This window comes from Danio rerio, chromosome 15 (genome assembly GCF_052040795.2).
Source record: "Danio rerio strain M-AB ecotype USA chromosome 15, GRCz13ab, whole genome shotgun sequence".
NCBI lineage: Eukaryota > Metazoa > Chordata > Actinopteri > Cypriniformes > Danionidae > Danio > Danio rerio.
In genome coordinates this window covers 7,396,307-7,468,395 of record NC_141035.1, presented here as the reverse complement: position 1 = coordinate 7,468,395, position 72,089 = coordinate 7,396,307, and the positions used below count along the sequence as shown (strand labels likewise).

Below are 72,089 nucleotides of genomic sequence, written 5' to 3'. Positions count from 1 at the left end.
GAGGGTCCTCGGGGGTTGTGTTCTCCCTGCCTAGGGCTCAAAGGCCGCCTCGCTGACAGAGCACACGAGCTTTATAGGAATGCATATGCAAATTTTTACAAGGCACGTCACTGTTGTCTCGCTGTCATGGTGAGCGCTGAGGAGGGCTCACCTGATTGGACCACAGAGACCAGGGAATCTGCGTCAGGGCGAGTAGCCGTCTGCTGTGGACAAAAATATATTTAATATATATTTTTACATTTTTTGGTGCTGTGTAATATTCTGAGATACTTTATACGGTTCCTTTTACAGCATCCATGGTGTAAATTAAGCGTTTCCGGCGAATTGAATGCCAATGCAAAATCCGGTGCGTTTAAGGTCTGTTTTCTTTCAAAATCAGCGATCTCCACAAGCTGAGTGATATCCGATTTAAAGTGGGTCTCAGATTGTACAAGAAGCACTGCATTAAATTACATTTCCCCCGCCATATCCTCATAATATGAGCAATATATTTTACCCCAGTATATTCAATGGAGCTTCTGCGTTAGCCTGCCGATTCTGACGAGCGCGTGCGAGTAAACAGCTTTTTGTCTCGTTTTACGCTTGAGCAACTAAATAAATGCAAAAGTTTATTTAACTGAATGTATGTTAATGACATTACAACATCGATGCTGTATAAGGAACCGTATAAAATGGAAAAAAAAGTTCACAATAACAGGTCACCGGAAGTGTATCAGCATGGAAACAGCACTAGCTCGGCATATACCCTATTTAAATAGGAACTTATATACATCTAATATATCTAGAAAACTACAGGAGTATTACATACTAAGCAACAGAATCCTGTGGTGCCACAGAAATGTTTAAGTGATACCACACACTACCACAAGAATACCGCAGGAGTATTACATACTGTACAACACAGAATCCTGTGGTAAAACATCCCAAAAAAACAACAAAGTACTACACAATCATCACATGGTTTTTGTTTTGTACATTTGATGGTTTACCACATGAAATACCACATGCTACCACAAAAAATATTACAGGAATATAACAGTAATACCACACGCTCTACCACAAGAATATCCCAGGAATATTACATATTGTATAACAGAATACTGTGGTAAATACTACCACAATATGAAAGTGATACACTACCACAAGAATACTACAGGAGTATCACATACTGTACAGCACAGAATCATGTGGTAAAACGTCCCAAAAAACAACAAAGTACTACACAGTTTCCACATAACATTTGATGGTTTACCACATAGAATACCGCAGGTAATGTTTGTAATGGAGGGTGTCGGTCATCTTGTTGTTTCAATTGCAAATTTATTCCAGTACACAAACATTTGCACACTGAAAAGTTTTTACAATAAATATGAATACATGTGATGTTACTTTGTAAGAATAGGTATTTCTTAATTAAACGACTTAAATGCAGAACATACTGATTTTACCTTGCACTGAGAAAAAAAAAAATGTTTTAGAAAAAAACAGAACAAAAAAGCTAATTCTTGTGATATTGTACTGCAGAAATTGCTGTAGCAATCCTGTGATATTTAGCTGTGTTGGTATTACCACACAAAAACAACAGAGAAACCACATACTTCATCCAATGGTAAATTCCTGTGAAATTTCACTGCAGAAAGTGCTGTAGTAATCCTGTCATATTTAGCTTTGCTCATTTTTTTTGTGTGGTAAATTTATGTTGTACTGCTGAAATACCACAGGATTACCACAGGACATTTTTGTAAATCCGGTCGCACACCAGAAGCGAACTTAAGTCCAACTTTTATGCTACAGAAAAGCCCAACAGTTTGTAACGACATAAGGGCATGTGCTAGCTAGACAATATTTTAAATGTCATCCTCTAGTATTAATTATCATAAAAATTCACATTTTCAAAAGAACTCCTCGTATTATAGTAAAACAGATAGTGAAGGGTTAACTAGTGAGTCTTTTCGTCATTTTATTTGATTTCTTTTTTATTACTACAGGTTTGGAACAACATGAGGATCAGATTATTTATTATTATTATTAATTTATTTTTTTGCTTTGGATGAAGTTTTTATATTTTTATTGTTTTTATTCAATGATATGTGCATGATTGTGATAAATGTAGGCAGTTCCTTTGAAAATATGCTATGTACCAGGGATGTCAAACTCCTGGAGGGCCGCAGCCCAGCAGAATTTAGTTCCAGCCCTGCTTCAACACACTACCTTTAGATTTAGTTTGATCAGGTGTGTTTAATTAGTATAACTGCAGTGTTACCCTGTAGATTGTGCAGTAAATAACTGTAAAATAGCCAGTGTTTTGCTGTAATAAAAGGAAACAGTATTTTACTGTAAAAGGAGTAGACTTTGTATGAAATTGTGTAGTGCAAAGAATAAATTACAGTAATTTATTTTATGTACTCATTACAGCTTTGACAATAAATAGCAAATTACTGTTCAACCATTACTGTCCCATCCACTCTGATGCTTTATGTTGCTATATAGAGATGTGCATTTTGAAGGCTGAAAACAATGATTTGGGCATCACCACACACTCCCACAGGCTGTCTGTCTTAAAAAGTTTTCAGAAAATGCTGGCCCTTTAAGGGAGTCAGGTGTTTGATTTGTTTACTGCTGAGTGTGCTTCATTCTCTGTCCATCAATTCAGATGTAGAGTCTGATATGTTTTAGGCTTTAAATAAGAATCTACAATGAGTAAGTAAAATGTGTTCAAATGTTTTTGAGGGTTTCTAAAATAAGGCTGTGTTTTAAGTTATATTGTTGTTATCTTGAACTGTGTACTTGAAAGCTACATTGTTAGCTAGTTAGCCCCTCCTCATATAACTTCTTACATTTATTGTATATTGCATACTGCCATAATGTACAGATGTTAACAGTTTTATGTATCTTTCTGGCAACTAAGCCAAAATTAAATTCCATCGCCTCAGTAAGGTAACATGTGCACAGAAATCATCACAGGGAATCACAAAAACATATGATACACTTAACCATCCACACACAAAAGCTCCACTGTCAGCTCCCAGGTTGTGAGTTTGTTGCTAAGTATTTTTCAGAGCTGTGTTTCCACCTATGAATTTATATTAGAAACAATAGAAAAGTTTGTTGTCATGAGATTTTTTAAGTATAAAATATTGGATTTTTTGGTTTTTCGGTGTTGCCGACTTTATTTTTGTTTATATAATTATTTGTAACTTTTTATTGAGAATTGAGTTTGTAATTATTTTAAACTTTAACATTTAAAATATATATATATATTTTTTTTTGCATGGTCAGCATTGAGGAGAGAGTAACACATTTCACCGCAGCACTTTGTGTGTGTGTGTGTGTGTGTGTGTGTGTGTATGTGTGTATAATACCTATACCTGCTGCAGTCAACCTAAAACCTACAGTAGGTTGACATAAAACGAAAACAACACCCATTCTTGTCTTAGGACATTTTATTTGGCAAATTTTAAAATAACAGTAAGTATATGTGACATGTTAAATATATAGTATAATTTGCTGGTTTTAAACATACAGAATAATAATAAATATAGTTATGAAACAACCATAACACCAAATGTTGACTAATGAAAGTACATTTATAACAACTATTTATTTGTTAGACTTCTGTATTGTCAAACCATGTTGCATACAAATGCATTCAACAGACCTATATGACAGTGCATTGCTGTAGAGGACAAATAAAACACGAGACAGGTGTTTAGAAAGAGTATAGTTTATTTAGTTTGACATGCAAACTTATCTAAACAAGACACACTTTCAGAAAACAGCCCGGAAACATTATAATGCGCGCGCTCGTGAATATAACCCGCGGTTGTCTTCAACTGTTGTCTTCAATAGTCCTTCTTTGCTCAACAACTGAGCTGAAAAACAAAGCAAAACATTACAACAGTCAGACATGGAGCAAAGAGCATAGAATGACCAAGAGGCGACACTCTACAATTTGGGAAACAATAACGCGCTTTTTGAATAAAATAAATAAATAAAAAGCAGCTGCTTTCCATCGCGACAGCAATGACGAGCGATCGCTATCACTTGAAACTGGCGGAATCCGGGTCTGTTGCTCTTGGTCATTCTAAGCTCTTTGCTAAAGGTTTAATCATAACAGTTACCATGGTTTCTATTTCAAACTATAGTAAACTAAAGTTTGAAACTATAGTTTAAAATAGAAGATGAGTGGGCCTCGCTACTCCCACCCACCATAACCCTCGCAGCGAGGCCCCACTACCGGCCGCCCGTGTTTCCCCGAGGGTCCTCGGGGGTTGTGTTCTCCCTGCCTAGGGCTCAAAGGCCGCCTCGCTGACAGAGCACACGAGCTTTATAGGAATGCATATGCAAATTTTTACAAGGCACGTCACTGTTGTCTCGCTGTCATGGCGAGCGCTGAGGAGGGCTCACCTGATTGGACCACAGAGACCAGGGAATCTGCGTCAGGGCGAGTTGCCGTCTGCTGTGGACAAAAATATAATTAATATATATTTTTACATTTTTTGGTGCTGTGTAATATTCTGAGATACTTTATACGGTTCCTTTTACAGCATCCATGGTGTAAATTAAGCGTTTCCGGCGAATTGAATGCCAATGCAAAATCCGGTGCGTTTAAGGTCTGTTTTCTTTCAAAATCAGCGATCTCCACAAGCTGAGTGATATCCGATTTAAAGTGGGTCTCAGATTGTACAAGAAGCACTGCATTAAATTACATTTCCCCCGCCATATCCTCATAATATGAGCAATATATTTTACCCCAGTATATTCAATGGAGCTTCTGCGTTAGCCTGCCGATTCTGACGAGCGCGTGCGAGTAAACAGCTTTTTGTCTCGTTTTACGCTTGAGCAACTAAATAAATGCAAAAGTTTATTTAACTGAATGTATGTTAATGACATTACAACATCGATGCTGTATAAGGAACTGTATAAAATGGAAAAAAAAGTTCACAATAACAGGTCACCGGAAGTGTATCAGCATGGAAACAGCACTAGCTCGGCATATACCCTATTTAAATAGGAACTTATATACATCTAATATATCTAGAAAACTACAGGAGTATTACATACTAAGCAACAGAATCCTGTGGTGCCACAGAAATGTTTAAGTGATACCACACACTACCACAAGAATACCGCAGGAGTATTACATACTGTACAACACAGAATCCTGTGGTAAAACATCCCAAAAAAACAACAAAGTACTACACAGTTTCCACATAACATTTGATGGTTTACCACATAGAATACCGCAGGTAATGTTTGTAATGGAGGGTGTCGGTCATCTTGTTGTTTCAATTGCAAATTTATTCCAGTACACAAACATTTGCACACTGAAAAGTTTTTACAATAAATATGAATACATGTGATGTTACTTTGTAAGAATAGGTATTTCTTAATTAAACGACTTAAATGCAGAACATACTGATTTTACCTTGCACTGAGAAAAAAAAAAATGTTTTAGAAAAAAACAGAACAAAAAAGCTAATTCTTGTGATATTGTACTGCAGAAATTGCTGTAGCAATCCTGTGATATTTAGCTGTGTTGGTATTACCACACAAAAACAACAGAGAAACCACATACTTCATCCAATGGTAAATTCCTGTGAAATTTCACTGCAGAAAGTGCTGTAGTAATCCTGTCATATTTAGCTTTGCTCATTTTTTTGTGTGGTAAATTTATGTTGTACTGCTGAAATACCACAGGATTACCACAGGACATTTTTGTAAATCCGGTCGCACACCAGAAGCGAACTTAAGTCCAACTTTTATGCTACAGAAAAGCCCAACAGTTTGTAACGACATAAGGGCATGTGCTAGCTAGACAATATTTTAAATGTCATCCTCTAGTATTAATTATCATAAAAATTCACATTTTCAAAAGAACTCCTCGTATTATAGTAAAACAGATAGTGAAGGGTTAACTAGTGAGTCTTTTCGTCATTTTATTTGATTTCTTTTTTATTACTACAGGTTTGGAACAACATGAGGATCAGATTATTTATTATTATTATTAATTTATTTTTTTGCTTTGGATGAAGTTTTTATATTTTTATTGTTTTTATTCAATGATATGTGCATGATTGTGATAAATGTAGGCAGTTCCTTTGAAAATATGCTATGTACCAGGGATGTCAAACTCCTGGAGGGCCGCAGTCCAGCAGAATTTAGTTCCAGCCCTGCTTCAACACACTACCTTTAGATTTAGTTTGATCAGGTGTGTTTATTTAGTATAACTGCAGTGTTACCCTGTAGATTGTGCAGTAAATAACTGTAAAATAGCCAGTGGTTTGCTGTAATAAAAGGAAACAGTATTTTACTGTAAAAGGAGTAGACTTTGTATGAAATTGTGTAGTGCAAAGAATAAATTACAGTAATTTATTTTATGTACTCTTTACAGCTTTGACAATAAATAGCAAATTACTGTTCAACCATTACTGTCCCATCCACTCTGATGCTTTATGTTGCTAATTATAGAGACGTGCATTTTGAAGGCTGAAAACAATGATTTGGGCATCACCACACACTCCCACAGGCTGTCTGTCTTAAAAAGTTTTCAGAAAATGCTGGCCCTTTAAGGGAGTCAGGTGTTTGATTTGTTTACTGCTGAGTGTGCTTCATTCTCTGTCCATCAATTCAGATGTAGAGTCTGATATGTTTTAGGCTTTAAATAAGAATCTACAATGAGTAAGTAAAATGTGTTCAAATGTTTTTGAGGGTTTCTAAAATAAGGCTGTGTTTTAAGTTATATTGTTGTTATCTTGAACTGTGTACTTGAAAGCTACATTGTTAGCTAGTTAGCCCCTCCTCATATAACTTCTTACATTTATTGTATATTGCATACTGCCATAATGTACAGATGTTAACAGTTTTATGTATCTTTCTGGCAACTAAGCCAAAATTAAATTCCATCGCCTCAGTAAGGTAACATGTGCACAGAAATCATCACAGGGAATCACAAAAACATATGATACACTTAACCATCCACACACAAAAGCTCCACTGTCAGCTCCCAGGTTGTGAGTTTGTTGCTAAGTATTTTTCAGAGCTGTGTTTCCACCTATGAATTTATATTAGAAACAATAGAAAAGTTTGTTGTCATGAGATTTTTTAAGTATAAAATATTGGATTTTTTGGTTTTTCGGTGTTGCCGACTTTATTTTTGTTTATATAATTATTTGTAACTTTTTATTGAGAATTGAGTTTGTAATTATTTTAAACTTTAACATTTAAAATATATATATATTTTTTTTTTGCATGGTCAGCATTGAGGAGAGAGTAACACATTTCACCGCAGCACTTTGTGTGTGTGTGTGTGTGTGTGTGTGTGTGTGTGTGTGTGTGTGTGTGTGTATGTGTGTATAATACCTATACCTGCTGCAGTCAACCTAAAACCTACAGTAGGTTGACATAAAACGAAAATAACACCCATTCTTGTCTTAGGACATTTTATTTGGCAAATTTTAAAATAACAGTAAGTATATGTGACATGTTAAATATATAGTATAATTTGCTGGTTTTAAACATACAGAATAATAATAAATATAGTTATGAAACAACCATAACACCAAATGTTGACTAATGAAAGTACATTTATAACAACTATTTATTTGTTAGACTTCTGTATTGTCAAACCATGTTGCATACAAATGCATTCAACAGACCTATATGACAGTGCATTGCTGTAGAGGACAAATAAAACACGAGACAGGTGTTTAGAAAGAGTATAGTTTATTTAGTTTGACATGCAAACTTATCTAAACAAGACACACTTTCAGAAAACAGCCCGGAAACATTATAATGCGCGCGCTCGTGAATATAACCCGCGGTTGTCTTCAACTGTTGTCTTCAATAGTCCTTCTTTGCTCAACAACTGAGCTGAAAAACAAAGCAAAACATTACAACAGTCAGACATGGAGCAAAGGGCATAGAATTACCAAGAGGCGACACTCTACAATTTGGGAAACAATAACGCGCTTTTTGAATAAAATAAATAAATAAAAAGCAGCTGCTTTCCATCGCGACAGCAATGACGAGCGATCGCTAACACTTGAAACTGGCGGAATCCGGGTCTGTTGCTCTTGGTCATTCTAAGCTCTTTGCTAAAGGTTTAATCATAACAGTTACCATGGTTTCTATTTCAAACTATAGTAAACTAAAGTTTGAAACTATAGTTTAAAATAGAAGATGAGTGGGCCTCGCTACTCCCACCCACCATAACCCTCGCAGCGAGGCCCCACTACCGGCCGCCCGTGTTTCCCCGAGGGTCCTCGGGGGTTGTGTTCTCCCTGCCTAGGGCTCAAAGGCCGCCTCGCTGACAGAGCACACGAGCTTTATAGGAATGCATATGCAAATTTTTACAAGGCACGTCACTGTTGTCTCGCTGTCATGGCGAGCGCTGAGGAGGGCTCACCTGATTGGACCACAGAGACCAGGGAATCTGCGTCAGGGCGAGTTGCCGTCTGCTGTGGACAAAAATATATTTAATATATATTTTTACATTTTTGGTGCTGTGTAATATTCTGAGATACTTTATACGGTTCCTTTTACAGCATCCATGGTGTAAATTAAGCGTTTCCGGCGAATTGAATGCCAATGCAAAATCCGGTGCGTTTAAGGTCTGTTTTCTTTCAAAATCAGCGATCTCCACAAGCTGAGTGATATCCGATTTAAAGTGGGTCTCAGATTGTACAAGAAGCACTGCATTAAATTACATTTCCCCCGCCATATCCTTATAATATGAGCAATATATTTTACCCCAGTATATTCAATGGAGCTTCTGCGTTAGCCTGCCGATTCTGACGGGCGCGTGCGAGTAAACAGCTTTTTGTCTCGTTTTACGCTTGAGCAACTAAATAAATGCAAAAGTTTATTTAACTGAATGTATGTTAATGACATTACAACATCGATGCTGTATAAGGAACTGTATAAAATGGAAAAAAAAGTTCACAATAACAGGTCACCGGAAGTGTATCAGCATGGAAACAGCACTAGCTCGGCATATACCCTATTTAAATAGGAACTTATATACATCTAATATATCTAGAAAACTACAGGAGTATTACATACTAAGCAACAGAATCCTGTGGTGCCACAGAAATGTTTAAGTGATACCACACACTACCACAAGAATACCGCAGGAGTATTACATACTGTACAGCACAGAATCATGTGGTAAAACATCCCAAAAAAACAACAAAGTACTACACAATCATCACATGGTTTTTGTTTTGTACATTTGATGGTTTACCACATGAAATACCACATGCTACCACAAAAATATTACAGGAATATAACAGTAATACCACACGCTCTACCACAAGAATATCCCAGGAATATTACATATTGTATAACAGAATCCTGTGGTAAATACTACCACAATATGAAAGTGATACACTACCACAAGAATACTACAGGAGTATCACATACTGTACAGCACAGAATCATGTGGTAAAACGTCCCAAAAAACAACAAAGTACTACACAGTTACCACATAACATTTGATGGTTTACCACATAGAATACCGCAGGTAATGTTTGTAATGGAGGGTGTCGGTCATCTTGTTGTTTCAATTGCAAATTTATTCCAGTACACAAACATTTGCACACTGAAAAGTTTTTACAATAAATATGAATACATGTGATGTTACTTTGTAAGAATAGGTATTTCTTAATTAAACGACTTAAATGCAGAACATACTGATTTTACCTTGCACTGAGAAAAAAAAAAATGTTTTAGAAAAAAACAGAACAAAAAAGCTAATTCTTGTGATATTGTACTGCAGAAATTGCTGTAGCAATCCTGTGATATTTAGCTGTGTTGGTATTACCACACAAAAACAACAGAGAAACCACATACTTCATCCAATGGTAAATTCCTGTGAAATTTCACTGCAGAAAGTGCTGTAGTAATCCTGTCATATTTAGCTTTGCTCATTTTTTTGTGTGGTAAATTTATGTTGTACTGCTGAAATACCACAGGATTACCACAGGACATTTTTGTAAATCCGGTCGCACACCAGAAGCGAACTTAAGTCCAACTTTTATGCTACAGAAAAGCCCAACAGTTTGTAACGACATAAGGGCATGTGCTAGCTAGACAATATTTTAAATGTCATCCTCTAGTATTAATTATCATAAAAATTCACATTTTCAAAAGAACTCCTCGTATTATAGTAAAACAGATAGTGAAGGGTTAACTAGTGAGTCTTTTCGTCATTTTATTTGATTTCTTTTTTATTACTACAGGTTTGGAACAACATGAGGATCAGATTATTTATTATTATTATTAATTTATTTTTTTGCTTTGGATGAAGTTTTTATATTTTTATTGTTTTTATTCAATGATATGTGCATGATTGTGATAAATGTAGGCAGTTCCTTTGAAAATATGCTATGTACCAGGGATGTCAAACTCCTGGAGGGCCGCAGTCCAGCAGAATTTAGTTCCAGCCCTGCTTCAACACACTACCTTTAGATTTAGTTTGATCAGGTGTGTTTAATTAGTATAACTGCAGTGTTACCCTGTAGATTGTGCAGTAAATAACTGTAAAATAGCCAGTGTTTTGCTGTAATAAAAGGAAACAGTATTTTACTGTAAAAGGAGTAGACTTTGTATGAAATTGTGTAGTGCAAAGAATAAATTACAGTAATTTATTTTATGTACTCATTACAGCTTTGACAATAAATAGCAAATTACTGTTCAACCATTACTGTCCCATCCACTCTGATGCTTTATGTTGCTAATTATAGAGACGTGCATTTTGAAGGCTGAAAACAATGATTTGGGCATCACCACACACTCCCACAGGCTGTCTGTCTTAAAAAGTTTTCAGAAAATGCTGGCCCTTTAAGGGAGTCAGGTGTTTGATTTGTTTACTGCTGAGTGTGCTTCATTCTCTGTCCATCAATTCAGATGTAGAGTCTGATATGTTTTAGGCTTTAAATAAGAATCTACAATGAGTAAGTAAAATGTGTTCAAATGTTTTTGAGGGTTTCTAAAATAAGGCTGTGTTTTAAGTTATATTGTTGTTATCTTGAACTGTGTACTTGAAAGCTACATTGTTAGCTAGTTAGCCCCTCCTCATATAACTTCTTACATTTATTGTATATTGCATACTGCCATAATGTACAGATGTTAACAGTTTTATGTATCTTTCTGGCAACTAAGCCAAAATTAAATTCCATCGCCTCAGTAAGGTAACATGTGCACAGAAATCATCACAGGGAATCACAAAAACATATGATACACTTAACCATCCACACACAAAAGCTCCACTGTCAGCTCCCAGGTTGTGAGTTTGTTGCTAAGTATTTTTCAGAGCTGTGTTTCCACCTATGAATTTATATTAGAAACAATAGAAAAGTTTGTTGTCATGAGATTTTTTAAGTATAAAATATTGGATTCTTTGGTTTTTCGGTGTTGCCGACTTTATTTTTGTTTATATAATTATTTGTAACTTTTTATTGAGAATTGAGATTTAATTATTTTAAACTTTAACATTTAAAATATATATATATATTTTTTTTTTTGCATGGTCAGCATTGAGGAGAGAGTAACACATTTCACCGCAGCACTTTGTGTGTGTGTGTGTGTGTGTGTGTGTGTATGTGTGTATAATACCTATACCTGCTGCAGTCAACCTAAAACCTACAGTAGGTTGACATAAAACGAAAATAACACCCATTCTTGTCTTAGGACATTTTATTTGGCAAATTTTAAAATAACAGTAAGTATATGTGACATGTTAAATATATAGTATAATTTGCTGGTTTTAAACATACAGAATAATAATAAATATAGTTATGAAACAACCATAACACCAAATGTTGACTAATGAAAGTACATTTATAACAACTATTTATTTGTTAGACTTCTGTATTGTCAAACCATGTTGCATACAAATGCATTCAACAGACCTATATGACAGTGCATTGCTGTAGAGGACAAATAAAACACGAGACAGGTGTTTAGAAAGAGTATAGTTTATTTAGTTTGACATGCAAACTTATCTAAACAAGACACACTTTCAGAAAACAGCCCGGAAACATTATAATGCGCGCGCTCGTGAATATAACCCGCGGTTGTCTTCAACTGTTGTCTTCAATAGTCCTTCTTTGCTCAACAACTGAGCTGAAAAACAAAGCAAAATATTACAACAGTCAGACATGGAGCAAAGAGCATAGAATGACCAAGAGGCGACACTCTACAATTTGGGAAACAATAACGCGCTTTTTGAATAAAATAAATAAATAAAAAGCAGCTGCTTTCCATCGCGACAGCAATGACGAGCGATCGCTATCACTTGAAACTGGCGGAATCCGGGTCTGTTGCTCTTGGTCATTCTAAGCTCTTTGCTAAAGGTTTAATCATAACAGTTACCATGGTTTTTATTTCAAACTATAGTAAACTAAAGTTTGAAACTATAGTTTAAAATAGAAGATGAGTGGGCCTCGCTACTCCCACCCACCATAACCCTCGCAGCGAGGCCCCACTACCGGCCGCCCGTGTTTCCCCGAGGGTCCTCGGGGGTTGTGTTCTCCCTGCCTAGGGCTCAAAGGCCGCCTCGCTGACAGAGCACACGAGCTTTATAGGAATGCATATGCAAATTTTTACAAGGCACGTCACTGTTGTCTCGCTGTCATGGCGAGCGCTGAGGAGGGCTCACCTGATTGGACCACAGAGACCAGGGAATCTGCGTCAGGGCGAGTAGCCGTCTGCTGTGGACAAAAATATATTTAATATATATTTTTACATTTTTTGGTGCTGTGTAATATTCTGAGATACTTTATACGGTTCCTTTTACAGCATCCATGGTGTAAATTAAGCGTTTCCGGCGAATTGAATGCCAATGCAAAATCCGGTGCGTTTAAGGTCTGTTTTCTTTCAAAATCAGCGATCTCCACAAGCTGAGTGATATCCGATTTAAAGTGGGTCTCAGATTGTACAAGAAGCACTGCATTAAATTACATTTCCCCCGCCATATCCTTATAATATGAGCAATATATTTTACCCCAGTATATTCAATGGAGCTTCTGCGTTAGCCTGCCGATTCTGACGGGCGCGTGCGAGTAAACAGCTTTTTGTCTCGTTTTACGCTTGAGCAACTAAATAAATGCAAAAGTTTATTTAACTGAATGTATGTTAATGACATTACAACATCGATGCTGTATAAGGAACCGTATAAAATGGAAAAAAAAGTTCACAATAACAGGTCACCGGAAGTGTATCAGCATGGAAACAGCACTAGCTCGGCATATACCCTATTTAAATAGGAACTTATATACATCTAATATATCTAGAAAACTACAGGAGTATTACATACTAAGCAACAGAATCCTGTGGTGCCACAGAAATGTTTAAGTGATACCACACACTACCACAAGAATACCGCAGGAGTATTACATACTGTACAACACAGAATCCTGTGGTAAAACATCCCAAAAAAACAACAAAGTACTACACAATCATCACATGGTTTTTGTTTTGTACATTTGATGGTTTACCACATGAAATACCACATGCTACCACAAAAAATATTACAGGAATATAACAGTAATACCACACGCTCTACCACAAGAATATCCCAGGAATATTACATATTGTATAACAGAATACTGTGGTAAATACTACCACAATATGAAAGTGATACACTACCACAAGAATACTACAGGAGTATCACATACTGTACAGCACAGAATCATGTGGTAAAACGTCCCAAAAAACAACAAAGTACTACACAGTTTCCACATAACATTTGATGGTTTACCACATAGAATACCGCAGGTAATGTTTGTAATGGAGGGTGTCGGTCATCTTGTTGTTTCAATTGCAAATTTATTCCAGTACACAAACATTTGCACACTGAAAAGTTTTTACAATAAATATGAATACATGTGATGTTACTTTGTAAGAATAGGTATTTCTTAATTAAACGACTTAAATGCAGAACATACTGATTTTACCTTGCACTGAGAAAAAAAAAATGTTTTAGAAAAAAACAGAACAAAAAAGCTAATTCTTGTGATATTGTACTGCAGAAATTGCTGTAGCAATCCTGTGATATTTAGCTGTGTTGGTATTACCACACAAAAACAACAGAGAAACCACATACTTCATCCAATGGTAAATTCCTGTGAAATTTCACTGCAGAAAGTGCTGTAGTAATCCTGTCATATTTAGCTTTGCTCATTTTTTTGTGTGGTAAATTTATGTTGTACTGCTGAAATACCACAGGATTACCACAGGACATTTTTGTAAATCCGGTCGCACACCAGAAGCGAACTTAAGTCCAACTTTTATGCTACAGAAAAGCCCAACAGTTTGTAACGACATAAGGGCATGTGCTAGCTAGACAATATTTTAAATGTCATCCTCTAGTATTAATTATCATAAAAATTCACATTTTCAAAAGAACTCCTCGTATTATAGTAAAACAGATAGTGAAGGGTTAACTAGTGAGTCTTTTCGTCATTTTATTTGATTTCTTTTTTATTACTACAGGTTTGGAACAACATGAGGATCAGATTATTTATTATTATTATTAATTTATTTTTTTGCTTTGGATGAAGTTTTTATATTTTTATTGTTTTTATTCAATGATATGTGCATGATTGTGATAAATGTAGGCAGTTCCTTTGAAAATATGCTATGTACCAGGGATGTCAAACTCCTGGAGGGCCGCAGTCCAGCAGAATTTAGTTCCAGCCCTGCTTCAACACACTACCTTTAGATTTAGTTTGATCAGGTGTGTTTAATTAGTATAACTGCAGTGTTACCCTGTAGATTGTGCAGTAAATAACTGTAAAATAGCCAGTGTTTTGCTGTAATAAAAGGAAACAGTATTTTACTGTAAAAGGAGTAGACTTTGTATGAAATTGTGTAGTGCAAAGAATAAATTACAGTAATTTATTTTATGTACTCATTACAGCTTTGACAATAAATAGCAAATTACTGTTCAACCATTACTGTCCCATCCACTCTGATGCTTTATGTTGCTAATTATAGAGACGTGCATTTTGAAGGCTGAAAACAATGATTTGGGCATCACCACACACTCCCACAGGCTGTCTGTCTTAAAAAGTTTTCAGAAAATGCTGGCCCTTTAAGGGAGTCAGGTGTTTGATTTGTTTACTGCTGAGTGTGCTTCATTCTCTGTCCATCAATTCAGATGTAGAGTCTGATATGTTTTAGGCTTTAAATAAGAATCTACAATGAGTAAGTAAAATGTGTTCAAATGTTTTTGAGGGTTTCTAAAATAAGGCTGTGTTTTAAGTTATATTGTTGTTATCTTGAACTGTGTACTTGAAAGCTACATTGTTAGCTAGTTAGCCCCTCCTCATATAACTTCTTACATTTATTGTATATTGCATACTGCCATAATGTACAGATGTTAACAGTTTTATGTATCTTTCTGGCAACTAAGCCAAAATTAAATTCCATCGCCTCAGTAAGGTAACATGTGCACAGAAATCATCACAGGGAATCACAAAAACATATGATACACTTAACCATCCACACACAAAAGCTCCACTGTCAGCTCCCAGGTTGTGAGTTTGTTGCTAAGTATTTTTCAGAGCTGTGTTTCCACCTATGAATTTATATTAGAAACAATAGAAAAGTTTGTTGTCATGAGATTTTTTAAGTATAAAATATTGGATTCTTTGGTTTTTCGGTGTTGCCGACTTTATTTTTGTTTATATAATTATTTGTAACTTTTTATTGAGAATTGAGATTTAATTATTTTAAACTTTAACATTTAAAATATATATATATTTTTTTTTGCATGGTCAGCATTGAGGAGAGAGTAACACATTTCACCGCAGCACTTTGTGTGTGTGTGTGTGTGTGTGTGTGTATGTGTGTATAATACCTATACCTGCTGCAGTCAACCTAAAACCTACAGTAGGTTGACATAAAACGAAAATAACACCCATTCTTGTCTTAGGACATTTTATTTGGCAAATTTTAAAATAACAGTAAGTATATGTGACATGTTAAATATATAGTATAATTTGCTGGTTTTAAACATACAGAATAATAATAAATATAGTTATGAAACAACCATAACACCAAATGTTGACTAATGAAAGTACATTTATAACAACTATTTATTTGTTAGACTTCTGTATTGTCAAACCATGTTGCATACAAATGCATTCAACAGACCTATATGACAGTGCATTGCTGTAGAGGACAAATAAAACACGAGACAGGTGTTTAGAAAGAGTATAGTTTATTTAGTTTGACATGCAAACTTATCTAAACAAGACACACTTTCAGAAAACAGCCCGGAAACATTATAATGCGCGCGCTCGTGAATATAACCCGCGGTTGTCTTCAACTGTTGTCTTCAATAGTCCTTCTTTGCTCAACAACTGAGCTGAAAAACAAAGCAAAACATTACAACAGTCAGACATGGAGCAAAGGGCATAGAATTACCAAGAGGCGACACTCTACAATTTGGGAAACAATAACGCGCTTTTTGAATAAAATAAATAAATAAAAAGCAGCTGCTTTCCATCGCGACAGCAATGACGAGCGATCGCTAACACTTGAAACTGGCGGAATCCGGGTCTGTTGCTCTTGGTCATTCTAAGCTCTTTGCTAAAGGTTTAATCATAACAGTTACCATGGTTTCTATTTCAAACTATAGTAAACTAAAGTTTGAAACTATAGTTTAAAATAGAAGATGAGTGGGCCTCGCTACTCCCACCCACCATAACCCTCGCAGCGAGGCCCCACTACCGGCCGCCCGTGTTTCCCCGAGGGTCCTCGGGGGTTGTGTTCTCCCTGCCTAGGGCTCAAAGGCCACCTCGTTGACAGAGCACACGAGCTTTATAGGAATGCATATGCAAATTTTTACAAGGCACGTCACTGTTGTCTCGCTGTCATGGCGAGCGCTGAGGAGGGCTCACCTGATTGGACCACAGAGACCAGGGAATCTGCGTCAGGGCGAGTAGCCGTCTGCTGTGGACAAAAATATATTTAATATATATTTTTACATTTTTGGTGCTGTGTAATATTCTGAGATACTTTATACGGTTCCTTTTACAGCATCCATGGTGTAAATTAAGCGTTTCCGGCGAATTGAATGCCAATGCAAAATCCGGTGCGTTTATAAGGTCTGTTTTCTTTCAAAATCAGCGATCTCCACAAGCTGAGTGATATGCGATTTAAAGTGGGTCTCAGATTGTACAAGAAGCACTGCATTAAATTGCATTTCCCCCGCCATATCCTTATAATATGAGCAATATATTTTACCCCAGTATATTCAATGGAGCTTCTGCGTTAGCCTGCCGATTCTGACGGGCGCGTGCGAGTAAACAGCTTTTTGTCTCGTTTTACGCTTGAGCAACTAAATAAATGCAAAAGTTTATTTAACTGAATGTATGTTAATGACATTACAACATCGATGCTGTATAAGGAACCGTATAAAATGGAAAAAAAAAGTTCACAATAACAGGTCACCGGAAGTGTATCAGCATGGAAACAGCACTAGCTCGGCATATACCCTATTTAAATAGGAACTTATATACATCTAATATATCTAGAAAACTACAGGAGTATTACATACTAAGCAACAGAATCCTGTGGTGCCACAGAAATGTTTAAGTGATACCACACACTACCACAAGAATACCGCAGGAGTATTACATACTGTACAACACAGAATCCTGTGGTAAAACATCCCAAAAAAACAACAAAGTACTACACAATCATCACATGGTTTTTGTTTTGTACATTTGATGGTTTACTACATGAAATACCACATGCTACCACAAAAATATTACAGGAATATAACAGTAATACCACACGCTCTACCACAAGAATATCCCAGGAATATTACATATTGTATAACAGAATCCTGTGGTAAATACTACCACAATATGAAAGTGATACACTACCACAAGAATACTACAGGAGTATTACATACTGTACAGCACAGAATCATGTGGTAAAACGTCCCAAAAAACAACAAAGTACTACACAGTTACCACATAACATTTGATGGTTTACCACATAGAATACCGCAGGTAATGTTTGTAATGGAGGGTGTCGGTCATCTTGTTGTTTCAATTGCAAATTTATTCTAGTACACAAACATTTGCACACTGAAAAGTTTTTACAATAAATATGAATACATGTGATGTTACTTTGTAAGAATAGGTTCTTAATTACACGACTTAAATGCAGAACATACTGATTTTACCTTGCACTGAGAAAAAAAAATGTTTTAGAAAAAAACAGAACAAAAAAGCTAATTCTTGTGATATTGTACTGCAGAAATTGCTGTAGCAATCCTGTGATATTTAGCTGTGTTGGTATTACCACACAAAAACAACAGAGAAACCACATACTTCATCCAATGGTAAATTCCTGTGAAATTTCACTGCAGAAAGTGCTGTAGTAATCCTGTCATATTTAGCTTTGCTCATTTTTTTGTGTGGTAAATTTATGTTGTACTGCTGAAATACCACAGGATTACCACAGGACATTTTTGTAAATCCGGTCGCACACCAGAAGCGAACTTAAGTCCAACTTTTATGCTACAGAAAAGCCCAACAGTTTGTAACGACATAAGGGCATGTGCTAGCTAGACAATATTTTAAATGTCATCCTCTAGTATTAATTATCATAAAAATTCACATTTTCAAAAGAACTCCTCGTATTATAGTAAAACAGATAGTGAAGGGTTAACTAGTGAGTCTTTTCGTCATTTTATTTGATTTCTTTTTTATTACTACAGGTTTGGAACAACATGAGGATCGGATTATTTATTATTATTATTAATTTATTTTTTTGCTTTGGATGAAGTTTTTATATTTTTATTGTTTTTATTCAATGATATGTGCATGATTGTGATAAATGTAGGCAGTTCCTTTGAAAATATGCTATGTACCAGGGATGTCAAACTCCTGGAGGGCCGCAGCCCAGCAGAATTTAGTTCCAGCCCTGCTTCAACACACTACCTTTAGATTTAGTTTGATCAGGTGTGTTTAATTAGTATAACTGCAGTGTTACCCTGTAGATTGTGCAGTAAATAACTGAAAAATAGCCAGTGTTTTGCTGTAATAAAAGGAAACAGTATTTTACTGTAAAAGGAGTAGACTTTGTATGAAATTGTGTAGTGCAAAGAATAAATTACAGTAATTTATTTTATGTACTCATTACAGCTTTGACAATAAATAGCAAATTACTGTTCAACCATTACTGTCCCATCCACTCTGATGCTTTATGTTGCTAATTATAGAGACGTGCATTTTGAAGGCTGAAAACAATGATTTGGGCATCACCACACACTCCCACAGGCTGTCTGTCTTAAAAAGTTTTCAGAAAATGCTGGCCCTTTAAGGGAGTCAGGTGTTTGATTTGTTTACTGCTGAGTGTGCTTCATTCTCTGTCCATCAATTCAGATGTAGAGTCTGATATGTTTTAGGCTTTAAATAAGAATCTACAATGAGTAAGTAAAATGTGTTCAAATGTTTTTGAGGGTTTCTAAAATAAGGCTGTGTTTTAAGTTATATTGTTGTTATCTTGAACTGTGTACTTGAAAGCTACATTGTTAGCTAGTTAGCCCCTCCTCATATAACTTCTTACATTTATTGTATATTGCATACTGCCATAATGTACAGATGTTAACAGTTTTATGTATCTTTCTGGCAACTAAGCCAAAATTAAATTCCATCGCCTCAGTAAGGTAACATGTGCACAGAAATCATCACAGGGAATCACAAAAACATATGATACACTTAACCATCCACACACAAAAGCTCCACTGTCAGCTCCCAGGTTGTGAGTTTGTTGCTAAGTATTTTTCAGAGCTGTGTTTCCACCTATGAATTTATATTAGAAACAATAGAAAAGTTTGTTGTCATGAGATTTTTTAAGTATAAAATATTGGATTCTTTGGTTTTTCGGTGTTGCCGACTTTATTTTTGTTTATATAATTATTTGTAACTTTTTATTGAGAATTGAGATTTAATTATTTTAAACTTTAACATTTAAAATATATATATTTTTTTTTTTGCATGGTCAGCATTGAGGAGAGAGTAACACATTTCACCGCAGCACTTTGTGTGTGTGTGTGTGTGTGTGTGTGTGTATGTGTGTATAATACCTATACCTGCTGCAGTCAACCTAAAACCTACAGTAGGTTGACATAAAACGAAAATAACACCCATTCTTGTCTTAGGACATTTTATTTGGCAAATTTTAAAATAACAGTAAGTATATGTGACATGTTAAATATATAGTATAATTTGCTGGTTTTAAACATACAGAATAATAATAAATATAGTTATGAAACAACCATAACACCAAATGTTGACTAATGAAAGTACATTTATAACAACTATTTATTTGTTAGACTTCTGTATTGTCAAACCATGTTGCATACAAATGCATTCAACAGACCTATATGACAGTGCATTGCTGTAGAGGACAAATAAAACACGAGACAGGTGTTTAGAAAGAGTATAGTTTATTTAGTTTGACATGCAAACTTATCTAAACAAGACACACTTTCAGAAAACAGCCCGGAAACATTATAATGCGCGCGCTCGTGAATATAACCCGCGGTTGTCTTCAACTGTTGTCTTCAATAGTCCTTCTTTGCTCAACAACTGAGCTGAAAAACAAAGCAAAATATTACAACAGTCAGACATGGAGCAAAGAGCATAGAATGACCAAGAGGCGACACTCTACAATTTGGGAAACAATAACGCGCTTTTTGAATAAAATAAATAAATAAAAAGCAGCTGCTTTCCATCGCGACAGCAATGACGAGCGATCGCTATCACTTGAAACTGGCGGAATCCGGGTCTGTTGCTCTTTCTCATTCTAAGCTCTTTGCTAAAGGTTTAATCATAACAGTTACCATGGTTTCTATTTCAAACTATAGTAAACTAAAGTTTGAAACTATAGTTTAAAATAGAAGATGAGTGGGCCTCGCTACTCCCACCCACCATAACCCTCGCAGCGAGGCCCCACTACCGGCCGCCCGTGTTTCCCCGAGGGTCCCCGGGGGTTGTGTTCTCCCTGCCTAGGGCTCAAAGGCCGCCTCGCTGACAGAGCACACGAGCTTTATAGGAATGCATATGCAAATTTTTACAAGGCACGTCACTGTTGTCTCGCTGTCATGGCGAGCGCTGAGGAGGGCTCACCTGATTGGACCACAGAGACCAGGGAATCTGCGTCAGGGCGAGTAGCCGTCTGCTGTGGACAAAAATATATTTAATATATATTTTTACATTTTTTGGTGCTGTGTAATATTCTGAGATACTTTATACGGTTCCTTTTACAGCATCCATGGTGTAAATTAAGCGTTTCCGGCGAATTGAATGCCAATGCAAAATCCGGTGCGTTTAAGGTCTGTTTTCTTTCAAAATCAGCGATCTCCACAAGCTGAGTGATATCCGATTTAAAGTGGGTCTCAGATTGTACAAGAAGCACTGCATTAAATTACATTTCCCCCGCCATATCCTCATAATATGAGCAATATATTTTACCCCAGTATATTCAATGGAGCTTCTGCGTTAGCCTGCCGATTCTGACGAGCGCGTGCGAGTAAACAGCTTTTTGTCTCGTTTTACGCTTGAGCAACTAAATAAATGCAAAAGTTTATTTAACTGAATGTATGTTAATGACATTACAACATCGATGCTGTATAAGGAACCGTATAAAATGGAAAAAAAAGTTCACAATAACAGGTCACCGGAAGTGTATCAGCATGGAAACAGCACTAGCTCGGCATATACCCTATTTAAATAGGAACTTATATACATCTAATATATCTAGAAAACTACAGGAGTATTACATACTAAGCAACAGAATCCTGTGGTGCCACAGAAATGTTTAAGTGATACCACACACTACCACAAGAATACCGCAGGAGTATTACATACTGTACAACACAGAATCCTGTGGTAAAACATCCCAAAAAAACAACAAAGTACTACACAATCATCACATGGTTTTTGTTTTGTACATTTGATGGTTTACCACATGAAATACCACATGCTACCACAAAAAATATTACAGGAATATAACAGTAATACCACACGCTCTACCACAAGAATATCCCAGGAATATTACATATTGTATAACAGAATACTGTGGTAAATACTACCACAATATGAAAGTGATACACTACCACAAGAATACTACAGGAGTATCACATACTGTACAGCACAGAATCATGTGGTAAAACGTCCCAAAAAACAACAAAGTACTACACAGTTTCCACATAACATTTGATGGTTTACCACATAGAATACCGCAGGTAATGTTTGTAATGGAGGGTGTCGGTCATCTTGTTGTTTCAATTGCAAATTTATTCCAGTACACAAACATTCGCACACTGAAAAGTTTTTACAATAAATATGAATACATGTGATGTTACTTTGTAAGAATAGGTATTTCTTAATTAAACGACTTAAATGCAGAACATACTGATTTTACCTTGCACTGAGAAAAAAAAAATGTTTTAGAAAAAAACAGAACAAAAAAGCTAATTCTTGTGATATTGTACTGCAGAAATTGCTGTAGCAATCCTGTGATATTTAGCTGTGTTGGTATTACCACACAAAAACAACAGAGAAACCACATACTTCATCCAATGGTAAATTCCTGTGAAATTTCACTGCAGAAAGTGCTGTAGTAATCCTGTCATATTTAGCTTTGCTCATTTTTTTGTGTGGTAAATTTATGTTGTACTGCTGAAATACCACAGGATTACCACAGGACATTTTTGTAAATCCGGTCGCACACCAGAAGCGAACTTAAGTCCAACTTTTATGCTACAGAAAAGCCCAACAGTTTGTAACGACATAAGGGCATGTGCTAGCTAGACAATATTTTAAATGTCATCCTCTAGTATTAATTATCATAAAAATTCACATTTTCAAAAGAACTCCTCGTATTATAGTAAAACAGATAGTGAAGGGTTAACTAGTGAGTCTTTTCGTCATTTTATTTGATTTCTTTTTTATTACTACAGGTTTGGAACAACATGAGGATCAGATTATTTATTATTATTATTAATTTATTTTTTTGCTTTGGATGAAGTTTTTATATTTTTATTGTTTTTATTCAATGATATGTGCATGATTGTGATAAATGTAGGCAGTTCCTTTGAAAATATGCTATGTACCAGGGATGTCAAACTCCTGGAGGGCCGCAGTCCAGCAGAATTTAGTTCCAGCCCTGCTTCAACACACTACCTTTAGATTTAGTTTGATTAGGTGTGTTTAATTAGTATAACTGCAGTGTTACCCTGTAGATTGTGCAGTAAATAACTGTAAAATAGCCAGTGTTTTGCTGTAATAAAAGGAAACAGTATTTTACTGTAAAAGGAGTAGACTTTGAATGAAATTGTGTAGTGCAAAGAATAAATTACAGTAATTTATTTTATGTACTCATTACAGCTTTGACAATAAATAGCAAATTACTGTTCAACCATTACTGTCCCATCCACTCTGATGCTTTATGTTGCTAATTATAGAGACGTGCATTTTGAAGGCTGAAAACAATGATTTGGGCATCACCACACACTCCCACAGGCTGTCTGTCTTAAAAAGTTTTCAGAAAATGCTGGCCCTTTAAGGGAGTCAGGTGTTTGATTTGTTTACTGCTGAGTGTGCTTCATTCTCTGTCCATCAATTCAGATGTAGAGTCTGATATGTTTTAGGCTTTAAATAAGAATCTACAATGAGTAAGTAAAATGTGTTCAAATGTTTTTGAGGGTTTCTAAAATAAGGCTGTGTTTTAAGTTATATTGTTGTTATCTTGAACTGTGTACTTGAAAGCTACATTGTTAGCTAGTTAGCCCCTCCTCATATAACTTCTTACATTTATTGTATATTGCATACTGCCATAATGTACAGATGTTAACAGTTTTATGTATCTTTCTGGCAACTAAGCCAAAATTAAATTCCATCGCCTCAGTAAGGTAACATGTGCACAGAAATCATCACAGGGAATCACAAAAACATATGATACACTTAACCATCCACACACAAAAGCTCCACTGTCAGCTCCCAGGTTGTGAGTTTGTTGCTAAGTATTTTTCAGAGCTGTGTTTCCACCTATGAATTTATATTAGAAACAATAGAAAAGTTTGTTGTCATGAGATTTTTTAAGTATAAAATATTGGATTCTTTGGTTTTTCGGTGTTGCCGACTTTATTTTTGTTTATATAATTATTTGTAACTTTTTATTGAGAATTGAGATTTAATTATTTTAAACTTTAACATTTAAAATATATATATATATATATATATATATATATTTTTGCATGGTCAGCATTGAGGAGAGAGTAACACATTTCACCGCAGCACTTTGTGTGTGTGTGTGTATGTGTGTATAATACCTATACCTGCTGCAGTCAACCTAAAACCTACAGTAGGTTGACATAAAACGAAAACAACACCCATTCTTGTCTTAGGACATTTTATTTGGCAAATTTTAAAATAACAGTAAGTATATGTGACATGTTAAATATATAGTATAATTTGCTGGTTTTAAACATACAGAATAATAATAAATATAGTTATGAAACAACCATAACACCAAATGTTGACTAATGAAAGTACATTTATAACAACTATTTATTTGTTAGACTTCTGTATTGTCAAACCATGTTGCATACAAATGCATTCAACAGACCTATATGACAGTGCATTGCTGTAGAGGACAAATAAAACACGAGACAGGTGTTTAGAAAGAGTAAAGTTTATTTAGTTTGACATGCAAACTTATCTAAACAAGACACACTTTCAGAAAACAGCCCGGAAACATTATAATGCGCGCGCTCGTGAATATAACCCGCGGTTGTCTTCAACTGTTGTCTTCAATAGTCCTTCTTTGCTCAACAACTGAGCTGAAAAACAAAGCAAAACATTACAACAGTCAGACATGGAGCAAAGAGCATAGAATGACCAAGAGGCGACACTCTACAATTTGGGAAACAATAACGCGCTTTTTGAATAAAATAAATAAATAAAAAGCAGCTGCTTTCCATCGCGACAGCAATGACGAGCGATCGCTATCACTTGAAACTGGCGGAATCCGGGTCTGTTGCTCTTGGTCATTCTAAGCTCTTTGCTAAAGGTTTAATCATAACAGTTACCATGGTTTCTATTTCAAACTATAGTAAACTAAAGTTTGAAACTATAGTTTAAAATAGAAGATGAGTGGGCCTCGCTACTCCCACCCACCATAACCCTCGCAGCGAGGCCCCACTACCGGCCGCCCGTGTTTCCCCGAGGGTCCTCGGGGGTTGTGTTCTCCCTGCCTTGGGCTCAAAGGCCGCCTCGCTGACAGAGCACACGAGCTTTATAGGAATGCATATGCAAATTTTTACAAGGCACGTCACTGTTGTCTCGCTGTCATGGCGAGCGCTGAGGAGGGCTCACCTGATTGGACCACAGAGACCAGGGAATCTGCGTCAGGGCGAGTTGCCGTCTGCTGTGGACAAAAATATATTTAATATATATTTTTACATTTTTGGTGCTGTGTAATATTCTGAGATACTTTATACGGTTCCTTTTACAGCATCCATGGTGTAAATTAAGCGTTTCCGGCGAATTGAATGCCAATGCAAAATCCGGTGCGTTTAAGGTCTGTTTTCTTTCAAAATCAGCGATCTCCACAAGCTGAGTGATATCCGATTTAAAGTGGGTCTCAGATTGTACAAGAAGCACTGCATTAAATTGCATTTCCCCCGCCATATCCTTATAATATGAGCAATATATTTTACCCCAGTATATTCAATGGAGCTTCTGCGTTAGCCTGCCGATTCTGACGAGCGCGTGCGAGTAAACAGCTTTTTGTCTCGTTTTACGCTTGAGCAACTAAATAAATGCAAAAGTTTATTTAACTGAATGTATGTTAATGACATTACAACATCGATGCTGTATAAGGAACCGTATAAAATGGAAAAAAAAGTTCACAATAACAGGTCACCGGAAGTGTATCAGCATGGAAACAGCACTAGCTCGGCATATACCCTATTTAAATAGGAACTTATATACATCTAATATATCTAGAAAACTACAGGAGTATTACATACTAAGCAACAGAATCCTGTGGTGCCACAGAAATGTTTAAGTGATACCACACACTACCACAAGAATACCGCAGGAGTATTACATACTGTACAACACAGAATCCTGTGGTAAAACATCCCAAAAAAACAACAAAGTACTACACAATCATCACATGGTTTTTGTTTTGTACATTTGATGGTTTACCACATGAAATACCACATGCTACCACAAAAAATATTACAGGAATATAACAGTAATACCACACGCTCTACCACAAGAATATCCCAGGAATATTACATATTGTATAACAGAATACTGTGGTAAATACTACCACAATATGAAAGTGATACACTACCACAAGAATACTACAGGAGTATCACATACTGTACAGCACAGAATCATGTGGTAAAACGTCCCAAAAGACAACAAAGTACTACACAGTTTCCACATAACATTTGATGGTTTACCACATAGAATACCGCAGGTAATGTTTGTAATGGAGGGTGTCGGTCATCTTGTTGTTTCAATTGCAAATTTATTCCAGTACACAAACATTTGCACACTGAAAAGTTTTTACAATAAATATGAATACATGTGATGTTACTTTGTAAGAATAGGTATTTCTTAATTAAACGACTTAAATGCAGAACATACTGATTTTACCTTGCACTGAGAAAAAAAAATGTTTTAGAAAAAAACAGAACAAAAAAGCTAATTCTTGTGATATTGTACTGCAGAAATTGCTGTAGCAATCCTGTGATATTTAGCTGTGTTGGTATTACCACACAAAAACAACAGAGAAACCACATACTTCATCCAATGGTAAATTCCTGTGAAATTTCACTGCAGAAAGTGCTGTAGTAATCCTGTCATATTTAGCTTTGCTCATTTTTTTGTGTGGTAAATTTATGTTGTACTGCTGAAATACCACAGGATTACCACAGGACATTTTTGTAAATCCGGTCGCACACCAGAAGCGAACTTAAGTCCAACTTTTATGCTACAGAAAAGCCCAACAGTTTGTAACGACATAAGGGCATGTGCTAGCTAGACAATATTTTAAATGTCATCCTCTAGTATTAATTATCATAAAAATTCACATTTTCAAAAGAACTCCTCGTATTATAGTAAAACAGATAGTGAAGGGTTAACTAGTGAGTCTTTTCGTCATTTTATTTGATTTCTTTTTTATTACTACAGGTTTGGAACAACATGAGGATCGGATTATTTATTATTATTATTAATTTATTTTTTTGCTTTGGATGAAGTTTTTATATTTTTATTGTTTTTATTCAATGATATGTGCATGATTGTGATAAATGTAGGCAGTTCCTTTGAAAATATGCTATGTACCAGGGATGTCAAACTCCTGGAGGGCCGCAGCCCAGCAGAATTTAGTTCCAGCCCTGCTTCAACACACTACATTTAGATTTAGTTTGATCAGGTGTGTTTAATTAGTATAACTGCAGTGTTACCCTGTAGATTGTGCAGTAAATAACTGTAAAATAGCCAGTGTTTTGCTGTAATAAAAGGAAACAGTATTTTACTGTAAAAGGAGTAGACTTTGTATGAAATTGTGTAGTGCAAAGAATAAATTACAGTAATTTATTTTATGTACTCATTACAGCTTTGACAATAAATAGCAAATTACTGTTCAACCATTACTGTCCCATCCACTCTGATGCTTTATGTTGCTAATTATAGAGACGTGCATTTTGAAGGCTGAAAACAATGATTTGGGCATCACCACACACTCCCACAGGCTGTCTGTCTTAAAAAGTTTTCAGAAAATGCTGGCCCTTTAAGGGAGTCAGGTGTTTGATTTGTTTACTGCTGAGTGTGCTTCATTCTCTGTCCATCAATTTAGATGTAGAGTCTGATATGTTTTAGGCTTTAAATAAGAATCTACAATGAGTAAGTAAAATGTGTTCAAATGTTTTTGAGGGTTTCTAAAATAAGGCTGTGTTTTAAGTTATATTGTTGTTATCTTGAACTGTGTACTTGAAAGCTACATTGTTAGCTAGTTAGCCCCTCCTCATATAACTTCTTACATTTATTGTATATTGCATACTGCCATAATGTACAGATGTTAACAGTTTTATGTATCTTTCTGGCAACTAAGCCAAAATTAAATTCCATCGCCTCAGTAAGGTAACATGTGCACAGAAATCATCACAGGGAATCACAAAAACATATGATACACTTAACCATCCACACACAAAAGCTCCACTGTCAGCTCCCAGGTTGTGAGTTTGTTGCTAAGTATTTTTCAGAGCTGTGTTTCCACCTATGAATTTATATTAGAAACAATAGAAAAGTTTGTTGTCATGAGATTTTTTAAGTATAAAATATTGGATTCTTTGGTTTTTCGGTGTTGCCGACTTTATTTTTGTTTATATAATTATTTGTAACTTTTTATTGAGAATTGAGATTTAATTATTTTAAACTTTAACATTTAAAATATATATATATATATATATATTTTTTTTTTTTTTTTTGCATGGTCAGCATTGAGGAGAGAGTAACACATTTCACCGCAGCACTTTGTGTGTGTGTGTGTGTGTGTGTGTGTGTGTGTATAATACCTATACCTGCTGCAGTCAACCTAAAACCTACAGTAAGTTGACATAAAACGAAAATAACACCCATTCTTGTCTTAGGACATTTTATTTGGCAAATTTTAAAATAACAGTAAGTATATGTGACATGTTAAATATATAGTATAATTTGCTGGTTTTAAACATACAGAATAATAATAAATATAGTTATGAAACAACCATAACACCAAATGTTGACTAATGAAAGTACATTTATAACAACTATTTATTTGTTAGACTTCTGTATTGTCAAACCATGTTGCATACAAATGCATTCAACAGACCTATATGACAGTGCATTGCTGTAGAGGACAAATAAAACACGAGACAGGTGTTTAGAAAGAGTATAGTTTATTTAGTTTGACATGCAAACTTATCTAAACAAGACACACTTTCAGAAAACAGCCCGGAAACATTATAATGCGCGCGCTCGTGAATATAACCCGCGGTTGTCTTCGACTGTTGTCTTCAATAGTCCTTCTTTGCTCAACAACTGAGCTGAAAAACAAAGCAAAACATTACAACAGTCAGACATGGAGCAAAGAGCATAGAATGACCAAGAGGCGACACTCTACAATTTGGGAAACAATAACGCGCTTTTTGAATAAAATAAATAAATAAAAAGCAGCTGCTTTCCATCGCGACAGCAATGACGAGCGATCGCTATCACTTGAAACTGGCGGAATCCGGGTCTGTTGCTCTTGGTCATTCTAAGCTCTTTGCTAAAGGTTTAATCATAACAGTTACCATGGTTTCTATTTCAAACTATAGTAAACTAAAGTTTGAAACTATAGTTTAAAATAGAAGATGAGTGGGCCTCGCTACTCCCACCCACCATAACCCTCGCAGCGAGGCCCCACTACCGGCCGCCCGTGTTTCCCCGAGGGTCCTCGGGGGTTGTGTTCTCCCTGCCTAGGGCTCAAAGGCCGCCTCGCTGACAGAGCACACGAGCTTTATAGGAATGCATATGCAAATTTTTACAAGGCACGTCACTGTTGTCTCGCTGTCATGGCGAGCGCTGAGGAGGGCTCACCTGATTGGACCACAGAGACCAGGGAATCTGCGTCAGGGCGAGTAGCCGTCTGCTGTGGACAAAAATATATTTAATATATATTTTTACATTTTTTGGTGCTGTGTAATATTCTGAGATACTTTATACGGTTCCTTTTACAGCATCCATGGTGTAAATTAAGCGTTTCCGGCGAATTGAATGCCAATGCAAAATCCGGTGCGTTTAAGGTCTGTTTTCTTTCAAAATCAGCGATCTCCACAAGCTGAGTGATATCCGATTTAAAGTGGGTCTCAGATTGTACAAGAAGCACTGCATTAAATTACATTTCCCCCGCCATATCCTCATAATATGAGCAATATATTTTACCCCAGTATATTCAATGGAGCTTCTGCGTTAGCCTGCCGATTCTGACGAGCGCGTGCGAGTAAACAGCTTTTTGTCTCGTTTTACGCTTGAGCAACTAAATAAATGCAAAAGTTTATTTAACTGAATGTATGTTAATGACATTACAACATCGATGCTGTATAAGGAACCGTATAAAATGGAAAAAAAAGTTCACAATAACAGGTCACCGGAAGTGTATCAGCATGGAAACAGCACTAGCTCGGCATATACCCTATTTAAATAGGAACTTATATACATCTAATATATCTAGAAAACTACAGGAGTATTACATACTAAGCAACAGAATCCTGTGGTGCCACAGAAATGTTTAAGTGATACCACACACTACCACAAGAATACCGCAGGAGTATTACATACTGTACAACACAGAATCCTGTGGTAAAACATCCCAAAAAAACAACAAAGTACTACACAATCATCACATGGTTTTTGTTTTGTACATTTGATGGTTTACCACATGAAATACCACATGCTACCACAAAAAATATTACAGGAATATAACAGTAATACCACACGCTCTACCACAAGAATATCCCAGGAATATTACATATTGTATAACAGAATACTGTGGTAAATACTACCACAATATGAAAGTGATACACTACCACAAGAATACTACAGGAGTATCACATACTGTACAGCACAGAATCATGTGGTAAAACGTCCCAAAAAACAACAAAGTACTACACAGTTTCCACATAACATTTGATGGTTTACCACATAGAATACCGCAGGTAATGTTTGTAATGGAGGGTGTCGGTCATCTTGTTGTTTCAATTGCAAATTTATTCCAGTACACAAACATTTGCACACTGAAAAGTTTTTACAATAAATATGAATACATGTGATGTTACTTTGTAAGAATAGGTATTTCTTAATTAAACGACTTAAATGCAGAACATACTGATTTTACCTTGCACTGAGAAAAAAAAAAATGTTTTAGAAAAAAACAGAACAAAAAAGCTAATTCTTGTGATATTGTACTGCAGAAATTGCTGTAGCAATCCTGTGATATTTAGCTGTGTTGGTATTACCACACAAAAACAACAGAGAAACCACATACTTCATCCAATGGTAAATTCCTGTGAAATTTCACTGCAGAAAGTGCTGTAGTAATCCTGTCATATTTAGCTTTGCTCATTTTTTTGTGTGGTAAATTTATGTTGTACTGCTGAAATACCACAGGATTACCACAGGACATTTTTGTAAATCCGGTCGCACACCAGAAGCGAACTTAAGTCCAACTTTTATGCTACAGAAAAGCCCAACAGTTTGTAACGACATAAGGGCATGTGCTAGCTAGACAATATTTTAAATGTCATCCTCTAGTATTAATTATCATAAAAATTCACATTTTCAAAAGAACTCCTCGTATTATAGTAAAACAGATAGTGAAGGGTTAACTAGTGAGTCTTTTCGTCATTTTATTTGATTTCTTTTTTATTACTACAGGTTTGGAACAACATGAGGATCAGATTATTTATTATTATTATTAATTTATTTTTTTGCTTTGGATGAAGTTTTTATATTTTTATTGTTTTTATTCAATGATATGTGCATGATTGTGATAAATGTAGGCAGTTCCTTTGAAAATATGCTATGTACCAGGGATGTCAAACTCCTGGAGGGCCGCAGCCCAGCAGAATTTAGTTCCAGCCCTGCTTCAACACACTACCTTTAGATTTAGTTTGATCAGGTGTGTTTAATTAGTATAACTGCAGTGTTACCCTGTAGATTGTGCAGTAAATAACTGTAAAATAGCCAGTGTTTTGCTGTAATAAAAGGAAACAGTATTTTACTGTAAAAGGAGTAGACTTTGTATGAAATTGTGTAGTGCAAAGAATAAATTACAGTAATTTATTTTATGTACTCATTACAGCTTTGACAATAAATAGCAAATTACTGTTCAACCATTACTGTCCCATCCACTCTGATGCTTTATGTTGCTAATTATAGAGACGTGCATTTTGAAGGCTGAAAACAATGATTTGGGCATCACCACACACTCCCACAGGCTGTCTGTCTTAAAAAATTTTCAGAAAATGCTGGCCCTTTAAGGGAGTCAGGTGTTTGATTTGTTTACTGCTGAGTGTGCTTCATTCTCTGTCCATCAATTCAGATGTAGAGTCTGATATGTTTTAGGCTTTAAATAAGAATCTACAATGAGCAAGTAAAATGTGTTCAAATGTTTTTGAGGGTTTCTAAAATAAGGCTGTGTTTTAAGTTATATTGTTGTTATCTTGAACTGTGTACTTGAAAGCTACATTGTTAGCTAGTTAGCCCCTCCTCATATAACTTCTTACATTTATTGTATATTGCATACTGCCATAATGTACAGATGTTAACAGTTTTATGTATCTTTCTGGCCACTAAGCCAAAATTAAATTCCATCGCCTCAGTAAGGTAACATGTGCACAGAAATCATCACAGGGAATCACAAAAACATATGATACACTTAACCATCCACACACAAAAGCTCCACTGTCAGCTCCCAGGTTGTGAGTTTGTTGCTAAGTATTTTTCAGAGCTGTGTTTCCACCTATGAATTTATATTAGAAACAATAGAAAAGTTTGTTGTCAGGAGATTTTTTAAGTATAAAATATTGGATTTTTTGGTTTTTCGGTGTTGCCGACTTTATTTTTGTTTATATAATTATTTGTAACTTTTTATTGAGAATTGAGTTTGTAATTATTTTAAACTTTAACATTTAAAATATATATATATTTTTTTTTGCATGGTCAGCATTGAGGAGAGAGTAACACATTTCACCGCAGCACTTTGTGTGTGTGTGTGTGTGTGTGTGTGTGTGTGTGTGTGTGTGTGTGTGTGTATGTGTGTATAATACCTATACCTGCTGCAGTCAACCTAAAACCTACAGTAGGTTGACATAAAACGAAAATAACACCCATTCTTGTCTTAGGACATTTTATTTGGCAAATTTTAAAATAACAGTAAGTATATGTGACATGTTAAATATATAGTATAATTTGCTGGTTTTAAACATACAGAATAATAATAAATATAGTTATGAAACAACCATAACACCAAATGTTGACTAATGAAAGTACATTTATAACAACTATTTATTTGTTAGACTTCTGTATTGTCAAACCATGTTGCATACAAATGCATTCAACAGACCTATATGACAGTGCATTGCTGTAGAGGACAAATAAAACACGAGACAGGTGTTTAGAAAGAGTATAGTTTATTTAGTTTGACATGCAAACTTATCTAAACAAGACACACTTTCAGAAAACAGCCCGGAAACATTATAATGCGCGCGCTCGTGAATATAACCCGCGGTTGTCTTCAACTGTTGTCTTCAATAGTCCTTCTTTGCTCAACAACTGAGCTGAAAAACAAAGCAAAACATTACAACAGTCAGACATGGAGCAAAGAGCATAGAATTACCAAGAGGCGACACTCTACAATTTGGGAAACAATAACGCGCTTTTTGAATAAAATAAATAAATAAAAAGCAGCTGCTTTCCATCGCGACAGCAATGACGAGCGATCGCTATCACTTGAAACTGGCGGAATCCGGGTCTGTTGCTCTTGGTCATTCTAAGCTCTTTGCTAAAGGTTTAATCATAACAGTTACCATGGTTTCTATTTCAAACTATAGTAAACTAAAGTTTGAAACTATAGTTTAAAATAGAAGATGAGTGGGCCTCGCTACTCCCACCCACCATAACCCTCGCAGCGAGGCCCCACTACCGGCCGCCCGTGTTTCCCCGAGGGTCCTCGGGGGTTGTGTTCTCCCTGCCTAGGGCTCAAAGGCCGCCTCGCTGACAGAGCACACGAGCTTTATAGGAATGCATATGCAAATTTTTACAAGGCACGTCACTGTTGTCTCGCTGTCATGGCGAGCGCTGAGGAGGGCTCACCTGATTGGACCACAGAGACCAGGGAATCTGCGTCAGAGCGAGTTGCCGTCTGCTGTGGACAAAAATATATTTAATATATATTTTTACATTTTTGGTGCTGTGTAATATTCTGAGATACTTTATACGGTTCCTTTTACAGCATCCATGGTGTAAATTAAGCGTTTCCGGCGAATTGAATGCCAATGCAAAATCCGGTGCGTTTAAGGTCTGTTTTCTTTCAAAATCAGCGATCTCCACAAGCTGAGTGATATCCGATTTAAAGTGGGTCTCAGATTGTACAAGAAGCACTGCATTAAATTGCATTTCCCCCGCCATATCCTTATAATATGAGCAATATATTTTACCCCAGTATATTCAATGGAGCTTCTGCGTTAGCCTGCCGATTCTGACGAGCGCGTGCGAGTAAACAGCTTTTTGTCTCGTTTTACGCTTGAGCAACTAAATAAATGCAAAAGTTTATTTAACTGAATGTATGTTAATGACATTACAACATCGATGCTGTATAAGGAACCGTATAAAATGGAAAAAAAAAGTTCACAATAACAGGTCACCGGAAGTGTATCAGCATGGAAACAGCACTAGCTCGGCATATACCCTATTTAAATAGGAACTTATATACATCTAATATATCTAGAAAACTACAGGAGTATTACATACTAAGCAACAGAATCCTGTGGTGCCACAGAAATGTTTAAGTGATACCACACACTACCACAAGAATACCGCAGGAGTATTACATACTGTACAACACAGAATCCTGTGGTAAAACATCCCAAAAAAACAACAAAGTACTACACAATCATCACATGGTTTTTGTTTTGTACATTTGATGGTTTACTACATGAAATACCACATGCTACCACAAAAATATTACAGGAATATAACAGTAATACCACACGCTCTACCACAAGAATATCCCAGGAATATTACATATTGTATAACAGAATCCTGTGGTAAATACTACCACAATATGAAAGTGATACACTACCACAAGAATACTACAGGAGTATCACATACTGTACAGCACAGAATCATGTGGTAAAACGTCCCAAAAAACAACAAAGTACTACACAGTTACCACATAACATTTGATGGTTTACCACATAGAATACCGCAGGTAATGTTTGTAATGGAGGGTGTCGGTCATCTTGTTGTTTCAATTGCAAATTTATTCCAGTACACAAACATTTGCACACTGAAAAGTTTTTACAATAAATATGAATACATGTGATGTTACTTTGTAAGAATAGGTTCTTAATTACACGACTTAAATGCAGAACATACTGATTTTACCTTGCACTGAGAAAAAAAAAATGTTTTAGAAAAAAACAGAACAAAAAAGCTAATTCTTGTGATATTGTACTGCAGAAATTGCTGTAGCAATCCTGTGATATTTAGCTGTGTTGGTATTACCACACAAAAACAACAGAGAAACCACATACTTCATCCAATGGTAAATTCCTGTGAAATTTCACTGCAGAAAGTGCTGTAGTAATCCTGTCATATTTAGCTTTGCTCATTTTTTTGTGTGGTAAATTTATGTTGTACTGCTGAAATACCACAGGATTACCACAGGACATTTTTGTAAATCCGGTCGCACACCAGAAGCGAACTTAAGTCCAACTTTTATGCTACAGAAAAGCCCAACAGTTTGTAACGACATAAGGGCATGTGCTAGCTAGACAATATTTTAAATGTCATCCTCTAGTATTAATTATCATAAAAATTCACATTTTCAAAAGAACTCCTCGTATTATAGTAAAACAGATAGTGAAGGGTTAACTAGTGAGTCTTTTCGTCATTTTATTTGATTTCTTTTTTATTACTACAGGTTTGGAACAACATGAGGATCAGATTATTTATTATTATTATTAATTTATTTTTTTGCTTTGGATGAAGTTTTTATATTTTTATTGTTTTTATTCAATGATATGTGCATGATTGTGATAAATGTAGGCAGTTCCTTTGAAAATATGCTATGTACCAGGGATGTCAAACTCCTGGAGGGCCGCAGTCCAGCAGAATTTAGTTCCAGCCCTGCTTCAACACACTACCTTTAGATTTAGTTTGATCAGGTGTGTTTAATTAGTATAACTGCAGTGTTACCCTGTAGATTGTGCAGTAAATAACTGTAAAATAGCCAGTGTTTTGCTGTAATAAAAGGAAACAGTATTTTACTGTAAAAGGAGTAGACTTTGTATGAAATTGTGTAGTGCAAAGAATAAATTACAGTAATTTATTTTATGTACTCATTACAGCTTTGACAATAAATAGCAAATTACTGTTCAACCATTACTGTCCCATCCACTCTGATGCTTTATGTTGCTAATTATAGAGACGTGCATTTTGAAGGCTGAAAACAATGATTTGGGCATCACCACACACTCCCACAGGCTGTCTGTCTTAAAAAGTTTTCAGAAAATGCTGGCCCTTTAAGGGAGTCAGGTGTTTGATTTGTTTACTGCTGAGTGTGCTTCATTCTCTGTCCATCAATTCAGATGTAGAGTCTGATATGTTTTAGGCTTTAAATAAGAATCTACAATGAGTAAGTAAAATGTGTTCAAATGTTTTTGAGGGTTTCTAAAATAAGGCTGTGTTTTAAGTTATATTGTTGTTATCTTGAACTGTGTACTTGAAAGCTACATTGTTAGCTAGTTAGCCCCTCCTCATATAACTTCTTACATTTATTGTATATTGCATACTGCCATAATGTACAGATGTTAACAGTTTTATGTATCTTTCTGGCAACTAAGCCAAAATTAAATTCCATCGCCTCAGTAAGGTAACATGTGCACAGAAATCATCACAGGGAATCACAAAAACATATGATACACTTAACCATCCACACACAAAAGCTCCACTGTCAGCTCCCAGGTTGTGAGTTTGTTGCTAAGTATTTTTCAGAGCTGTGTTTCCACCTATGAATTTATATTAGAAACAATAGAAAAGTTTGTTGTCATGAGATTTTTTAAGTATAAAATATTGGATTCTTTGGTTTTTCGGTGTTGCCGACTTTATTTTTGTTTATATAATTATTTGTAACTTTTTATTGAGAATTGAGATTTAATTATTTTAAACTTTAACATTTAAAATATATATATATATATATATATTTTTTTTTGCATGGTCAGCATTGAGGAGAGAGTAACACATTTCACCGCAGCACTTTGTGTGTGTGTGTGTGTGTGTGTGTGTATGTGTGTATAATACCTATACCTGCTGCAGTCAACCTAAAACCTACAGTAAGTTGACATAAAACGAAAATAACACCCATTCTTGTCTTAGGACATTTTATTTGGCAAATTTTAAAATAACAGTAAGTATATGTGACATGTTAAATATATAGTATAATTTGCTGGTTTTAAACATACAGAATAATAATAAATATAGTTATGAAACAACCATAACACCAAATGTTGACTAATGAAAGTACATTTATAACAACTATTTATTTGTTAGACTTCTGTATTGTCAAACCATGTTGCATACAAATGCATTCAACAGACCTATATGACAGTGCATTGCTGTAGAGGACAAATAAAACACGAGACAGGTGTTTAGAAAGAGTATAGTTTATTTAGTTTGACATGCAAACTTATCTAAACAAGACACACTTTCAGAAAACAGCCCGGAAACATTATAATGCGCGCGCTCGTGAATATAACCTGCGGTTGTCTTCAACTGTTGTCTTCAATAGTCCTTCTTTGCTCAACAACTGAGCTGAAAAACAAAGCAAAACATTACAACAGTCAGACATGGAGCAAAGAGCATAGAATGACCAAGAGGCGACACTCTACAATTTGGGAAACAATAACGCGCTTTTTGAATAAAATAAATAAATAAAAAGCAGCTGCTTTCCATCGCGACAGCAATGACGAGCGATCGCTATCACTTGAAACTGGCGAAATCCGGGTCTGTTGCTCTTGGTCATTCTAAGCTCTTTGCTAAAGGTTTAATCATAACAGTTACCATGGTTTCTATTTCAAACTATAGTAAACTAAAGTTTGAAACTATAGTTTAAAATAGAAGATGAGTGGGCCTCGCTACTCCCACCCACCATAACCCTCGCAGCGAGGCCCCACTACCGGCCGCCCGTGTTTTCCCGAGGGTCCTCGGGGGTTGTGTTCTCCCTGCCTAGGGCTCAAAGGCCGCCTCGCTGACAGAGCACACGAGCTTTATAGGAATGCATATGCAAATTTTTACAAGGCACGTCACTGTTGTCTCGCTGTCATGGCGAGCGCTGAGGAGGGCTCACCTGATTGGACCACAGAGACCAGGGAATCTGCGTCAGGGCGAGTTGCCGTCTGCTGTGGACAAAAATATATTTAATATATATTTTTACATTTTTGGTGCTGTGTAATATTCTGAGATACTTTATACGGTTCCTTTTACAGCATCCATGGTGTAAATTAAGCGTTTTCGGCGAACTGAATGCCAATGCAAAATCCGGTGCGTTTAAGGTCTGTTTTCTTTCAAAATCAGCGATCTCCACAAGCTGAGTTATATCCGATTTAAAGTGGGTCTCAGATTGTACAAGAAGCACTGCATTAAATTACATTTCCCCCGCCATATCCTTATAATATGAGCAATATATTTTACCCCAGTATATTCAATGGAGCTTCTGCGTTAGCCTGCCGATTCTGACGGGCGCGTGCGAGTAAACAGCTTTTTGTCTCGTTTTACGCTTGAGGGTCAGATTCTGCAGCCGAATGTCATGGTCTCTGAAATGAGAAACAAGAGAGAATCAAAATTTTTTCTAAACATGGTACATGTACGGCAAACACAATAAATTATTTTAGCTGATATCCATGTGAGGCGTCTTAATAAGGGCGTGGGCAACTGTGAATGGAAACGCCTTTAGTTAACGCATGGTCCGATAGCTTTGTTGTCGCAATGTGCAAGGATGGTAGAGGTGGGCATTCGTCCCCTCACAGGATGGCACATGGATGGAGAGCTGAGGATGTGCTTGTCTGGTGGTGTCAAAAGTATCTATTGAAGATCCATTTGTCAGGAATGTCCTCCTTCTGTAGCAGCCAAGCGGCAAGTTAGTTTCTTTGCCTTTTCACATCCAACTGACTTACCATTATAAACTTACATATGACACTTTGTATATCAACACATGAGTCACTAGCGTATTACAATTGGACTTATGTGCTTGATCGATGTATAATGTTTTTCAATAGCTGGTTAATATTTACTGGTTGGGTAATAATCGTTTCAGAAGTTAAATGGCTATTGGATGTAACTTTTTATTTATTTATTTATTTATTTATCTTTTATAAATATATCAATTGCCAACATCAAACTCTGAACTTTATAAGTCACCACTTGGTAGAAACTGTGTGATTAAAATGTGGTTATGGTCTTTACATTATTCCATGATTAAACAACATTACGTTTGGTATCTCAATGTGATTAAATGACAAGCATAATCTGGTCCAATTCATTCACGAGAGCTTTGTAGCCGAGTTTATTCATAAGTTGTTAAGAGAGGGCGGGACCGTGTCAAGTTGGAAGCTCATTGGATGGTGACACTTCTCTTTTCAGCTATTAGCTCAATGTGGTGTCAATCAAAGATCGGCGGCCCTTTTGTTGACCAAAATTACTAGTGTTTATGTGTAGAGACGCTGCTGCCCTGCAGTGACTAGCTTGGGTGATAACAGCGCATGCGCATTCCATGATGTTTCTCTACGCACGAACACGCCGGGGACCTATGCTTAAGGACTAGATTGCCTGGATCTTTGCAGTCGAATTACTTGGGAATGTTGCGGATTTGTGGACGGGCGGGAAGCGTGAAAGGTGAGTTATTGGTTGAAATATTTATAATCACGGGAGATGCAATACGTTACCGCGGGTGCACCGCTAGGAGAGCAGTGAGTTATAGCAATGGCTTGGTTCGTCGGCGTCTTGACACTTTAAGCGGAGATCGTGGACGATGATCGAGTTTTAACAGTGATCTTGCTGGAAAATTGGGTTGAAGACACGGCGGATGCGTTGTGTGAGCCGAGGCACTTTGAAGTGGAAGGTTTTGATGTTGTTGAAGTATAGTTGGAGATGTAGTTGTTGTTTTGAATTTTAGTTGTTGTTGTAATATGCATGTGTGTGTGTGTGTGTGTGTGTGTGTGTGTGTGTGTGTGTGTGTGTGTGTGTGTGTGTGTGTGTGTGTGTATTTGTGTGCGGTCCTTTTACTGACAGATGCGTGTGTGGATCTTGTACAATATGGCGAAAAGTCTCACATATGGAAGTATTAGTTTGATTGCGGTGTCAATAATTCCACTACTATATGCATACTCCACGTCTTAATTCCATTTCTGTTTAGTTCAGTTATGACTTAAGTCGGATTTAGGTAATCAAAAATCGCTGTTTTCGAGCTTATGTAGGCCTACAGTTCAAAATTTATGCTTAACTAATTAAACAGTTTGAAAACACAAGTACACCTTATTAAACATAATTTATTTTCATCACCAATTATCATAGTTGAACAGTTTATCAAGCAGTTTGGGATGCATTTTGGAAACAGGAGATGAACCCCTGGTCTAATGCGCCACCTGGCTTGAGAAACCCATTCTCAAAGACTTATTATTTAATAATATCCAGCTGCAGGTCTGCAGAACCACTCACGTTTTATGCACACACAATCTAAGACACACAATTTGGGCAAACCATATTATTATTATATTATATTATTATATTATTAGCGTCTTTTTGAACATAGTCATCGATATATTTTGATATATATGGTTAATAAATATTGTACACAATAAACAATAGTGTTTACTTTACTTTATTTCACAAATATTGCAATTGAAACGGGTAAATGGGGAGCGTTGTTTCCGATCGCCATTCAATATAATAGACTTAACAGTTTTTAATCAGTCATTATTATCTGACAGTAATATGGCAGATACTCGTTTGCTGGCCTTGCTAAACGATCTAAATTGGACAAGTTTAATTTATATAATGGATTCATTTATAATGAAGGAAATAATAGCAAGTTAATATAGACAATAATACATTATATGTAAAAATCTTTTTACATGTAAAATGTATAACACTTTATTAACATTTTATTCAAGTGATTTAATAGTGTTTATTTGCTTAACAATCTAATAACCTTTTAATTAATGATTTCCCACATTTAATACTGAAGTAATTTATAGTAAGTAAATTGTTTTTAAACCAAAATTTAGCAATATGAACAAATTCACTAATAATAATTATAAAAAAATAAGTATATATATATATATATATATATATATATATATATATATATATATATATATATATATATATATATATATATATATATATAACTAACAGCTGTGACAGTTTAGTAAAAGATAGTAGTTTATATATAAACTTCTAATTATAATCAGATAATCAGTTAAGATAATCAGTTTATAACTATATATTGTTTAAATGATTAACTATAATATGTCACATTAAAATAAATTAGCATACTATTGTTTGCTTTTTATATTTTACAACAAAGTGATTTTAACCAAGTATGATAAGATTAAGATCCTGAATTAGTTTATTACACTGAATCCTATAGTTAGACAGTCTGTTATGTTTTCTTTGTTTATGTGGACACATGAATAAAGTCATAAGTGTCTTAAACCAATTATTTTTGTTCACATAATTTGAGTTCAGAAACTGCAGAGATATTAAAATGATCGTTACGATATAATAATAATAATAATAATAATAATAATAATAATAATAATAATAATAAAGACTGAAATGGGAAACCATACTTGTGAAATTCAATAGGTGGCGATAATGCTAAAGAGTTAGTTAATTACCATATATGGTTTGCCTAAATCGTGTGTCCTAGATTGTGTGCCTAAAACGTGTGTGGTTCTGCAGCTGGATAAATCTCGTATTATTAGGGTAGCTTACATATTCTGAATGCCTTCGGCAGAATTCAGATGAGCCATTTTAATCTAGATTGAAAAGATTCATCTATGCCCACCTAACAAATAAATAATAATAATAATAATAATAATAATAATAATAATAATAATAATAATAAAAAAACACACACACACTCACACAGTCGAACCAAGAATTATCAGCCCCCCTTAGATTTTTTTTCTTTTTAAAATATTTCCCAAATTATGTTTTGACAAGCCAAGAAAATTATCACAGTATGTCTAATAATATTTTTTTCTTCTGGACAAAAGTCTTTATTTGTTTTATTTCAGCTAGAATAAAAGCAGTTTTTATTAAAAAAAAAAAAAAAAAAACATTTTAAGGTCAAAATTATTAGCCCCTTTAAGCAATTTTTTATTATACAATTACTTGCCTAATTACAGATTGTTATACAGAATTGGGTAATTACCCTAACCTGCCTATAGTTAACCTAATTCATCTAGTTAAATGTCACTTTAAGCTGTATAGAAGTGTCTTGAAAAATATCTAGTCAAATATTCTGTACTGTCATCATAGCAAAGATAAAATAACTAAATTATTAAAAATGAATTATTAAAACTATTTTGTTTAGAAATGTGTTGAAAATTTCTTCTCCATTAAACAAAAAAAATTAATAATTCTAACTTCGACTGTGTGTGTGTATACAGTTAAAGTCAGATTTATTAGCCCCTCTGTGAATTTTTTATTTTTTTATATTTCCCAAATGATTTTTAACAGGGCAAATAAATTATGTATGTCTGACACAGTATGTCTGATAAAATATATATATATTTTTCTGGATAAAGTCTTATTTGTTTTATTTTGGCTAGAATAAAAGCAGTTTTTATTTTTTTAAACCCTATTTAAGTTAAAAATTATCAGCTACTTTAAGCTATTTTTTTTTGATTGTCTACAGAATAAACCATCGTTATACAATAACTTGCCATAACTACCCTAACCTGCCTAGTTAACCTGTTTAACCTAGTTCAGCCTTTAAATGTCACTTTAAGCTGTAAAAAAGTGTCTTGAACAAGATCTAGTAAAACATTATTTACTGTCATCATGGCAAAAATAAAATAAATCAGTTATTAGAAATGAGTTATGAAAACTATTGTGTTTAGAAATGTGTTGAAAAAAATCTTTGCTCTGTTAAACAGAAACTGGGGGGCAAAAACAGGGGGGCTAATAATTCAGAGGGGCTAATAATTCTGACTTCAACTGTGTGTGTGTGTGTGTGTGTGGTTGTGTGGTTGTGTGTGTGTGTGTGTGTGTGTGTGTTTGTGTGTGTGTGTGGTTTCTTTTATATAATGTATAACTATATAAAAGTAAAGTTGCATTATTACTAAAGTTCTTTGTCTGAAATTGAAGTTATCTGTTTAAAGATAACCAGTCATCTAAATACAGTATAGGTAAGCATATGCATCCCAGCGTTCATAACTATTAATGGTCTGTAGTAGCACTGTGGAGTTACTAAATTCAATTCATCTTTATTTCTACAGTGCTTTTACAATGTAGATTGTGTCAAAGCAGCTTCACATAAAAGTTTAAGTAAAATGAAACAGTGTCAGTCCAAATTGTTAAACAAAAACACTGGTGTAAGGTCTCAAGGGATTTGTTTCACCACCATCTGTTCTCTAAACATGCAGACAGTTAGCTGATCTCTCTCACCCTGTTGAAGATGCACTTAAATGTGAATCACTAAAGTACGCTACATTACACATAAAAAAAATTGTTAACCTAAATCATTCAATTCACTTTATTTGTACACTATAGCACTTTTACAATGTAAATTGTGTCAAAGCAGCTTCACATAGAATGTCATAGGAAATTGAAATAGTGTTGTCCAGTTTTCAGTGTTTAAGCTCAGTGTGGTTAATAATCACTACTGAGAGTCCAAACACTGAAGAGCAAATCCATCGATGCACAGCTCTGTAGATCCCGAACCATGCTAGCCCGCGGCGAGGAAAAACTTTACCAATTGGCCAAAGTCTTCTTCGTCATCTAGGGGAGGCCTCATTTATTCAATATTTTAAAAATAAATTAAATTCGAAACTATTAGGAACCTCTGTATATCACTTAATCTGTTTTGTGTCTGTTATACATACTATTTATTTGAAAACCTAGTCCTATTACAAATGATAACAAGTAATTTTTAATAAAGATTTAAATGATAAACATGCCGAGACATTTAACTCACCCTATTTGAACAGATGAACAGCATTGACTATTATACAGCTTTATGTTGCATCAGTGCAATACTCTGGGCCCGGTTTTTCAAAAGTAATCCACTAGGATTTGGGATAAGGGATTGGATCAAATCTTGAAAATGGGTTTTTCAAAAGAAAAAACGGTCTACCTAATCGGATTAGATCACGTAATCCAATCTTGGTTTTGATCCGGATCAAACCTTTAATTTGGGTTTTTCAGACCTTTTTTGTAGGATCTGGATCACTTTGATCCAAAAAACCTGGATTAAACTGATCCCATCAGAAGGGTGGATTTAGCGTGGATTTCATGCCTAAAATTTAATGAAAACTTAAAAAAGTATTAAATAATACTATTTTTGGATCATGCAGTATCTTACGAGATATACTATTTATTAATAAGGTTTTAATTTTATTTGTTTATCCGTCGGGCTATAGTGATTATAGGCTTTACCGTGTTCAGCCTTTCAGTATAGGCCTACAGCAAAGTAGAAAGAGTTTGGCCTCATAAGATAATCCTCCAAACAGCTGTGAAAATTTACCAAAAACAATAACATTTTTTCTGTCACTAATTGATATATATATATATATATATATATATATATATATATATATATATATATATATATATATTCATCACAATGGAAAATATTTTTCTTTTTAGAATTTTTATTAGTAATGCATGCAATGATAACAGAATAACCGAAAATAAATAAAAAATGCAAAGAATGGCAATAACTTTAGATTTCTCTTTCAACAATTGCAAAAAGAGACTGAAAGGGCAGAAGCACAGCTTCATCTGGCAGAGAACAACTGACCCTGACCAAACTGCAGCAAACCAAGACCAGACTTGAGATCCGCCTCCTAAAGGCTGCGCTCAGACAAGCTGGTCTCTCCACATCAGATGAGGAAGTCTGAAATTATTGTGGAGTTTTTGAAATTAAGTCTTTTTTTTATTTACATCTATATTTGAAACTTATTATAAATATCCTCAATGTACAGTGTTGTAGGTCTCAGATGAGTGGACTGCTGGAAGAGGATGGGGTGGGCTTTTTCTTGCTTTTATTATTTATTATTATTATTATCATTATTTATTAAATTTTCTTAGTTTTCATTTAAAAAAAAATATAGTGATATTGACCCCACACTGGCTATTATATTTGTTGCTCTTTACCTAGGCCTATCTATCTACATTGTGATTGAGCACTGGTTATCCAGAATTAGTAATCCTGAAAAGTTCCTATCCGGATCAGATTGATCCAATCCGATGTTGCTTTGAAAAACTGGCTCAAAAAGTAAACTGGATTACGTGATTACAGATAGCAAAAACAGGATTACTAAATCCGGATCAATTTGATCCGGATTAAACCTTTTGAAAAACCGGGCCCTGATCTACAAGTCATTATCAAGGCACTTGATGCTAAATAATATTTATTTAAACATGTATTTGAATTCCCTAAGCAAACTATTTAAGACAAACTTTTACAATGACTACAGATGGACATGAACTATCTATGTAACAGTTTCCTCATGTGAATTATTTTGAACTAGGTTTTACAAAGGCACAAAACAAATCTTTTGTCTTACTAAAAAAATGCATTTCTTCAGACTCTAGGATCAATTATTTTCACTCATTTTTTGTTAAGTCTGTAACTACTGGAATAAACCTAAATTAGCTTTTTATACTTGAAGGCATCACATTATTAAAGGACAATTCATGTTTGCTAAACATCTTGTGATATGCTAAACTTGCCCTGGGTTGTGTCCAGTAATATTGTTTCACTATTTTGTTTTCCTAATAGTGAAATTCTTAAGCTCCAGCCATACCTTCATGTAATCTGATCATAAGACCAGAAAACTCCAGTCCAGGACATGGTTAATTGTTAGGAAACATTTGCTGTTTCTACCATGGCCTCCACATGAACTTAGAGTGTGTGACCATGGAGAAGTCCAGGGTGTCTTCAGCTGATGCTGAGCGTTCTTCAGTCTCTGTCTCATCCAGGTCAGAGCAGAGATCATGACAGAAGGGGTTGGACAGAAATTGTGGTAATTCTGAAGACATGCCGGACACGCAGTGTCTTCCAGGGTTTTGTGCTTCTCCAGATTGCCAAGAGTCACCAGAAGAGGAAGGCTCTGATATGAGATCCTTAATCATGTCATGAAGGTGATTCTCATTTAATGGCATGCTCTCCAGCAAGTGGTTGAGTAGTTCTGCAGCCACCCTGGCTTCGATTCCTGGGCACGTGGACACAAAAGTGTGCACCTCATGCATGCACTGAATATAACCTGCTGCAAATCTCTCACTGGCCTCTTGAGTCACAGCCCCAGTTTCTAGATGTCCAGACAAACACGAGCTCTTAATTAATGTCATTGCAACTGCTTCCATAAATAAACAACGCACCTGAGTCATCTTACCCTGAGAACGGCTCTGTAGGATGCTCTCCACTCGTTTTACTGTTAGCTCAAGCACCTCGGCATTTTCCATCTTTGTCTGCGACTAAATGAAAAGTAAAATAAATGTACAATGAATAAATGTAAAATATCATTCTTGCATTTATTTTCTTTTTGGCTTAGTCCCTTAATTAATCCGGGGTCGCCACAGTGGAATGAAGCGCCAACTAATCCAGCACATGTTTTACGCAGCAGATTCCCCTCTAGCCACAACCCATCTCAGGGAAACATCCATACGCATCCATAGAATATAGTATTGATGAAAACAAGATATTTATATATTTTACTTGCAGGGGCACCCCCAAGGGGTGGCCACGGCCACCCCTGTGTAAACTCTAGCCACCATGTGACCACCCCAATATGATTTTGCTGTTGATATAATTAATTTAAATGTACTTGCGTAAATCCACAATATTTCAATAAATAAATAGATAAATATATAATTAAATAAACTAATAAATAAATAGCAACCACAAAATTATTGTGAATTGATTGGTGCCAGGGCTGCATGGTGGAGCAGTGGGTAGCATGTTCGCCTCACAGCAAGAAGGTCGCTGGTTTGAGCCTTGGCTGGGTCAGTTGGTGTTTATGTGTGGAGTTTGCATGTTCTCCCCATGTTTGCGTGGGTTTCCTCTGGGTGCTCCGGTTTCCCCCACAAGTCCGAAGACATGCGGTACAGGTGAACTATACTGAAAGGTAGGCTAAATTGGCCGTAGTGTATGTGTGTGAATGAGTGTGTATGGATGTTTCCCAGTGATGTGTTGCAGCTAGAAGTGCATCCGCTGCGTAAAACATATGCTGGATAAGTTGGCAGTTCATTCCGCTGTGGCGACCCTAGATTAATAAAGGGACTAAGCCGAAAATAAATGAATGAACAATTTGATGCCACTGATGTTGCGGATTCACTGCCCTCCCCCTCCCCGATCTTCGTTGACAGCCCGCAAATACCTTCAATAGACAGCAATAGCAATTTAATATTTACTTTAAGGTACATCAATAGAAAAAGCCGTATTAATAATATTGTGGTTTAAAAAGGAATATGGATAAATGAAATTATTAGGGTCTGTATAGTGTATATTTACTGTATATTAATTTTCATTAATTGTAGACATGGCATTTACTGTAAGCTGTACAATAAAAGTATGATAAAAATAACAAAAATTGTGCCACCCCAAGATTTAATGTTGCCTCTTCTGGACACCCCTAAGAAAATTTTCTGGGGACGCCACTGTTAACTTGGCAATTTATCTGATAATCTACTGACTGACCACTGATAGAGTCCGTAAACTTACATCGTTATTTGTGAGCAATGTCCTGAGATCCTGCAGGCTTTCATTAATACGTGCTCGCCTCTTTTTCTCCACGATAGGTTTTCTAGTCTTAAGAAGTTAAGAAACATGGAATTAGCATATGTGTGTTTAAACATAATACAAATCTCCATTCCTTTTTGACATTTAAGACAATGCAATATTTTCTTACCTTTCTGTCACCTTTAAATCCATAACATGCATATTCCCCAACACCAAGATTGTTTCTAAGTTCAGCAGCGTGGACCATCGCTCCGCAAATTAAAGCTGAGTAAAAACAGGAGTATTTGATCTGCACACAAAGGGGACGACACTGGTAGTTCGGAGGCTAGAATGAGGGTTTTAAAGTAGCTAATTTGCATATGAATGAAACATTCACATGCATCAGTCTGCGTTAGCTCCAATCAGAGCGCACTTAAGTGAAGCAACTGAATTGAATTATTTTTTGTTTATGTGAGTATCATGTAGGCCTGCTCCATTTCAAATCCCTGTACTTGTTAGCTTATTTTAAATTTGTGTACACTACATTACTCTTTCTTTATACGCATGATTTCAGTTTGGTTATGAGATATCTTAAAAACCTTCAAATTTAGTTCACAAAGGTCAAGAGGTCGGGCCAGTGTAACATAATGCTGTCGGTTGGCAGCTGTATGCGGTAGTCAGAGCTGAATAGAAGGAGGGGCTGGGTGAGCGGCAGGTGGGTGTCCAACTGCTCCATATGGCGCCTGATGGTACTAACTACAGAAACAACAACACTTAATTTTGATTATAAGCCTATTCTTCAACTACGGGCACTTTTAGCCTTGGGAAGTTGAGTTAAAAAAAATTGTTCAAAATAGGCATGGGACAATAACCGTTTTTAAGGTATACCGCTGTTTGGAGAAGTCAAGGTTTTAAAACCGCCAAAACTTTCTAAAATACTGTTCCTAAGGCATGTGTAAATTTTTTTTACTTTCTTTCTTTTTTTTTTTTTTAGGATAACAGTCCAGCAGAAAACATTTTCAAAGATGCCATTTTAAATTGTAATGATATCTGTATTTTTGAAACTAATGAAGACAGCAGAAGTCAATGATTCATTGTAATTATTGAAAATCTTGAAAAAAAATATATATATTGTGTTCAAAGGGGAATTTTTTATTTTATTTTTTTTACCCAGACATTTAAAATGAATACATTTTAGAGCAGTAATCACAATACCGTGGTACTGTGAAACCGTCATATTTTAATCCAAAGTTATCACACTGTAAGAATCTTATACCGGCCCATGCCTATTCAAAAGCATGTAACATAGCCTCATAAGTTTAAACAAGTTTTAGGACAAACTTAGATAAGGAGAGAAATTGTTAATATTTTCCTTTTATTCCATCGTGAACTGAACAAATGTAATTTCCACCACATCTCAATATACAGCTTTCATTTAAAAATGAAAAAAATTATGGCAGTCAAACATTGTCTAAAATAATTTTTGTATCTAGTTTAACCAATCTTTCCACAATGTATACATTATTTTATTGGCAAATGTATAATTAAATTCGTTTCTTAGGACCAAATGCTGAATTGTACACCTGTCTCAATCTAAAAATTAATATGAATATTGGATAACAGCTTATTAGAAAATAGATCAATTGAATTTGTATATATATATATAACACGTGCTATAGGTGAATTGGGTAAGCTAAATTGTCTGTAGTGTATTAGTGTGAATGATTTTGTATGGATGTTTCCTAGTGATGGGTTGCAGCTAGGCATGGGTCAGTTTAAGATTCTGATGGTATGATTACCCTGGATAAAAAAATCACAGTTTCAAGGTATCACAGTATTGTGATCACTGCTCTAAAATGTATTCTTCTTAAATGTTTGGGTAAAAAATAAAACCTTTTTTGAAAACAATCTAGTTATTTTTTTTTAACATTTATAAAATTTTGGAACAGCAAACTCAACGTTGACTTCTGCTGTCTTCATTTGTTTCAAAAACACAGGTCTCTTTACAGTTTAAAATGGCATCTTTGAATTTTTTTTCTGCTGGTGATAATGTCATGAAAAAAAAAATGTAAATAAAAAATCTTACACATACCTTTGGAACGATATTACAGAAAATTCTGAAGGTTTTAAAACCTTGACTTTTCCAAACCGCGGTATACCTTGAAAACAGCTATCGTCCCATGCCTAGTTGCAGCTGGAAAAGCATGCGCTGCATAAAACATATGCTGGATCAGTTGGTGGTTCATTCTGCTGTGGCGTAACTCTCCCGGATTTGGGAAAGACAATGAAGCTGTACGCATCAGAGAACAATACATGTTTCACATTGTCCACAGCCCAATTTTGCACCATTGCACTGCTGCACCATTGAAACAGGCTTTTGGCATTAACACGAGTGGGCAAAGGTTTAACTATAGCAGTTGGCTATGCATATTGATCCTGTGAAGCTCTCAACCAAAAGTTTTGGAAACAGGAAAGTTGAGCTGCACATTTAATTCTGCAGTGAGTTGGGCTGCTGTGGTATGTTTTTTTTTTTTTTTTTTTTTTTGGATACAATTGGTGTTAGCTTCCAAACATCCCTTTCAGACAGCTTCCTCTTGTTTCCATTGTTACTCCTGTTAATGAAAATACAGTAGTTCATTGTTAGTTCATGTTAACTCATGGTGCATTGATTAATGTTTACAAGCATGGACTTGGATGTTTAACGATGCATTAGTAAATGTTCAATTATGATTAATAAATGCTTTACATGTGTTGTTCATGTTAGTAAATGCATTAACTAATGAACGTTATTGTAAAGTGTTACCTTTACAATTTATTAGTTCATGCTCTATTCAACATACAAATTCAATTTATTTATTTTTAATAAGCTCTTAACCAAATTAGTATTTTAGAGTGGCAGAGACAGGTGTACAATTCAGCATTTGGTCCCAAGGGAATAATTTATTATTAATAAATTATATTTTATAATTAATAAATTATAAGTGTATAATTATTGTATATGTTGTGGAAAGATTGGTTAAACAAGATACAAAAATGATCTTAGACAATGTTTGACTGCCATAACTTATTTCATTTTGAAATAAAAGCTGTATATTGAGATGTGGTGGAAATGAAATTTGTTCAGTTCAGGATGGAAAAAATGTTAAATATTAACAATTTCTCTTCATATCTAAGTTTGTCGTCTTACAGATCCTAATACTAGACAAATTGTTTAAACTTATGAGGCTATGCTGCATTCATTTTGAACAAGTTTTTTTACTCAACTTCACAAAGCTATAAGTTCCCGTAGTTGAAGAATTGCTCTTAAATATAAGCAAAGAGAACAAGGAAATAAATCTCAAAAGTATATCCTTTCACTAAAATTTAAAAAAAGAGATGATCCAGCCATGGCCCATTATAAGACTTTAAATGGACAAAGGGTACTTGTTATGACTGTTTACAACAAACATATTGTATGTTTACAATACCTAGAACCTATTTTGCTTCAAAGTAGTGTTTGACAAAATGCTGAAGTTTGTTTTTACATGAGTGCAGAGGATTTTATTTTTGTTAGGTAGTTAGTCCCTCTTCAGTGGTAACTCCGACGTGTGTCTGGAAAGACACTTTTGGGAAGACACTAGCCAACCTCTCTGAAAAAAAAACAGGCCAATGAATGCCAATGAGTTGACAGAGCCAACTCCATGGAGGCTGATAATTAATCATTAATATATAGAATATCTTTTTCTCTTGAGACTCTCACATGAAGATCACCACATTGAGGCCAAGCTGTTATAAAGCAGTAATTTCACCAGTGCGGGTTATGACGTGTGCAGCGGCGTTGAACTGGGTGTCAGTTCCCATCCCTTGGCGTTTCCCTGCTAGCTAAAAAAGCAGCTTCAACTAAAAGAGCAGAAGCACCTGCTCAAAAAGCAACACTGTCAAAAAATGAATCTTTTTAATGCTGTGAAAAGTGCTCTGGATGCGGTTGTTTCCTCTCTCTAGGTGACAGGCACGAGTACTGTATCACATATCTGGGAGTCCAGCATGTGGAAGACATGCTCGTGGATAGCTCATGCTCTTGCAGTGTTGCATAACTGAGAGCATGGCATGCTCTTGCCTTGGGGCACACACCACTGCTGCCCCCCTCAAGTCAGTTAGCACGCAAGCAGGCATGGAGATCACAGCGGGGCCTCATCCATTGCCCTTGAGCCCGTGGACCCCTCCACTCCTCATCAGTCCGCTCGGTCCAAGCTTTGAGTGGGTGTGGGGGTGCATCATTCCACCCTCCAGGGTTGTCAGTGAGGTCTCGGATTTGGAGTCGGACTTGTTAGCTGTGCTAACCCAGGCTGCTTCCGAGGTCAGACTGGGGATGGATTAGACAGTTGTTATGTGGGGGCCAAGAAAGTTAAACCTTGCAAGCCCACTGTCCCCATCTTCCCAGAGGTGCACAGTAAGCTCACGCAGGCATGGAGGGCACCTTTTTCTGCCCGTTATTCGTGCGTTCCTGCCCTTACCACTCTTGATGACAGAGCCACGAGAGGGTACGAAGCGATTTCCCAGGTGGAGTGCGCTATCGTGGTCAGTGTTGGAGGGTCCGCCTAGACTCCTGTGCAAGGCGTGCAGGTTAATTGAGTCCCTTGTGGCCAGAACCTACACAACCGCAGGCCAGGCTATGACTCGACAATCAACGCTACCAAGTGCAGAAGTTGGCTGAGTTGCACTAGAGTGGTTCTTCCCCAGGGTTAATGCATGAGCTCTGCATGGTAACTGACTAGGCTTTCATGACCACCAAGTTGGCCGCTCGTTTCCTTGGGAAGACGGTGGCCACATTAGTGATCCAGTAATGTCACCTCTGGCTGGACCTGGCTGAGATGTGCAATGTTGACAAAGCTCGCTTTCTTAACTTGGCCATTTCACAGGCTGGCCTATTCGGCGACACAGTTGGGCACTTTACCCAGGAGTTCTCGTCGGTGAAAGAGCAGTGGAAGACCATGAAAAAGATCATCTATCAATGGGCTCAGAAAACTGCTCTTCCTGCTGACCCATCCAGCTTGGCTGCTCCTCGCCGAGGACATGTACCTGCGACCGTAAGACGTGCTCCACCTCAGCAGCCCGCTCTACTGACCAAGCGGTTCTACTTGCCGGGGTGAGCACTCCCCTGCACGAGCTCCATAACGCAAACTACCTTTAGCGTGAGCTCTACCATTCTGGTTAGTGCTGCTCAGCCCGTTACGGTGGCTTATGCAGTCGATTAGAATTAGTTATGCAATTCAGTTCACTTCACCGCTTCCCAAGTTCACGGGCGTGTATTTCATGAAGGTCTGCCAAATGTCCGCCCTTGTCTTGTGAGAGGTGATTGCTGTTCTCTTGGTGTAGGATGTAATCGAGAGTGGTTTTTACAGCCCATACTTTATTGTGCCCAAAAAGAGCGGTGGGATAAAACTAATCCTAGATCTGTGCAAACTATACACAAGATGTCGTTCAGGATGCTTGCGCAGATGTCATCGGGACTAGTTTGCGGCTATAGACCTAGTTGACCATCACTCTGTTGTGTTGCCACACCCTCAGTCCCTGGATGAATCTTGCCTTTCTATGGGCCCGGGTGTCCTTAGAACAAGTATCCAGGCATGGGGGCCATGTGCAACAAGCATCTAGCTGCGGGTTCGTGGAATGGACTCCGGCTGCATTAGCATATTAATTGCCTAGAGCTATTGGCAGTTTCTCACTCTTTGCTAATTTTTACCAGTGCTAGAATGGAAACAGGTGCTGGTAAGGTTGGACAGCATGGCAACTGTAGCATTTATCAACTATATGGAAGGGTATTTGATCCAGCTGATATTGGATCATTCAGGCAAGAGCACCCTTTACGAGGCATGCCTACGCCCTGTGGTGTGGTGTGTCCCCCTCCTCACTGAAGACTTACATTGCAGCCATCTCTGCTCAGCATGATGCAGTGGATAGCAGCTTGCTCTAGAAGCATAATCTAATCATCAGGTTTCTCCGAGATGCGCAGCAATTAAATCCACACCGCCCGTCCCCTCCTGGTAAGACTGCAGAGAGATCCGTTTGGAGGAACGTACGCAGAAGTTAGGATCTTCTGAACAGCTCTTATGATTTGGTGGTTTGCAGAAGGGAAGTGCCGTATCAAAACCGGTTGGCCCACTTGTTATTAGATGTCATTGCCCTCACTTGTCAGTGCCAGGGTGAGCCGTGTCCCCCGGGTGTGAAAGCACACTCAGTGTTGCCTCCTCTTGGGTATTAGCATGTGGTGCCTCTCTCACAGATATCTGTAGAGTTGTGGGCTGGGCGACGCCTAATTAATTCAAAAGATTATATCATCTTTGAGTGGAGCTGGTTTCTGCCTGATTACTGGGTAACCCTGGTTATTTGGGAAGAAAATTAGCAGCTGTCAAATGCTTGCTGTGCCATGCTCCCTAAACTGGAGATACGTGTGCTTATTTTGCTCTGCTAAAGTGAGTTTTCCATTTGGTGAACCCTAGAGAGTTCCTCCAAGGCACCCAGCACCTGATTCAGCAGAGGAGCCAGGTGTCTGGCCCAGTGCGGTGTCAGGTATGCCCGACACACGCATGCTGGGGTTTGGTGCCAGTTAAGTGTGTTCCCCTGTGGCAATCCCATATGGGTATTCAGCCACAGTGTGTTTTTCAATATCAGGTGTACCTGTGTCTTCCCTACCCACTAACCAGCTTATAGAATTGAGCACTCCCACTGGTTACGGCTAGTCCATATCACCATATTGTCACTAAGTCTCCCCTTTTGGGTAGCTCCCCTTCAGGGAGTGGCATGCTTTCCCAATGTACTGTTGTTTTAAAAAAATAAAACTCTAGATTACAATTAGCTAGGTAAAACCACATTTACAACATCTGAACCAAATTCTTTTAAATTATTCCCATATAATAGTAATTAAAGGGCCTAGGGGATGTTGGTAGGTTGCACCCTTCGTGATGCTTGTGCGCTCACGCTATGCTTGGCAAACTTTACACCAGGAGTGTTACAGGCTTAGCTGCTGTGCCATTTTCATATACTCTTACAAAAGTGTCTTTCCAGACACACGTCGGAGTTCCCACTGAAGGGTAACATCTAGGTTACCAACATAACCCTCATTTTCCTAAAAGGGAATAGAGCCGTGACACAGCAGCTGAGTCTAGAGTTGATAGCTGAGTGTTCAGCTCCTCAGCAGCTAAAACATAGCAATCGGTACATGTGCGCTGGCTGTATACTCTACTAATGATTAATTGCTGGCACTTGCAGAGCCAAGCTCTGCCAACTCATTGACATTCATTGGGCCGTTTTCTTACTTTTATGAGTGATTGGTCAGCTAGTGTCCTCCCAAAACTGTCTGTCCAGACATGCGTCTCCATTACACGTCTTGGTCTATGTTAGTATCCAAGATGGTATTTATTTAGTTAGTTTGTTGGTAAATCTGACCCAAAGGAGGACTAATCAGGTGCTGTTTGATTTTCTTTTAGGTTTTTGTGACACCCAAGACTTAGCGTTTGTCCTGCTGTAATCTGTAGAGAGTGGTTTGCAAGCTGTTTTTCTCATTGTACATCAAGACATTACAATAAATTCAGGCAGATTTATAACATCGCCATTTGATTGTAATTTGTAAGTATAGGCCTAACAGTGGGGATGTGATTTCAATGCAATTTACATATTTTTTTTACAGCCACTTTAAATTTTGTGTAGTTTAACAATCTTTTGCTGAACATCTGAACCATACTCTTTGCTTTAACTCATTGTGATGGAAGAATTAAGAAATTGTGTTCCAACTATTTATACTCCAGATGCAGTGGAGCAATATGTAGTGCTCTCGCCTTACAGCAAGAAGGTCGCTGGTTTAAACCTTGGCTTAGTTGGCGTTTCTCTGTGGAGTTTGCATGTTCTCCCTGTGTTTGCGTGGGTTTTCCCCACAGTTGCACAATTGCTTTCCCCACAGACCAAAGACATGTGATACAGGTGAATTGGGTAGGCTAAATTGTCCGTAGTTTATGAGTGTGTGTGTGGATGTTTCCCAGAGATGTGTTGTGGCTGGAAGGTCATCCGCTGTGTAAAAATGTGCTGGATAAGTTGGCGGTTCATTCCGCTGTGGCGACCCCGGATTAAAAAGGGACTAAGCTGAAATGAAATGAATGAATACTTATACTCGAGTAAAAAAGAGAAGTATGGCTGCCTCTTGTGTTTTTGTACTTCATCTGCTCTGCTAAAATGTAGAAATCAATGTAAATATTATTTACACATATTTTAGTGTTTTTTTGCACTGAATACTATTATGCAAATTAATGAATAAAATAGTATTTATCGTCATCGATACAAAAGACAAAAGAAATTAGTTACTAAAACTATTATATTTCCCTGGAGACATATATTTGTGTAAGTGCTTGAATGTTGCATCAGATTAACTGGAATTGTCATGCTATTTGCATATTTTTGTTTAATATTTTCCTTAATTTCTGTTCTTACAAGTTGCTTAAGACAAAAGCATATGCCAAATTATTTACAGTACATGTAAAATACTTTACAGAAATGGGTGGACTATTTTGTGTTGCTCCTTTATCTCTCATGTTGGTTTGATATTGGTTACAGGTAATTTCTACACGTATAGTAAAATTTCCAGACTACTGTCATTGTAAATTTGTTTACTTTTTAAAGATATGTATGTGAATTAAATAATTAAATACTATGTAATAAGTATTTCTTGCAAACCAATCTTTTAATAATAATTGTTTAAAATGCACATTAAAGTAATTGAAAGAAACATACAACACAGTATTAGTAGCCAAAGGGTTATGACAATTAAAAATATATAGGATATTAAGTAAATATGATTTATAGGGGCCTTTTACAATGGAGGCTACAGTAGTTTTAATTTAGAAAGGAAGTAGAAATTCTAAAATGGGAGCTATTCTGGATGCAGTGACACATATCTAAAAGATAGATATTAGAGGAGGTTCTACCACAATCAGCAAAAACTGGATGTGAATGCATACTATTCATACAGTTTTGCAGCATACAGTTGTCAAGTAAGTTATATAGTACTATCAACACAAGTACACTGTCAAAATAAATATTTCACCAGGGCCTCCACATCTGTAGAACTGAAAGGTGAGAACTCTCAACATCATGTGGCATTCTAATAGGAGTAAAATGCTGGTTCTGAGACTGATTGGGCCTCTTACACAAGAAAGGAGAAGAAGAGCAGGGTTTTGGACTCGCCGTCTCATCAACATGGAAACTAGAGTACTCGCTATGGTCTGAAGGAACACTTGTCAGGGAAGTCTTGGGTAGCCGAGGGCAGTCCTTTGCAGATAGAGGTAGAGATTTAAACAAGTGATTGAGCAAGCGGGATCCAAGGGTTTTGTCCATCCAGTCGCAAGAATGTAAAAGGTTGTGAACTTCCTGCATGCATTGGATATACCCAGTGCTGTATCTCTGTCGGGCTCCTGTATTCAGAACAGGGTCTGAGTGGACACAATAAGATTATGGGCAGTTCTTTTTAAATGTTAACCTGGACAACAAAAATTATATATAATTTATTTTAATTTTTTATTTTTTTGCTGAAAAAGAGAGAAACTTGACTTAAAGGGTCACGAAACACCAAAACACATTTTTTTGAGCTGTTGACAGCCGTATATGTGTCCCACACTGCTAAAAACACTATTAGGTCACCTATATTTCACTAAAAAGGGTAAATTGGTTGTTTTTGCGTTATTTCAAGCAAATTCATACTTCCTGTTTGAAACGAATTTTTGAAGCTGCGTCACGGCTATGACATAATAGCGTTGTATTCCAGCGTGCAGACTGGGCGTCTGTGCCAGAGTGAGTCTTATTACGTCTAACAGTGTGTTGCATTAATGCATGAGTAAGGCTTGGTTCAAACCAATCAGCGCGCTCTATTGTGCAACTTCATTAATATTCATTACTGTCAGAGTGTAGACGGCAAAGACGCCACGTTGTATTGGCAAAACAAGCGTGAAGTGTTACTTTTATAGTTTGCTGCAGTTAAGTTTCGTTTTCATTTTCTCTCTGTGAGAGCGCAGACTCACGCGTGGATTAACAGTGTACACGACACGCGACAACAATAACTTACGTGTCTAAGGAGGATTATTGTTTACCTGAGAGCTGTTCTGATCTGCTAACGCTGAGATCCGGAATTCGCTTGTAGTCTCCTCTAAATAAAGACGCGGCTCTAGTTGCTGGTGATTGTCCTGTCTCTAAAGATTTGGGAAGTGAGCGACCAGTGCCCTTTGTTTATTCCGTTCGTATTTTATTCGTATCCAACAAACTATTGAGTGTAAACAAGTTAGCACTAACAGTTACAACCAAATTATAACCTCGTGTTGGATTTTGTGACCGGAATAACACACGCGGCTTTCTGACGCTACCTGCCGTGTGCATCTAAGTTTCCGGGAAATGCTGAGTTTTTTTTTCTTTCATTTACCGTGCGGTATCAAACATTGCATGAAAAATAAACGCTTTGGAGCAGCGCCTCAAATCAAATATCACATTTGTCGGGAGGGACATGAATTAATTTCCTGAATGAAAGAGCCAAACTGCAGTTAAAGTCCACCATTTAATAATTTGGCAAATAATTCGACTACAGATGTCCATGTAAACACAGTCACATTGTCCGTTGTGGGTGTGTGTTTTGACTCTGAAATTCAGCGCGCCCAAATAGACACTCCCATACCAAGCCTCTTTTCTTCCTCCGACACTCCCCCCTAAACAGAGCTGGACACGCCCACTTTTCTGACTTTTTCCAAAGTAGAGGTGTGAAAACACACTGCTGAAACGAGGGGGTTTCATGGCCCTTTAAAACAAGCCAGTGTACAAACTAAAGAACTGTAACCTTTATAAATATTGTACACAACCCATTTTATGAATGCCATTTTACTTACCAGAAACTCTACTGCTCTGGATATTTTGCAAATGTTTCACTGTCATCTCAAGAATATCAGCTTTCTCTAACTTAGACTGCTGTTTAATTATGAAAAAGAACAAAAATTTGAGTATCAACTTTAGCTTTAAAATACTGTTTTGTACACACAAAAAACAGTTACTTTAAAATATGCATTTAACTTTAACTTACATCAGGCTTAAAAACTGCAACTACAGTCTCTCTCAGCTGATCCAGACAAAGATTTATTCTTTCCCGTCTCTTTCTCTCAATGAGAGGTTTCCGTAGCTGAAAAGATCAACACAAGCAAAGAAAAAGAAAAGCAAGCAATATCTTTGCAGTCTATGTTCCAAGAATATTTTATAGTGATTTTCTACCTTCCTCTCCTCTTTGCTGCTGATATGCAATTGGCATGAATTTTGCTGAAGCTTGGTAGCAGTCATGTCCATCTGCTTCTGTGCAGTGTAAACTGCGTTCCACTCACTGGAAGATACACGGCACATACTCTTTATTTATAGGAGGGACATTAGCATCTCAATGCACAAGCTCTTTGCCTGAGATATTTTCCCACACACTCACTCCCATCACTCACAAATGACAGGCCACTGCCTCTATTCAATACATGAGCCCCCAAACGCACACACATAGGCATACTCAAAGCAAACAACAGATGTCGAGCCTAGAGGCGTTCTGAACACAGAAACTACATCACGTGAAATCACAAGATAGTTTTCCAAGGTGGCTTGGCATTCCCAGAATCTAATTAGTATGTTCTGTTACAGTCAACCACCTGATACCCAATGCATATTCACACACTCTTCAATAGACCCAAGCGAAACCAAACCCAATACCACAGGTTTCAGAGCCAGCAATCGGAACCACTGTCTACAAATAATATGGTGAAAACAAATAATAATTCAAAAGTACTTGTTTTGGCAAACAAAAGGTCTATTTGCATTATTTTTTTTTCAAATATTAAACAAACATAAATATTTGTCTGAAACAAGCAGGTAGTTTGGTTTATGCCAGATGTCTTTACCCTCCGACAGTCAGTGTAGGCAGAGCACATCCTGGCAAAATCAGGCTGTGCGTAGGCATAAGTCAAAGTGCTCTCTGCCACAGGCAGATGTATGTGAATTAATAATTTTAATTTGTTCAACAAGAGCCATGAGACTACTAGCAGAGCACACATACTTGGGAAACTTCACCATACAAGAGTGTTCATTGATCTGCGGCTAATGTGAGTGACCCATGGCAAGTAGGACGAGGAGGAAAAAATTTGGATGTGTAAAATGTACATAATATATAGGGTTACATTTACAAGTAAAATAAAAACATTTATTGAAATTACAAACATTAGTTGGCTAATATATGTTATTATGGCTTACACATATGCTACACAGATGCCTGGAATGCTCTATTCTGATTAGTCAAGTCATGACATTCCATGATATGTTATTCCCAGATAACAACTGCTAAAAAGCTCATCCGGGAACTTTGAATAACCTTAGTGTTGTTTTTGGTAGCCTGTTTTAATTTTAGTTTTAGCCTAGTCTTTATGTGAAGCTGTGATTTTAGTTTTTATTTGTTTTAGTCATGTTTCCACCCTTTTTAGTTTGGTGGAGTTGTAGTCAACTAAATGTCTGAGCATTTTATTCTAGTAGTAGCAGTTAACTAAAGTTAAATCTATTACAACTACTCCATTCCGATGTGGTTTGGATAGCTGTCATTATGGATTTCTCTCATGAATATGTCTCGCTGCATTCACTTTAGGTGACATATATATCAGTGGATCGTGCAGTGGAGGAAATCCCTAAAAGTTTTTTGGGGGGAGGGCAATCAACAACAAGACCCGATGGAGCGGGTCCTTTCACTCACAAAATAGCTACCTCCAGTTTACAAGCTCACAAAAAGGCTGCAGCTAATGCGCCAGCTCACACATTGGTTTCTGCCGATCTACCGTTGACTCAAATGCAACACTGGCTCATTTTGAAAACATTCGCCTATACAGATTTCTAGACATTGCAATTTATGTAGCTAGACTTACATATGGCTGCATTTTGTCTTTAAAATGAATGCTACTGGGCGGTATGACGCCGTTCCATCAGTCAGTCAGTAAGTTGACAGAGGCCTCTTGTGGTTTTACACGAGAACGGCAGGCGCGAATGGCACTAGCGAGAGAAATTTGGGATCTCAAAAAGCCTACACAGGGGGCTTTGGTGGATTTGCAAAAACTGCAAAAACATACCACTTGCAAAGTATTTAACAATCTCCAAATATTTATATAGCGGTACGTAATTAGAATGAGCCTGGATTGCTCAGATGGTTTTCTGTTCTGAGTTTCTCCCTGTTGTAATTTCTGTCATCTTTCCTGCCCCTGAAATGCCATTACCTGTGCCACAAGAATGGCCGCCACCAGAGCTGCCACTGCCAGAGCTGCCAGATCCTCTGTCACTGCCAGATGTGCCAGATTCTCCATCACTGCCAGAGCTGCCAGATCCTCTAGGGGCACCAGATTCCTCTTAATTGCCCAAATGGCTGGCTCCAGATCTCTCTGTATTCCCTGATTGGTGGCCGCCAGATCTCTCTAAATTTCTCAAATGGCGGGTGGCAGATCCCTCTGAATTCCCAGAATGGTGGGCACCAGATCATCCAGAGTCTCATGAATGATCAGAGCCACCACCTGTGTCCCACGAATGGCCAGAGCCATAAATTGAGTCCCACAAATAGCTGCTAGAGATGTGTTACTTCCTAGAGCCTCCTGAACCACTGGGGCTGTCTGACCCATCAGTGCCTCCTGACCCACCGATGCCTCAACTCAGGCCGTACTCACACTAGGTACAGTTGCCTCGAACCGGGCCACAGCACGCTTGTCCCCCTCCCGTCTCCCCCGACGGCCCGCGCTCACACCATATCGGGCCTCAGCACGCTTACGTCATCGCTGCTGCGCTGTTCAGAAGCGCTCTCTATGGCAAGCCTTTTTAGCATTTAAATCTTTGTTTTGACTCCATAAATATATTTAGAGATATCTCTGATTATATTTTGACTAGTCATAATTATAATTCGACTAGTTAGAATAACAATTAGAGATATCTGCAATTACAATTGTACTAGTACGAAATCAGATTGGAGATATCTGCAAATATATTATGACTAGTCATATTCCTCCATTGACTTCCATTGAAAAATATTTGCAGATATCTCTAAATGAGTTTTGACTAGTCACAATTGTAATTAGAGATATCTCTGAGTTTTTACTAGTCATAATACATTTGAAGATATCTTTAATTTATCATATTTAGAGATATTTACAAATATATTTGAAGATCTCTAATTAATTCACTAATAGTCGAATTACAGTTGTAGATATTTTGAATTTTTGACAAGTCAAAACTCAGTTAGAGATATCTGCAAATATTTTTTCAATGGAGGTCAATGGAGGAATATGACTAGTCATAATATATTTGCAGATATCTCCAATCTGATTTCGTACTAGTACAATTGTAATTGCAGATATCTCTAATTGTTATTCTGACTAGTCGAATTATAATTATGACTAGTCAAAATACAATTAGAGATATCTCTAAATATATTTATGGATAGTCAGAACAAGGTTTAAATGCTAAATCGGCTTGCCATACGCTCTCACTCAGCAGCACAGTGGAGATTTCTCTAGTTATATCGTTTCAGTCGTTTGATATGCCGTCAAATATTTCGCCAAACAGTCCTTAGGGATGCGGGGACACGCAGTCAGATATTTCGCCGAACAGATCCGCCACTTTTGGCGCTCATAAACAATCATTAAGCTCTCGTGCTGCAGGAATGAGGAGGTCTGCTGAAGGCGCGCAGCTGGCGTGCTGTGAGGAGTTTGCGTCTTTAATAAACTACGGCAGTTTGCGTTCACTGAACAGTAAGAATGATTAATAAATCCATATCAAACAGTCCCTTAAAAGTCACGTCTCGCTTTCGGTTTCGGGCTTTGGCGCGTTTTGCGCTCACACACAAGCGTACCGCGCCAAAGCCCAGGTGTACCGCGCTCAGGCACACCTCTTCCAACCGGGCCAGGGCCGGCCAAGTGAACCGTGCTTGAGCGCGATTCAGCGCACTCACACTTCTCAAACGATCCGGGAAACGGGCCTGGGCACGGTACGGATGGCATAGTGTGAGTAGGCCCTCAATGTTCCGGGCCTTTTGCAGCTCCTGTTCTAGGCTCACCTCCGTTGCATAGACCTGGCCCTCCAACCCTCTCCCTTTTCTGCCTACGCTTCTCCTTATTGGATTTTATTTTTGTTGTGTCTGGAAGCCGCACCTAATAGGAGGGGGGTATGCTCTGTCACAATCACCAGCAATTTAGGCCTAGTACCTCGCTGGTGAACTACACATTTACCACTTTAATGAACTCCCATCATGCCCATACACACCAGTTCCTGATTCATCTATATGAAGCATTCTATTGTCCTGCCTTGCCGTGTTTCCTTAAGACTCTTGCCTTGTTAACTGTTTTTACTGTTTGCCTCCTGTACCGATATTTTAGCCTGTGACCCTGACTTCTCCATTGGATTGCCTGCATGCTTCCATCTGTCACTTGAAGGGTCACTTTGACTTGCCATTGTGTATGAGATGTGCTATATAAATAAACTTGCCTTGTCTTGTATTAAATACACAAAGAAAGGGAGGTGTAGAAAGGCAGTGAAAGCCCAGACAGCAGCTAAAATCTCTCAGTAGTTAGGAAGCAACCCTCTACTTCATTATTACAAATTATTATCAGCTGCTTTAGTCTAGGCTACTTAGTTTTAGTTAACTTCTACATTACCAGCATGATAAAGTTGAAACCAGGGTGGACATTTCAGCAAGACATTGATCCAAAACACAGCCAAGGAAACAAAGGAATTTTACACAATTACAAAGGAAAAACAATTTTACAAAGGACGAAACAAATTTACATTTTAGAAAACAAATTAACAAGATGCAAAACACCTTTACAAATCCCGAAACAAATTTACAATTACAGATTCCTCTACGGAAAGGGAATGTACCACACCCCGGAAGTGACGTAGAATGTACCACACACCGGCAGTGACCCGGAATGTAATACACACACTGGAAAATTTCAATAATATCCAGCTCGTGTGTGACTTTGTAGACAGGTTTCCACAAGTCTACAACTATAAAAATCATGGTTTGACTAACTGCAATAAAATAAATTAGAGCTATTCTGAGAAAATATCAGCGTGAGAGTGCATAGAAACATGTAAATGCAAGTACATGGTGTAGAAAATATAATTCTTCTTTTTTTTATTTCTCAGAGTTATTCTTGATTCTCTATTAGTATGCTGTGTATGCTTTGCCTAAAGAGATGTTAAATCAGTTACCCTACATTCATTCTTTACTATATATATTTTTTATATTCTATACTATATTTTGTATGTTCTGTGAAATTATATGCTAACCAAAACTGGCCTTTGAGGAGATGTATTTTGCATACTAATGAGGCATTTCGCAGAAAGAGCTATCTTGGACAAGAAATATGCAGCAGAAACAATAAAAATAACATGAGTCTCTCGCCTCTGATTTCCTGTGAAAAAGTATTGGAGCCGATGTAGGTCTCTAAGCATGTGCATTTAACTGGTCTTGTTCTTCTGTGCAGAAAAGAGGAACTAGAGATGGTGCCGAAAAGCTGACAGAGACAACCCGCCTTCTCTTCCTTCTGTGTATAAAACTGGGTTTCTAGGTACCGGGCGGTGCAGAGTACCTGACGTTAGTCCCGGTTAGCATTGTATAACGGTTAGACTATCTTGGTGTATGCCCAGAGCTCTGAACATCGAATTATTCATTTGTATTTAATAAATTACTAATCTTTTAAGCATTGAACAATTTCTCCTGAGTTTGAATTGAACACGCATGGAATAGAGGAAAATATTCCAACAATGGAAACAATTAAAGCAGTTGGATAAGTCGGTTGATACTCGTGCAGAACCTTTTGACTTGGGTTCGAATCCCGTTGATGACATGTCAATTATAATTATTTTTCTTTAGATTAATTTTGGTTTATGCTGTTCTGCCACACAAATATTAAATCAACAATGATACACTGAAACCAAGTGAATAAGAATCTTTATTCAATATGGGCATGTTTTGTTGCTGTGAAAAAGTGACCAATCTGCCAATCTGCAAACGTGGATAGTTTGCACATTTGAAAAGGGGCCTCAGTTAACACGGACACCAGTTAAACCATAACACTGGCTTCCTTCAGTTTACTGTTGAGTCCTCAAGCAGAGGTTTACACCGTGTAGACTTGACATCATGTTCATGATTACAGCGTATGAGTGGATCTTGTTAAAATATTGAACACATTGATGCAGCATGTCTTGCGCAAGGTCTGGCGTTTCCGTCTGGTCCGCGTCCTTTATAAACTGTAAACACCGACCAAACGTAAAGTAAAACCGTGTTAAGCTGCTCATGTGTTTGTCACAAAACGGGCAAAACAACCCTCGACCGCAGTCCATGTTTGGTCACCATAAACTTTGATTACGCCATGTACTGCACAGCGTGAATTTACCGCGCTCACCAGCAACAACAACTTTCCCCCACGTCACTACCGGTGTGTGGTACGTTCTACGTCACTTCCGGGGTGTGGTACATTCCCTTTTCGTAGGGAATCTGTAATTGCAAAACACTTTTACAAATCCCGAAACAAATTTACGTCATGTTAATTTGTTTTCTAAAATGTAAATTTGTTTCGTCCTTGGTAAAATTGTTTTTCCTATGTAATTGTGTCTGATGATAGGTAAACATGTTTTTCAAAATGTAAATTTGTCTTGAGCTTTGTTAAAGTGTTTCAAACTTTGTAATGTTGTTTTGCACTTCCCGGCCACCGTACAGTTGTGTTAAATTGCACACTACAAAGTGTCTTTGAGCCGTGCAATGGCAGCTGTATGAGACGGGTTCAACCGCATGTTAGGCACGTATATAAGGTTTCCATACCATACAGTTGACCAGCAAAACATTAAAGCGCAATTTGCAGTGGTCGCTGGTTTGCCCAATATAATCGGAGCGATCTACTGCACACATTGCTATAAAGGTGCCATCTTATGACGCATAAGATTACTTGAATCGGAAACATTTTCATACAATAAATGTGCAAATAAAATATATTGCACAGACTTATTAATGATTCCTACTTGTCTTTTTTCGTAGTAAAGAGTACGCAAAATCTGATATGTAGAGGGGGAAAAAGAAGAATGATGCTGGATTTGAACCAAATTCATGCTCGAACGTGTCAAAACATGTTGCCATGCGTTTAACTGCCATGCAGTTAAAGACACCACAAAATTTCTTTTTTAATGCACTCAGTGCGATGTTCAGAAAAACTCTCCCACTCTAATTTTTTTCTTTTGTTATTAATTCCAGAGGACAAACTTGCAAATAACACCGTTTTTCTCCGGTCTACCTCTGAAAACGGCATCTCCGATTTACATTCTGTTCCAAATTTCTCTTTTTGCTTGCTTTTGCCATTGCATTTTCTTTGGGTTTTGCCAAAGTAGAGTCATTAGCATATTTATACGGGGGAGGAGGCAGGGAGGGGTTTTACGCTCGTCCACTCATTCTCTGTACATCCGAATAAATGTGAAACTATGCGTGTGATTCGGCGTCAGCAGTGTTTCATACATCTGAATTTTTTGTAATTTTTTTAATGTAATTAGATCACAATCAGATTAAATTATAATTTCAGTAATATTAACAAATTCAATTTTAGCTATATAATAAAAACTATTTTAGCTGTTATTATAACTGTTATTAAATTTTATTTCATTTATTTATTTTATTTTCGGCTTAGTCTCTTTTTGATCAGGGGTCCCACATCAGAATGAACCACCAATTTATCTAGCACATGTTTTACACAGCGGATGCCCTTCCAGCTGCAACCTATCACTGGGAAACACCCATACTCTCATTCACACACATACATAATGGACAATTTAGCTTACCCAATTCACCTATAGCTCATATCTTTGGAGTTGTGAGGGAAACCGTAGCCCGGGGAGGAAACTCACGCGAACACAGGGAGAAAATGCAAACTCCATCAACTGACCCAGCCGGGGCTTGAAGCATTCTTCAAATGGTCTTGCCCAACTTAGCCTGGTTTCTCTTGAGTTTTTTTTCCCTTTGCTTTAGTCATTTGGTGAAGTTTGTTTTTGGGCGCTGTCACCTCTGGCTTGCAGGGTTCGGGACTGGAGGGCTGCACGTTGATGGATTTGCTCTTCAGTGTTTGGACTTTCAGCAGTAAAATTCAATCATACTGAACTGAACTAAACTGAACTCTGAAAACTAAACTCACACAGTTTCAATTTACTATAATTTTCTATGTTAAGCTGCTTTGAAACAATCTACATAGTAAAAGTGCTACAGAAATAAAGATGAATTGAATTGAACTTAATTGAGTAGCTCTTTTTCAGGCCCAAAACAGAAAGTGATAAAACTGACTTAAAACAATGAAAATCATCATTTTTTTTTTGTTGTTTTAAACAACATTGTATGCAGTATTAAACAAGTTTTAAGTGAAAACCAAAACATCTGAGGGAGCTGGCAAAAAAAGCTTATTCTGCTCATTTCAGCATTGAGCGGTTCTAGCTCTGAATATCGCTTTTTCAGGCCCAAGACAGAGAGTGATAAAAACTGCTTAAAATAATACAAAAATCATCATTCTTTGTTTTAAACAACATAATAGTGTGTGGGTGTTTCCCAGTGATGGGTTGTATCTGGAAGGGCATCTGCTGCGTAGAACATATATTGGATAAGTTGGCAGTTTTTTCCGCTGTGGCGACCCCAGATTAATATAGGGACTAAACCGAAAAGAAAATGAATTAATTAACAAATAATTATGAATATTCAGAATTACTTATAGTTAATTTAATGAAATAAATATAACACTGACTTTATCTCAGCAGACTCTTTTATGGTTTATTTATTTAGAAAGGGAATTCTTGTGCATAGTTTTGGAAGTTTTATTAAAATTTAATAAGGTGGTAGCAAGGATCTTTTACAGCTAAAGTGATCGTTTCCACGAGGCAAAACAAAGGCAATCTACCGTGGTTATAAAGTGGTTTAATGACTAGTCTAACATGTAATGAAATACATACAATACACAAACAAAAGAACAGCAATGAAAAAAGAGCATTTAGACAAAAGAATGGTAAATCTAACTCAGTTCCACACAACTAATTAGGACCATAAAGTATTGATAAACAACTTAAAAAGGGCACAGTTTAAAACACATGACTTAAGCTGCGGTCACACTAGAGTTTGGGAAAGCGAAATTCTGTTATGCGGCGCTGTGAAAAGGGGCGGAATTAAAAAAGAGAATTAGACATTAAAAAAGCGAGTGATTGCTCCATGTTTTAAATTTCTGTCCAGAGAGGTTATATTTTGATCTTCGATTGGTCTCACGCAGGCAAGTGATGTGATTTCGCAGGTCAGAGTTCACCAGGCTTGAACTTAACACCGCAGCGACCTGCAAAACTTGACGCATGACCCTGCGTTTCCGGTATGAAACATTCACATGTGTATGAATAGAAGTCTCAGCTTAATACCTGCAACTGAGTCTCTCACTTTTCCTCTGAGGATCTTTTGATGCATAGAATATGGAGTCTTCTAAGAAGTCCTTTTGTTCTTTGCGGCACAGATCGGAAGATATGCAAGGCATGTTCTACAGAAATGAGTCCTGTAGATCAATGGTCCGCAATTATCACCGCGAACCAGTCAACACATGACAATTTTACCGCAGACTATGGGATTGGGTTTGTAGGTTGTTAGGTGACCATCAAATGTTTTCTCAGAGCATGACAAGCTGACAAAACATTGCTGTCACTCTGATATAAAGTTTTATTTATAAAAAAAATTACAAAACACTGCAGTATTTGGGTGTTCTGTGCTTGTCGGTCTGAGATAATTAGTCTACCAAAATGTGTGTATTCCATACAAGCTGAAGCTAATTGGTCAGTTCTTGTCATGTGGCTAGAAAAGCGTAAAAAGTCTAGTACAAACTCTAGAAAACACAAGATATGAGAACGTCATTTGTGATCTTCAGCAGTTAATCTAGCACAGACATGGTGCATTCACCTGAATAGTTGTCAAATGGGTTGCGGATCTATTCTTTGGCAGTTCATGGGTCCTTCACTGGGCCTTTTCCCCTTTGCAAAGAAACATCTGTTTCTTACTTATTTTGCAGCTTGTAGGTTAAATTTGGCCGCTCAAGTGACAAATGTATGCTAAAGAATACGGTCATTTCTCAAAAAAAAAATAAATAAATAAAAGATCATTCAGACTCAAATAATAAATAGAACTGAAACAGTTAATGATTTTTTGTGCTGCCTTGTACCAATTAATCCACAAACTGATTCCAGTCCGCAGCCCGTTGATTGAGGACCACTGCTTTAGATGATGTGTTGGGTCCTACTGCACCAATTTTGGGAGTGTAGATAGATTTTAACCATTGGTCAAGTCACACCCATTCTCTATTGACTGACCAATGGCATAAGAGAAAAAGTTGCGATGGAAACTTTCTTTGTTCCTCTTGCTGGTTTTGAGTCAAGACAGGCAAACGTTATCATAATTTAAAATTACACTAAGCATACAATTTATCATCATACCTTCTAGATCATGAGTTTAATCTTTTAAAAACACTGTTGTAATTCATTTAGCCATTAAGCATTGTTCTTATGATGTTTTTTTTTTTTTTGTACAGGAAAAAAACAGTTCACCCTCTTGTCATGAAGTTTAATATTAGCTACAGTTGAAACCAGAAGTTTACATACACTGTATATAAAGGCACATAAACATTTTAAGTTAGGTTATGCTTAATAGCAGAATAATGAGAGATATGTTTTGAAAAATTGTTATAACTTCTTGAAAGTCAAGTTTACATACAATAAGATTATTGCGCCTTTGAAAAAGCTCAGATGATGATGTCAAGGTTGGAAGTTTCTGATAATTTACAACATTTGAGTTAATTGGAGGGACAATTGTAGAATAGTATTCAAGGAAAACCTTAAACACACTGCTTTCTTTTGTGACAACGTGAGAAAATAAACAAGTCACAATCAACAAAAAAGCCAGATTACAATTGGGTAAATTAAATTTGGAAAATACTCATTTTTGGAGAATTTTCCTGTGGTCTGATGGAACTAAGATTGAACTGTTTGGCCATAATGACCAGTGTTACATTTGGAGGACAAAGGGGAAAGTTTTCATGCCTAGGAACACAATCCCATCTGTGAATTATGGGGGCAGCAGCATTATATTGTGGGGCTGTTTTGTTGCAGGAGGGACTGGTCCACATCACAGCATAGATGGCATCATGAAGAAAGAACATTATGTAGAAATACTGAAGCCATCACAAAGCCCTGATCTCAATCCTATAGAAAATTTGTCGGCAGAGTTGAAAAAGCTTGTGCGAGCAAGACAGCCAACATTTGACCACAGTTATACAGTTTAAAAGCAGAGTTAAAAAAATACCAAGGGAAAGCATGTAAACTTTTGACTGTATAATTATGAATAAAATAATATAAAAAAAATATTCTCTTATTAATCTGGCGTTTAGCAAATGTAAATCATTTAGGTAATCCTAATGGACCTAAATAGTAAACATTTGGTATGATTTAACACTAGACATTTTTAAAATATGGTCATGTTCTTTTTTTTAGAGTGTATGTAAACTTCTGGTTTCAACTGTATGTGCACCGAAACCATCTTTTGTACCAGGCAGTAAAAATGTTTTTATCAGCTGTAAAATAGACTAATTTAGCACTGCAGTCAGTGAACATCTGGAGTTTCTGGAGCCAGCCCTCAAAGGCGAGTCGATGAATTGTAGTTTCAGTTATTTCCATATTGGCTTCACATGGGAGAGCAGCATGTTGCTGCTTGGGTTTGACATATCAGCTAGTTCTCATCCTGGATCAGCAAACGTGCAAAGGACTGAGCCAGGACGACCCGATTAAACTAGGTCAAGCTGCATTTTTTCTTTAATCCTGTCTTTCTTGATTCCACTTTTGTGCAATACGCCTCTGATGTCTTCCCATTGATGCTTCAGATTTTAAGGTCTCTGCACAAATAAGGATTGACAAGGAATAAGTGTCATCACATGAGCGAATGTGATTGGCAGTCCTGTGAGCCAATTGTGTTAATAGTGTTCCGAAAGTAAACGGTTCCTAAATTTGAAGTGAGAGAGAGAGAGAGAGAGAGAGAGAGGGAGAGAGAGAGACAGACATACAAACGGTTTGTAACAAATCCTTATTATCGTCATTGATGTATGCGTTTCACCCATCTCAGAGAGTTTCTTCAAGTGCTGCTAATCCATCGGACTGTTTTTGGATTGTGACTCATTCACAGAAACGAATATGGCAGGATAATGTTATTAGTTTTAAAATCTCTCCAAGTCTCAAAATAGGAGTGACAACCATACCCTAAAACGCTGATAGTATAACTTAAGATTTGACATTTACCGGATTAAAATTGTAGTTGTATAATATTTACTTTCATAGTTGTGACCAGAAATGTATATTATTGGTGAGGTTTTTTGTGACCTCTCTGTAAAATACACAATTTAGTAACAATGTGAACATAAAACATTTATAAATTATTATTGAACAAGTAAATTTTTTTTTATTAAAGTACAGTGAATTTTAACCTATTATTTATTGTCGTTTTGCAGTAAGCTTTTAAAACGAATGCGGTTTTAATATATTGAAAAATATTTGTTAAATAATTTTACCGTTATTTAAATAAATTTTTAACTTGTATTATTTAAACGTATATGTACCTTGTTATTTCATACTGTATGTTTGTTAACTTTATAACATTAAGTTTCATGTATGATATTACTTGTATAATTATTACTGATTGATCAATTGAACTGAATTAACCCATTAATTTCAGCTTAGATTAAAATGTGAGATTATTATTTTTTTACAGTAGAATGGGTTATCCAGCCATTTATTTTTATTATTTTATTTATCACATAATGTTACATAAAGTAGATTAATCATAAGCTAAGTGATAATTTAATATTTACTTATGTAGAGCAAACACACACAAACAAACACCGAAACACATACATGCAGTTGTCAGGGGCACAACAGTCAGTGATATGTTTTCCTTATCAACGTTTTCCTTATTAGCTAACAACATATTCAAATTAATAAGGAACATCCCATAAGATGCCTGATATGAATCTTACTTAAACAGTTGTCAGGGTGTTGGGTAACAATCAGTGGATGTTTCCCTTATCAACACACATACACACACAGTTAGCTTAACTTATTTATATGCATTCATTTGTTTTCTTTTGGCTGAGTCCATAATCAGCGACCTTCTTGCTGTTAGGTGAGCCGCC

General features: G+C 36.7%; 2 protein-coding genes across 3 annotated transcripts; both read right to left on the bottom strand.

Moving 5' to 3' along the window:
- Nucleotides 1-45,183: 45,183 nt before the first annotated feature.
- Nucleotides 45,184-48,135, bottom strand: her13 (hairy-related 13). The gene is given in 4 exon segments (NM_001017901.1): nucleotides 45,184-46,396; nucleotides 46,481-46,562; nucleotides 47,809-47,895; nucleotides 47,996-48,135. Coding segments are annotated over 4 exon segments (675 nt in total). The 5' UTR covers nucleotides 48,074-48,135; the 3' UTR covers nucleotides 45,184-45,968.
- Nucleotides 48,136-56,496: 8,361 nt separating this feature from the next.
- her8.2 (hairy-related 8.2) lies at nucleotides 56,497-59,184 on the bottom strand. 2 transcript variants are annotated; one of them, XM_087283160.1, is made up of 4 exons: nucleotides 59,077-59,184; nucleotides 58,892-58,987; nucleotides 58,701-58,779; nucleotides 56,497-57,245 (listed from the first exon to the last, which is right to left on the bottom strand). In XM_087283160.1, exons 1-4 carry the CDS (start codon nucleotides 59,146-59,148, stop codon nucleotides 56,875-56,877), a joined length of 618 nt encoding a protein of 205 aa, XP_087139286.1. In that variant the 5' UTR covers nucleotides 59,149-59,184; the 3' UTR covers nucleotides 56,497-56,874. The 2 variants fall into 2 exon arrangements, with proteins under 2 accessions (XP_087139286.1, NP_001159638.1); NM_001166166.1 differs by having other exon boundaries at nucleotides 56,501-57,263.
- Nucleotides 59,185-72,089: the final 12,905 nt, after the last annotated feature.

Bases quoted from the DNA above. Each gene is read 5' to 3' on its own strand.
- her8.2 (NM_001166166.1), bottom strand. From the start codon at position 59,148: ATGGACATGACTGCTACCAAGCTTCAGCAAAATTCATGCCAATTGCAT. The intron at 58,988-59,076 runs GTAGAAAATCAC...TGATCTTTTCAG, and splicing joins GCAGCAAAGAGGAGAGGAAG to CTACGGAAACCTCTCATTGA. The intron at 58,780-58,891 runs GTAAGTTAAAGT...ATAATTAAACAG, and splicing joins TTGCAGTTTTTAAGCCTGAT to CAGTCTAAGTTAGAGAAAGC.